Source organism: Adiantum capillus-veneris, chromosome 14 (genome assembly GCF_014529385.1).
Source record: "Adiantum capillus-veneris isolate H3 chromosome 14, ASM1452938v2, whole genome shotgun sequence".
Classification (NCBI taxonomy): Eukaryota; Viridiplantae; Streptophyta; class Polypodiopsida; order Polypodiales; family Pteridaceae; genus Adiantum; species Adiantum capillus-veneris.
In genome coordinates this window covers 110,219,373-110,291,461 of record NC_140944.1, presented here as the reverse complement: position 1 = coordinate 110,291,461, position 72,089 = coordinate 110,219,373, and the positions used below count along the sequence as shown (strand labels likewise).

The window sequence follows — 72,089 nt, the reverse complement described above, 5'->3', positions numbered from 1 at the left end:
GTGTAGCCAACAAATGTTGTTATCGACCGACATATATCGTGGCAAAATTGAATCAACCATGCCGAATATGTCATCCTTGACAATGTGCAGCTAACGACCACATCAAAGAGCTCATCGGGTTGATAAGTAATTGCGGTATTTTTTGCCACTGCCAGCTGTTTGAAACATGGGAAAAAGAGCTTGATGTGCAAAGAGTCGGCCATGCCAAATAATTTTGCACCGTTCACGAAGTCTAGGTACAGGCCTTGCCAATCTCCGTGAGATGCCAAAACAAAATCGAGTTGCTATGCTTGCACCTCAAAGTTAATCTGTTGAGGACCTGTATTGTGGATCAAGGCTACAATGTATGCAACATGGCGGGCAATAACCAAAGCTGCAAATAAGAAGTATGTCCCATGTGTTGAAGACATATGCATTGAACTCTATGCATGAATGATCAGTCATGTTAGTCAATCCTGCATGCCAAGCAATGGGAGTGACTAAAGTCAATAGAGCTGTGCTGTAATGACAATCAAGCCTTGCTTGATAAAGTACAATCTACGTGGGCAGAAATCCATTCACAAGTTGGAACCCAAACCAAAAGCAAACTTTACCAGAAATAGCTGATTGTTTACTAGATTGTCCAAAATACCTCGCAATATGCCGAAGGAGTTGTAGCAGATACCAACGTCGCATAAATACTTAAATTCTTTATCCCTTGGATAGCCGATTGTATCGATACAATTGTCAAATTGATGTCGACTTAGTCAAATCGTTTTGCAATAATTGTGTCAATGGATAGGTGAAGATGATATTGATACTCGACTACACTCCACACGCGAATCAGCAATAGATAGGTGCTATCAAGTGGAAAACAAAAGGCATGTAGCCTAAGCATGTTTAAGCTCATATGGATTCGCAATGGTGAGCTTGAAATGACCCTTGGTTGACTGTTCGTGACTTCCTTTTGAGCCATGCATGCGAGCATAATTCAAGGCCATGATGTTGGGATGGTGATGGTTTGAATCTGCAGTTCCCTTCTGATCCATGCATGCGGGTGGTCGGGCCAACATGTCTGTCGGGTTGAAACGGCCTGGGGCCGATTGATGTCCTTCCATGTCCTCCGTCGTGCATGCCGCCTTGCCCGTGGCGCTGCGAGGGGATGACCCCTTGGAAAACTGCCTGTGTGTGCGGCCCCTTGGGCTCCCATTGTGAAAAATCAAGATGAAAAGAAAGACAAAAAAAAAAACCTTGCCGTACCAATTTCATGGTGATCTGCACCGAGGCAAACACAGCAAGGGGGGGCAATCTGGACCTCGAGAGCGAAGGCAACAGAAATGAAAGTTGCTCCCCTCTCTTGCAAACCCAAGGATGCTGAGCACATCCCATTTGGTGCAGGTCCGCCACGGGTTCCCTTTGTTTGCAAGCAGCCGCTCCCACGGCGCTGCATGCTCGTCGTTCCCGCCCCTCGACCGCTAAGGGTTCCTGCCCACGGCCTGGATCGGCCTCTTGAGGCCACCATGGAAACTCTCATGAAAGAGAGAGAGAGAGAGAGAGAGAGAGAGAGAGAGAGAGAGAGAGAGAGAGAGAGAGAGAGAGAGAGAGAGAGAGAGAGAACATGGGAAAGAGGGAGAACCCTGCCTCATGCTGCGATCAAGAGAGAGGGAGAGAGGCCAAAGAGAGAGAGTCCTTCTCCTTCCTCCATAGCTCTCACCTCCCTCCCTGAGCTCTGATACTAGTGAAAGGACATGGGGACTGGAACATGCTCATCACCACCTAGCCATGCTCTATATAGGCCCTTGGCCTTCTAAATATAGCTCTAATACCAGTGTAGGACAAGGGACGCTAGAGCTTGAGATTCCAGGGTGAAAGCATGAATAGGTGGAAAGCTATATATGTGATTTAATTAAATAGCATAGCATGACATTGGGGGTGTGGTCACTGGTGCCATATTTCAGACGTCCAAATTTATATTCTAAAAAATGTTATACTAAAAAATTTAGCCTTCACACACCCACTTTGTTTCATGAGTAGTTGGCAGTTTCAAACACCGTGCCCCCCCCCCCCCACCCACCCCCCGCCTCTCTCTCTCTCTCTCTCTCTCTCTCTCTCTCTCTCTCTCTCTCTCTCTCTCTCTCTCTCTCTCTCTCTCTCTCTCTCTCTCTCTCTCTCTCTCTCTTTCGCGCATGCTCAAGGTCTACTGTGCTTAGAGCTTCTACTGTGCAAGCTTGTCTGCTTCAAGGATGATTGCAGTAACTGCCCTCTTCTCTTCGAGGTATGTCTCTCCCATTGAACATGTACACTCTCTCCTTCTTGAGCACGCGCCCCCCACCTAGGATCATTTAGCTACATTAAGCTGCATTTGGAGCTGCATGAGTGCCACACCTTGCTCATTTGCAACAAGAGATGAGCAAAACCTAATGCTACTGCTGGCTGCATGAGAGGACATAGACTCCCGAGGTAATTTTCTAGTCCACAAGCTGCATGCAATCTTGGGGCAAATCCCATAGCACATCACCTTGAATGCCCTGCTTACAAGAGCAGGCCCATGAAGTTCTTGTTTCTTTTTAGTAGGGATGATAAGCGAGGGCACACCACGTCTCATGAGTTCATTAGATGATGTGCATGTATATCACTTGAGACTACATCATGGCACCTTCCTCAAAGCATCCAATTCAAGCAAGCAGCAGTCTAGTTAGGAACATCGAACCACCTTTGTATACGAAGTTTTGTCGTCTTGCCGAGGAATTTCATATGGAGCGTGGATTGCCATTGGAGGGACTTGATCCACGTAGCTTGATAGGAAACAATGACATCTCTGAGGAGGAATGGGAAATTGTCTTTATATGCCCAAAGCCTGTTCCGAGTAGCTAGAAGAACGTGAAGGCATACCATGCTCGGCCGGAGTTCTTACAAAAGCTTGTGTGGAGACACTGGGATGTCTACCAGGAGGGTCCCTTCATGTATGAAGTAGGGAATCAATTTGCAAAGGCCTTTGCATTGGAAAACTGCAGTGAATCTGACAAACATCAAATTTCTTGGGCTATCTTTGCAGAGAGGGCAATGAGAGCCTCAGAAGAAAGACACAACTTGCAAAACAAGATCAAGAGGTGGGAAGAGAAGATGAGTGGTAGAGGGAGAGGTTCCAAAACCACTGCTGCCTCTACCAGATCATCATTGAAAACAGAAGGTACGTCTGTACCATTGTCAAGCGTGCCTACAGGAGGATGCCTGGTACAATTGGCAGAGGAGGATAGCAGGGCACTTGCAGAAATGAAGAATATTGCAGAGGGCAGATTGCAAGACTATAAGTCAAGACTTGAGGGTGTAAAGAAGCAAGTAGAGGATCAAGTCAAAGAATTGCATAGGGCTGAGGGTGCTCAAAGCTCAAACACTTTGGCCATAAATTTGCAAACGGAGATTGATTGCGTGCAAGACCCTATAGCTCGACAATGCCTGATTGATTTGATTGGACAGTTCTCGAGTACTACTAGAGAGAACGTTGCTGAATTAGAAGCCAATGTGGCTAAAGCAAAGGTGCATACCCTCCTACATGTGCTTCACTTTGTTTTGGAGTATGTGGTTCACTTCCATGTGGTTATGTGGTTAGAGTGTTTTTGATTGTATGATTATGTACTGTATGAGCATATTCTATTTCTGATATGTGCTATATAGCACAAAATATGTGCTATATGGTCACAACATAGCCATCATCTTCATGGAGTGGATGGTTATATGCTATGTGCTATATGGTCACAACATAGCCATCATCTTCATGGAGTGAGTGGTTATATGCTATGTGTGGTTATGTGCTATGTGCTTTATAGTTCAATCTATGGGCAGCATGTTCACAGTAGTACCCTCATCTATTTGGAATGTGTGTGATTCTATGCTATGTGCTCTGTGTGGTTATGTGCTATGTGATACATAGCACAATGGACATGTGTAATATGTGCTATATAGCATAACCTGTATGCTATATGCTCATAGTATAGCCCTGAAGTGTGTGTTAAATATTGATATGTGCTACATAGCACAATCTTTTTATGTGCTATGTGCTAAATAGCACATTTTGTGTGTTATATATTCACAATATAGCCCTGGAGTGTGTGGAATAGTGAATTGTGCTATATAGAAAAATCTCTATTTTTGCTATGTGCTACATAGCACATCTCTAATTGTGATATGTGCTACATAGCACAATATTTGTGCTATATGCTATGTGCTATGTCTCATATAGTCCACTATATATCATATACCCAACAAGCTTGTGCTATATAGCATATAGAGAAAATGTTTGGGCTATATCTGGTATTTTAAAAAGTCTCTCTGCTATGATCTATAGTGCATACTCTATGTAGCACTTATAGCACATTATACTTGGACTGTGCTATGTGCTATATAGCACAGTGCATATCATATACCACATCAAGCTTGTGTTTATAGCATACAGAGTAAGTGCTCGTCTTATATGTGGTATTGCAAATAAGGGATAAGATTCATGATGCATATTCTTTTCAACATTCTGCTTTTGTTGGGTTATTGAGACTTAAATTAGACGTGTTGTCTTCTTTGTTTCACAGGCACTACTTGCAAGGGTAGAGACCAACATAGCACAGGAATCAAAGCACTTTAAATTTTGTGTTACCATGGAGAGGACTTCACATAACGTGGGAGTGAATCCTTTTCCTCATGTGGATTTTAAGCAGAGCATTAGCGAGGTGGCACTTAATGGGTTCTACCATTGTGTAGGATGTGGATTCCCGTTCGATGCCAGAAGCTTGGATGTATTCTCCCTGCCTTGCACCCATGTGTACCATATGCTATGCTCTGCACATGTATGTAGGGACTATGGCTATTGTGTTGCACTAGATTGCAACATGTCTGTTCCCCCTAGAGCTAAGCATATGATTCGGGTCTGAAGGTGAAGAGTGAGATGAAAGAATCAAGTGCAGGTAGTCACTGTGTCAATTATTTACTACTACTATTGCAGGCCCACTTTCCATTGGTAGTTTAAACTCTTGCATTTAATGAAATCATTTTTAGGTACAGACATCGCAGCAGAGAATTGTATACAAGAATCATTGAGGACAAAAACAGAGAGAGTCTCTAGATAGGCCACTGGTAGGTACCAAAATCAGTATTTATGTGTGTATTTTGGGATACTCCAAGTGAGACTTTGTAAATAGCTTGCTTTGTAGAAAACTCATCGCATGCTTGCTCCAACAAGACGATGCATTCCACAAGGAAGAATGGCATGATTACCCCAGGGATGCAGCCAGGCCTTGAAGCGGAGTCTACCCGAGGGATGCAGCCAGCCCTTGAAGCGGAGTCTGCCATAGGGGATGCAGTACGTGGAGTAGTTGAAGACATCTTGATGGCAAAGTCTTCTGCAGTCAAATCACCTAGGCAACAACTAACTCCAAGAAGGCTGTTGCGTTCTCCGTTGAGTGCCAAAGAATCACCAAGTGTGGACACTAGAGATGAAGCATCAGATGAAGCAGTTGGCAGATGCGGTGAAAGCAACACCCCCTCCAACGGGGAAGAAGCCAACACCAAAGTGCAAGAAATCGACTCCCAAGAACTTAGGTGGAAGTCCCACAATGGATACACCTCTTGATTCATTTAGGAAGAGAAAGAAACCAAATGCAAAGAAATGAGTGTGTTTTTGTTGTAACTTCATGCAATTAGAAGATGTCTTTAGAAGGCATGTGAAATCCATTGCACCCCTATTGTATCCATGCTCATTGATGAATCAAGTGTTGGAATTTGTTAGTGACATGTCTCTTAATTCTTTGCATCGAGTAGTTGCAAACTACTTGATTTATTTTCTGTACATGTTTAGTTTTCTACTTTCTCTTGTCGTAAATAATCAAGAAGCTGAAAAAAGAGGAACTTGCATGAGACGCACTCGCTCTTCAGGGTTTCTAGATGAGGGGTCTGTGGGTTCACTGGTTCAGTCTTATCTTGTGAAGAATCCAAGAAGGGGTGCTACAGCTTCCAGGGGGTTACAGGAAAAAAAAAAGTGTCTTTTGATACAGTTGAGGGTCACTGGATCAGTCTTATCCTGTGAAGAATCCAAGAGGGGGTGCTACAGCTTCCAGGGGGGTTACAGGCAAAAAAAAAGAGTCTTTTGGTACAGTTGATCTCTGCACACCTACTAGTACTGTTGAATTTGTTCCAAATATGCCTAATGCAGTTGATGTGCAAGTTGTGCATGATGATGTGTATACAGATGTTGACCGTGCTAAACTTGAAAAGGGTACATTACCCACCCCCACCACAGTTGAATCTGGCACAGATGCCATTGATGATGCTATGGTAGTTGATACCTACATAGATGCCATTGATGATGCTATGGTAGTTGATACCTACATAGATGCCATTGTTGATGCCACGCTAGTTGATGCCTGCACAAATGACATTGTGGATGCTATGGAAGTTGATGCTCACACAAATTATGCTGCTGATGGCAATGTTAATGATGGTGGAATAGAAAGTATTGTTCATGATGTCATAGATGCCCTTCTTGATGCAGTTGTGGCTATGGGTACAGATGCCACTGTTGAATCTGGCACATATGCCATTGATGATGCTACCACAGTTGATGCCTGCACAGATGCCATTGTTGATGTTATGGTAATTGATGCCTGCACAAATGACATTGTGGATGCTATGGTAATTGATGCTTGCACAAATGACATTGTGGATGCTATGGAAGTTGATGCTAGCACAGATGTTGCTGCTGATGACAATGTTAATGATGGTGGAACAGAAAGTATTGTTCATGTTGTCATAGATGCCCTTCTTGATGCAGTTGTGGCTATGCCGGTACAGATGCCACTGTTGAATCTGGCACAGATGCCATTGATGATGCTACCACAGTTGATGGCTGCACAGATGCCATTGTTGATGCTACGGTAGTTGATGCCTGAACAAATGACATTGTGGATGCTATGGAAGTTGATGCTAGCACAGATGCTGCTGCTGATGGCAATGTTAATGATGGTGGAACATAAAGTATTGTTCATGTTGTCATAGATGCCCTTCTTGATGCAGTTGTGCCTATGGGTACAGATGCCACTGTTGAGGATACCAGAGGAATGGGTGAGGAGGTCCTCATTGAGAGAGAAGCTGGAACACGTGAGGCTATGGGTGCAAGTGATGTCACAGCCCAAGCCGAGGTGGTCTGTCCAACTGATGCAGCTGATGACATTGTTGATGTAGAGGAGGAAAAGGGTACAGATGCCACTATTGAAGATATGGGAGACTTGAGTGAGGACGACCTCACTAAGAGATTACCTGGAATAGGCTCAGCAGTGGGTAATAGCTGAGGCAGGTGACAGAGCAGTTCAATCGGGAGAGGCAATGGGAGAAGTTCTCGTGGCTGCTACGGACATGAAAGAGGAAAATACACATAATACAACTAAGGCATGTATAGAGCAAAACAATGAGGCAAGGAAAGGCACAGAGGTGCCCACTGACAGAGCAGCTCAATCGGGAGAGGAAATGGGAGAACATTTCATGGCTGCTGTGGACATGAAAGAGGCAGTTTCGCATGATACAACTGAGTCTTTTACAGATCCCACTATTGGGAATACCAAAGGTAAAAGTCCAGAGGTCCCTATGGGTCGAGCGGCTGCTTACAGATACAAATGAGGCAGGTACAAAGAATGCTGATAAAGAGGCCAAAAATGGACATGAATATGAGAGGCAAGAGAGGCTAGAGTGTCTTGTGGTAATGCCAGTACAGATTGTTGCATTGTCTCCTGCGTCTTTTGAGGACAAGAAGAGAAGGGACAATTTATGCATCATACTCGATGTGAATGGGCTTCTCATAAGGAGGTATTAAGGTCTCCTCCTACAAAGGAATAGCGAGAAGCAGTACTCTTGATTGGGCAAGATCAAGGTATCAGGTAGTCACTGGGCCAAATGCTACAGGAAAGATGCAATTTGAATATGTGTCAGGCCCAATGCATCAATCTTTTTGCATGCACTGCTGCAAAGACCACAAGTTGAACTATGGAGTTGCATGACCCAGGACAATCTAGCACTTGCTTTGAGTGCATGCTTTCCTAGGCTGAACAAACAATTTTTCCTCGATATTATCGGTCAAGAGGGGTGTAGAGAGGCGAGCTTCAATCTAAATGAAGTTCTTGGGATCCCTCCATGTAGAGATAACGCAAAGCGCATATTTTTCAAGTGTTTGAAAGACTTTTGGAAGCACCATCCTAAGTTCAACTCTGATAATACACTGGTGGTGGATGACACACTCTACAAGTGTCTGCTCAACCCTCCTGGGACTTGGGCCTGTCCTACTTCATTTGAACCAGCAGATATTTGTCAGTCCCCAATTTACCTGGTTAGCACATTGTTCCCTTGGTTAGTCAAGTGGACAGTCTCACCCAACCCTAATGCTTATGAAAAGATGAACCAGTTTGAAAATGCTTCGGACATAGTGTCTGCTCGTGTCATCAGCCACTATAGAAGTCAATGAGAAGTATGTAGGGAAGGTTGATTGTGGTTATGGAATCATGTATACAGCATTTTGCGCACTGAATGTACTTGCAATTACTATACAAAAAGCTGACCTGTTCAAAGTTCTCTAAACTTAATGATTGAATGATGCAATTTAATTTTGGTGATATGATGTTGTCATACTCTGATAGAGTCCTGCTACATGGCACACATAATAGCATAGACAGGACCTTCGGGATATTATTACACATACTTATGCTATATAGCACTCATACTGCAAGAAATACTATGACATAATAGCATAGAAGGGAGATTGGCCTCTTATTACACACACTTACGCTATATGGCACACATAGTGCTCTCAATATGTAATATAGCTCTTTCACATACCACACATCATATCATAGACAGGAACATTGTGCTATGTGATACACACACTTTTATTGTATAGCACAAGAGTCCTTTTATAGCATAGACAAGGACATTGGGCTATTATTACACACACTTGTGCAATATTGCACACATAATAGCCTAGAGACAATGGACTATCTTGACACATTACTTGGCTACATATCACATATAGTAGCATGTACACAACTTCATAACACCCAATGGGTAGCTATTCATAAGAGTGAGATGATTGTAAGAATGATACATGTTTACCTGAGATTCATCAAGAAAGTGAATGGGATGCTCTTGATAATGTTTTCTTCCCAATCGTTTTCGACAAATATCTTGGCTTACTTTTTTCAAGGTGCAACATGTTCACAATAGTAACCTCATTATCTAAAATGTGTGTGATTCTATGCTATGTGCTTTGTGTGGTTGTGTGCTATGTGATACATAGCACAATGGACATGTGTAAGGAGGTACTGAATGGTGAAGGCTATATAGAACATAATATAAGCCTGCTAAATAGGTATCATGCTGCTTCATAGGGCATGGCATTGTAAATGGTTTCATGTAGTTCCGGAGATAAATAATATGTCTTTGAGGTAGCATCTACCAAAGGCATGTCAAACTTGATTGCCTGAACAAGGTGAGAGTACAGGTTAGTAACTCCCCTATCATCAAGTAGAGTGTAGTGATTTGGGTCCCCCTCTTGCTATTGATAATAACACCCTGTGACAACATAAGTGTTTTTTTCACATTTGTTTTTCCACTTATCTCTTAAGATGCAATCTGTCATCCATTTTCTCTTTGTACATCTCAAAAGAAAGAACTCTACACCTTCTGCATTGCTAGCGTCTGCATTGACTGCAATCACCTTCAATGAGATACTCACTCAGCATATCCTGGGATCCCTCAAACATTGCAGCTTCATCTTCTGGTGCCTTAGTCTCTTCTGCTACCTCAGAGAGTGGTTTCAATGCCTTATGTGTCCACTTGCCTGCATATGATTTGTTGGAACAGGTCCTCCAATGGCCCTTCATGCAAGCATCACAAAAACAAGAAAGCCGCATGGTCCTTAATTGAGTAGGATCATGACGAAAAAAGCCTGAAATGCAATGGAGTGATCGAGATCCTGGTACTCTCTCACAACCCCATAGATTAGATCTGTCCACTTCTGTCTCTTTTACTAGCCAAGTTTCCTGTTTATAGTAGGGCCTGCTTTAGTGGATTGTGCATAAGAGCTACATGCAACATTGGACATTGTTCCAGTAAAAAATGCAACCACGTCTGCAGCTTGCCTAAGAACAAATCCATTACTCTTGAGTTGTTCATGTGTAAGGGCTCTCTTTATCACAGCGCCAGCGCCATCATGCTCCCCCTTGCCATGGCCAGAGCCAAAAAAATTCCATGTCATCTCTGTACCTGTTAGTTGGTAATATCTAGCAACAAAGTAAAATGGCCTTGCAGCCTTGAATTGTGAGGCTGCACCATCTGACCACACCCAGTGCTTCTTAAAATTCAGCCCCTGGTCTTTAAGCCACTGATCACAAAGAAGAAAACAATGCTGGACAAATAGCGTATCATGTTGCCTATCATCGGAGATGTAGAAATGCATATGCTTGATAATACTTTCATCTTCGTTGCCATGCATGTATGTATGTGAACAAGGATGGTGCATTGATCTGTATGCCAATGCATGGATTGTACTTCATTTTTCTCTTTGAACGAGTAATTTTCAGCAAAGTCTACTACAGATATAATGGTATCTGAAGGAAACACCTTCAAACATTCTCTGTATTGATGTGCTTGCCATCTGTCAGTGAAATTGTGCTCGATGAAGATTTTGATGCCGTATTTTATCCTCCCTGTCAGCTCACTTAAAGCCACCTGTTTGAGTGACAACATATTTCTCTTACTTAGACCATGCTTAGTTTGAACTTTAATGTCCTCAAAGACTTGTAGTGGAACTGTCTTTGTCATCTCTGCAAGTTCTCGTGGACAAAGGCTTAGCTTTTCCACACCATAGATTTTGCATTGTCCATCAAGCAGGTGTGTTTATGGAACATATCCCCCATAGCCTTTGTACATACACATGATTCCCACAACTTCGTGATCCCTGAAAATGAGTGCTCAACAACAACACATTCTGCATTCACCCCATTTGATTTGCAAACATTGCATTTACATGTACATGACCTCCCATGAAAACCAAAAGCAGATGAGCGCATAACATTAAACGCATCTTTGAGATACATCTGTTTGATATGATAAACACAAAAACAAGTATTTCGATCTTTCAACTTCCGTACGAACCAAGGATTTAGCTTCTCAAAGGATCTTTGCCCAATTGTCACATGTGGGTGGCTATCTTTAAACTTCAAGAAATACTATGTCTGCTTGAAGAAAAAATGCATTAGAATTACATTTTGCTATGTATCACACATAATAGCATAGCTACAAATGCGTTGGTATAAATACATATAGCTATGCTACATAGCACATATAATAGCATAGATAGATAACTCAGCTTTCATTACATGCTCAATTTTGTTATATAACACATAATAGAATAGATAGGGATTTTTAGTTGTTATTACACACACATCACACACGTCTGCTATATAGCACACATAGTGCTCTCATATTATAACACAGTTCTTCTACATAACTCACAAAAGAGCATAGACCGGGATATTGTGCTATTATTACAGATATCACACTCTGCATAGCACACATAATAGCATAGACATGGATACCGTGCTACTATTACACTAACATCTGCTATGTAGCACACATAGTGCTCTCATAATATTATAAAATCTGATAGCACACATAATACCATAGATAGGTTAATTGTGCTATTATACACACATGTCTGCTATATAGCAGACATGATGTTGTCATACTCTCATAGAGTCTTGCTACATGGCACACATAATAGCATAGACAGAACCATCGGGCTATTATTACACATAGTTATGCTATATAGCACTCATACTGCAAGAAATACTATGACATAATAGCATAGATAGGGACATTGGCCTCTTATCACACACAATAACACTATATGGCACACATAGTGCTCTCAATATGTAATATAGCTCTTTCACATACCACACATCATATCATAGACAAGAACATTGTGCTATTCTTACACACACTTTTACTGTATAGCACACATGTTGCTATCTTACTACGATAGAGTCCTTTTACATGGCACACTTATAGCATAGACAGGGACATTGGGCTACACTTGTGACTATCTTGACACATTACCTGGCTACATATCACATATAGTAGGATGTACACAACTCCATAACACCCAATGGGTAGCTATTCATAAGAGTGAGATGTTTCACTTGAGATTGATTGTAAGAATGAGACATGTTTACCTGAGATTCATCAAGTAAGTGTATGGGATGCTCTTGATAATGTTTTCTGCCCAATTGTTTTCGACAAATATCTTTCTTGTTTGGAGACACCCTACTGTGCTCTATCCAAAATGTAATAATTGTCTGCTTCAATTCCTCCGATAAGGACCCATCATTTCCAGACTTCCTTTTGCATAAGTTGAACCTCAGCGTACTTGACATAGGATCGCTGTCAAGTCTACCCAAAGCTGAATGTAAATTCCTTGGATGAACATTTAATAGCTTTGCCACTTTATGTAGAGTAACACCTCTACCTTGGCTCCCATTATCATGCAGTAATCCATTCACCAGCATGCTGAATGTGCTTCGTATTAAAAACATCTCGTCAGCTGATTTTGGAATCTTTAATTCCTGTAAGGGGACCTTGAGTGAAGAAATAAGGCCATTTGCAGGAAGATACAAATCTTCACAGAATGGCAAGATTCTATCATCATTGAAAACACCTTGAAGAATTGCATTCTTATCTTCTTTCTCGTAACTATGCAACCGTCTCACAATGTGCTGAACAATATTCTGAATAGTATGTTGCTTCTTGTCTTCCTTTGTGTGTACATCGACGTCCTCCCTATGACAATCTTCCCTATGACAATCTTCCGCTCCAATGTTGATGCTTGGCTATACTTGCTTTCTTGCACGACATCGCTTTCTGTACTCACGTTTAGCCTGTGCTTCATACTTCCTCACTACAATAATTTCATCCTCATTTAGACAAGACTTTCTCTTGGAGTGCACCTACGTATGAAGTATATCTATTCCATGTGCCTCATCATAAAATCCGTCGTCCACCATCCTGGAACAGTCTGCAGTAGTTTGAAATGAATGAAGTCGTACAAAACTTCCTGATTGTAATAGTGAACTGAAATCCATTTGTGCTGCATTGTTGAGTTCAAGAAGCTCCATTGCTGCTTGTGAGGAGGTATGAGCTGGAACCAAAGCGAGAGGAAGGGAGTCTCCATCATCCATATTGTGAACAAGAGAGTAGGAGAGAGAGAGAGAGATGGAGATGGGCATTGGAGGCCATCTGAGAGAGAGAGAGAGAGAGAGAGAGAGAGAGAGAGAGAGAGAGAGAGAGAGAGAGAGAGAGAAAGGGAGAGGTCCACGCGTGCTAACCGCTCCATGTCTTTCAATCCGAGTAGTGGAGTCGTGAAGTCACTTATCTTACCTATATTCTTTTAAAAATTATTGACTTAAAAGATTAGCTGTGCCATCCATAGCATCATACTTGGTGTCCATGGACACCAAGTATTTAGACACCATTCTATGCTTTCACCCTCCACCACTCAACCATTATATGTTGAGAGAGAAAGAGAGAGCACAGAAATAGAACCCCAAAGTGTGTAGAATACACACATGAGATGATGTATATATAGAGGGGACCTGGGTGCCATATATAGAGAAGCCATATATTGAGTAGCTTCACATATAAGCTCAACATTATATAGGCAAGCCCCTAGACCTTTGCCTTAGTTGGACTCCCCGTTCCACACTGCCTAGCCCGGCCCTACCCTTGTCTAGTCCGGCCTTGCCGGTGTCCCGACATTAATCCCCCCTTAAAGAAGAGTTTTTATCCTCGAAAACAAAATTGCGGAACTTCTTCTTAAGAACACTAATGTTTTCCCAAGTGGCATCCTTCATGGATCCAGCTGTTTGATTGACCGGAACACGGTTCCACAGGAGGTATCACACAAATATGTACCCTAAGAGTACCTCTTTTCACTTTCCATGAAAGTAACTTGCTAACATACTCATCAGTCAAGTTTAAGTCCTTGATTTGTTTTCCAATCTCAACAGTAAACAACCCCACCATCACTAGTGTCAAGGTTGAGAACTTGATTTATACATGGAGAGACTACACCTAATCGCAAACATGCTTTAACTTATGGTAAGCAAACTCGAAGTAGAGAAATAAATGCTTACTGATTGGATCGCTTGGTGCTAACGTATGCACTTTGCATATCCTTCAGCACAAGATTACTCTTTGTAATCTGCCTATCCCCTTGGATAACTGACAGTACTCAGGTGTGTTTTCCTCACGGTTTACAAACAGTCGTCCCAGATGACTGGTAAATGGGAATCACAATATCGTGTAATATTGTTGAGGAATCAACAATGTCCAAAATAACCATCGTGGTTAACTTGAAAAATCCACAAACACTCAAACCGAGCCATGACCTCTATTGGTGATTAGTAGACCCAAAAGTAATCCCCTAGAGATACTGCACATAGAGTGCAGAATGCTTCATAAGCAACAACTTGTGGAATATGCATGCCGTTCCAAATCAGCCTTTGCTAAACACTAGGGCCCATAACACCTAGTGTGCATGCATTTAGCAAAAAAAAGATTCAAACCTGTACATCCGTGGTAATTCTTGCCAATACTTATGGCAAATATGATGTGCCTAGCACACATTTGAAGGAATGTAAGCAGTTCTGAAAAGAAACTAAATACCTTTAGTTGCAATCTTTTGCAAGCTTTGCTGATACGTCTGAACCATAATATAAGGTGAAACAGTTATCACTTCTCGGTACAAACAATGAAACTTTTTCATCAACAACTTAGAGCCTTGCTATATGTATAAACAACCATCTGTAATGTTGTTTAGTAGTACTTGTACGTGAACAAGTCATGCTAAGTATCCGCCAATTTTTGGCCACTGAAATTGCTCCTGATACGTCGTGCTACAAATGGTCTAGAAAACTGATTGGACCAACACTTAGGAACTTTGTCATGACACATACTTGATATAGTGGGCGCCGGTGTCAGTCCCAGAGACTCATATCCTCCACATGTGGAATATGTCTCATGTAAGAATGTCTGAAAAAAGAACATTCTTCAAGTACAAGATGTACTTGTGCGTGGAGATAATTGCAAACACTCTACGACAGGAGTGAGAGGGACCCTCATTATCCTTGCTCCACATTGGCTAAATTGAACTCCTTGAGTCCCTAGACCATGTTGTATCCCATGTGACAACATGTGCCAAATCGAATCTTACCAATGGATTCATAACAGCATAATGTACATTGGACACTACGGCCCAAAATATTCAAGCATATTTAAACGACTTGAAAAAACCAAGCAATGCATACTAAAAACTGGAATAACACCAAATCAATAGATGCGTATGTTAACTGAGTCAACGTCAGTTAACAGAAGCTGCTAAAGATCGAAGACATATGGATGCACATCGAGGATGAATACAAAGAAGCAATAAAGATTGGAATTACACATTTTTCACGTTTTCCCAAAATGGTCACGTATTGTAAATTCCCGATTTATTTCAAGCCATTGTAATATTTTAATGTGTTACGGGCTCAATGGGAGTTCCAAGTTGGAAAGAATAGGTCGTGTATTGTGCCTAGGTTGCAGATTCAGTAAGTGGTGAGCCCTAAAGGCCTTGGGCGCCCGGACATTGAATATTTTTAACCGAGGTATATAAGGTAGTGTGTAAAAGAAATTAGGGTTCTCAAGTCATTTGTTGAGAGCACTCTTTGGTGAGAGCTTTTGAGGTGTGTGGCTATGGAGTCCTTGAGCTTCTCCTTGCTCATGAGACTTGATTAACACTAATCAATGATTCATTCTCTCTCACTATGCCTCTCTCTTACATTTTATGATTTCTTATGATGCTTAGATCAACTAGATCTTAACTAATTAGTGGTTAATCACTCTCTAATCTTGTGTGATTGTCCTCTTTTGCTTGTGTGTGCATGTAGGTTTGATTGGAGTGTGGTGCTCGATAGAACTATGTGTGTGTGCTTGTGATTAGTGTGTTGCATGATAGGATTAGTGTTGTATGCATCTTGCAATCGTAGTGTGTGTGATTGGGTTGATTAGAGGTGAAGAGCAGTGGATATGGAGATTACCCTTCATTGCGGCTTAGCTCCTCCATAGGCCAAGAAGTTCACCTCGTAGAGTTAACCATTTGTGTTGCCACGATTAGCTCACTAACCGTGTGAGTGTTTCCATGCCCTAGCGGGGTAGCTCATCCCTACGGATTGATAATTTTGTTGGTCATTAGAGCTATTGCAAGGATGGGACCCCCAACATTTGGCGCCGTTGCCGGGGACAATGGCCTACGCTAGTGTAATTGTGGCATAAATGAATGCATTCCCTCACTAATTTCACTTGTGTGTTTATATTTTTGGGGATTTTGAATGTGTGTGCATGAAGCATTGTGTTCATAATTCCCTAATGTGTGACATATCTTGCCAATTGTGTGTTTACGCACACTAATTTCTCACTAACCCTTTGCTAATTTGTCTAATTTTTGCTGACTTACTTTTGCGATATGAAGGATTGGAGCAATCGACCATTCAATTGATCTTCAACGGAAAGGTAATTAAGGTGGTATCCTCAATCTCCCTAGAATCTAGAGATGTGTAGAATTGTGTATATATCCCACCAAGATGCAATGTAATGTGATGCAATGTAATGCTATGCTATGTTGATGCAATGCAATGTGATGTTAGGGATTGAAAATTTTGCGATTATTCATTTTCACGCCGTTGTAATGCCGAAATTTTAAGAATTGGTGGCGCATGAATTTGATAAATTTCAATTGCTAATTGATGAATGTATGTTGCTAATTGGATGCCTAATTGAGTTAATTGCATACTTAGATGGTCAATTTCAAGTGTGTGTGCATTCTAATTGAGTGTGCACTAAAATTAAGTGAGTGTGCATTTTAATTGAGTGTCCATTTCAACTGTGTGTGCATTCTAATTGTGTGCACTAAAATCAAGTGTGTGTGCATGCTAATTTTAGGTGTGTGTGCACTATTTTGCCCATGTTTGAACACCTAGAAATCAAAGTGTGCGTTATGATTTTTGAATTGTGATGATTGATTGGTGTTGTGCTCAAGCCTAACTATTGATTTGTGAAGTCACATTGCAAATCCGATAAATTTAACCCTTTTGTGTGCGCACCTAAAGATTGGTAAAAACTGCCAATTTTTTAGTGTGTGTGTGCTTAAAAAGTGTTAAATTTTCATGATTGATCCATAGTTTGATTGCATAAATGATGTGTGTAATGATGAAATGCTGCATTTTTGTGCTCAAAACAGGGATTTACACACTCTAATTGCGTGAATTTTTTACCTATTTTTGTCGGTAATTTTACTGGTTTAATTGCATATTCTTGATTTATTTGATAAAATTATTGGCAATTGAATTGATGTGAATTTGGTGATTCTATTTGACTGCACCATTCTTCAATGTGTGGAGAATTTGTAGAAATTTTTTGGGTATTTTTCGAATAATTTTTGTAACTTTTTGCATTAATTTTTGGATATTTCCATAAAAATTTGATTTTGCGATCTTCACGAGCTATGTGTGTGCGTATTTATGGCATCATTTCGTTCGCATTTGTGCCCTCTGTGGTCGAGCGTTTTGCTATTTTGGGGGATCGGGTTGATGTTTGTGTCGTAAATTGCATTTTAGGTAAAATCTGCTATTTTCAGTGTGCTTTTGCGTATCGAAAATGCTCGGTTGTGTATTGTGATGATTTTCTAAGATTCTTAGAATTTTTCGGGAATTTTTGGACTTTTTTGGTATTTTTGGGATTTTTTGGAGTTTTTGACTAATTCTCGACCTATTTTTGGCATTTTTGGAAATAAAATAATAAAAAAAGGGAAAGCAGGGTTCGGCTCTTGCCGTGCCTTGCGGCGCATAAAATTTCTCTGAGTGAACACACCCCACACACACACACACAATCACTCTCTCTCTAACTACTCCCTTTATCTCTCTCTTCCCCTCTCTCTCTCTCTTAAGTCTCTCTCTCTCTCTCACACACACTCTCTCGCTCGCGTGCAATGTTAGAAAAAAAATGGGGTCCAATGTATTTTAACCGATCAAAATCCTAAAATCCTAGTTAGATTTTGAGCTTGCCTTCAAGAAAACCGAGAAGTTTTAGTGTAATTACCGGCGAAAGCTTGAAATTTTAACCTAAAACCGGAAGAATTTCGAGAGTGCCCTTCTTTTCTCGCGAGAACCCCCTCATCTCTCTCTCTCTCTCTCTCTCTCTTACCCTCCCCTTACTCTCTCTCTCTCTAATCTCATTCTCCTCTTAACTCTCTTTGTCCTTCTCTTTCTCTCTCCTCCCTCTTTCTCTATCTTCACCTACTCCCTTGTTTCTCCCTCTTCCCCTACTCTCTCTGGGAGAGCCTCGTGGAGAAAACCCCCCATAACTCACTCTCTTTCTCTCACTCCCCCTCGCCTTGTAAGTGTACTGGCTGTGCACGCCCATGCGCACGCCCAGATCATCGCATGCACTCGGGTCCCCGGCTCCAGTTCTGCTGCCTCTGCGCGCCTGTACGTCCCATAGCCAGCGTCACATTTGTCGCTGATAGCACTTGCGATCAAGGCGAGCTCAGCCCGCTATCTCCGAGAGTCAAAGCTCATCAAAAGTTTTTTTTAAAATCACAAAAAAAAACTCACAAAAAACAATAAGGATATCTTTTTTTAAATCCAATAAAAATTGCAAAAATATACCAAAGAAACAACAAAAAACAAATCCAGAAATCACCCAAAAATAAAAACAAATCACAGAAAAGAATTAGAAATCCAATTAAAAAATCCAATAAAAACTCATAAAAAGGAATAAATAAATAAATAGAAAAGATTCACAAAAACATAGAAAAAATCACTGAAAGTTAAAAAAAAACTCTTAAAATATATAAAAAGAGTTTTAAAATTTCAAAAACCTCATTAAAAAAAAATAAAAAGAAAAATTTACATAAAATAAATAATAAAAAATGGAAAACCCATAGAAAAATCAATAAAAATCCAAAAATAAATTACAAAAAAATAAAAAACACTCAGAGATAAATCAAAATTGACAAGAAAAATCATTAAAATTTGGTAAAATTTCATAAAAATTCACAAAAAATAGAGAAAGACTCAAAAAATCATTTAAAATTTAAAGTTTCACAAAAAATTCACTTTCTAAAAACAAACATAAAATTGTCAAAAAAATTATAAATTGCAAAATTTCACAAATAATTAGGAAAAATAAAAAGGAACTCACTGGAAGTGCGAGTAAAAACCAAAAATAAAACCGAGAAAGACAAAAAAAAATCACTAAAAGCCAGTAAAAGCCTGAATTAGTTAGAAAAGGACAGAACTAGGCCGAAACGCAAAAAACACATGGACTGCCGGAAAAAGTCACGCGCCGAACAAAACGCATAAAAGCAAACAAGTCAAAAAGGCGAAGCCGAAAGAGTAGTGCACACCGAGGAAAAACTACAAAGCCAGAAGATTCAAGAACCCCAAAAGTGAATCAGATCAAACGAGCCAAAAGACCAACTGAAGCCGTGAGTGACAGAAATTTTTGAAATTTGCCAAAATCAAGCATTGCAAATTGAGCTTCTAATCAGAAGAATAGTGCCACAACTCGCATACAATTGCAGATTAGGCTAGTACGAGCAGGAGAAATTCTGCTAATCAACACTAGCTTCTGCCAATTGACAGTTTTTGTGGATTAAGCCAACATGCACTCAAATCGATCCGAGAGTTCAAGTACAGCAGGACAAGCCAATGACAGTGTCAACACAAGTGCAGCTGCAACCGACCAAATTTTACAACTATATGGCTACAATGGAGACAAAGTCTTATATGCAGATTCAAAAGGTCATAGGTATCTTATGAGCAGTAAAATTAGCACAGGAGCCAAGATCCTATTGATCAGAGTAAAGCCAAATTCAGAGAACTCCCAAATGTTCACAGACTTCAGTGGAGCCAGGTATTGCAAGCTTAAAGATGAAGTGCCGATAGAAGTTCAAAAAGTCAACCCGTGTGTTTATCCAGAAATCTGCACCAGCCAGCAAAGCATCCAATGGGTGCATATGCAATCAGGATCATTGTACATGGATTACAGTGGTCAAATCTATAGTCGAGAGCCAGAATTGCAAGATCCAACAGATCAACCAATAGAAGAAAATCTAATTGGAGAACCGAGACAAAGACGGTACAAAGGTCAAGATGGAGCAATCTATAGCTTGATGCTTAGTGTTTTAAAAGAAGAAGCCGACAACTTGGCAAGCATAGAAGCAGAAGCTTCTCAGCAAGATCTTGACATGATAGAGCCAGATGAAGTACCACCAGTCATGGCGTATTTCTCATATTGTGGACGAAAAGGTGGACATTTTCCTGAATATTGTCCAAGAAATCCAGACAACAAGGAAACACCAACTGCCAAGCAAGATACAGAGCAAATTGGAAATGCGAATCTCGATGTAAGTGCATGTAACTCGTCACTTTTGATGCAATTAAATGATTCTGCATTACCTTTAGAAGCACCATTGAAAGCATTGCAAATTCAAAATCAGCATAAGGATGCACAGGCACCTGAAAAGCTTAAAATTGATTCTTTGAACAACAAATTCTTGTATGAATTTAGTAAAGGTGTCGAGATATCACCAAAGGTTGAAAAGACTGTTAGGTTTGCAAATGATTTTTCATCCACTGACACAAGTGTGCAATCATTCACAAGTCTAAGGGACATATCAAACGGAATGATGTTAACATTGTATGGCACACATCATTCATATACACACTATGTAGACCAAAAAGGGAAACTGTACAAAAAAGATCAACCTGTGTTTGAACGACCCACATACCAGCTCATAGAAGTGCTTCCAGTAATAGATAAAAAAGGATGGTTCATTTTAGAGGAAATAATCTATTATAGCCCATCCTCTCTAGAGCTGAAGGATATTACCCGAGTGAACCTAGAAATTTGTTCAGATGCAAACTCTCCTCCATTGGAAATCAAGTTTCGATGTTGTGACCAAACGAACATATACTTTGATCAAAACAGTCGTAGATATAGACGGGAGTCTAGCATCTATGATGCATTGGGTCCTGAAACCACAGAAGCTCATATCATAGGAGACCCATGGGATAGACAATATCAGGGCAAAGATAATGCTATCTACAACTTAACTTGGGGAATCATTTGTCATGTTTCACAAAGATACATAGGAAACTATGTAGAAGGTTTGCAGATGCCAAATGTCAACAGTGCTACCCAAAGTGTACCTTCACAGTCCCAAAAGGTGAGATTGAACGAAAGCCAAACAATTTTGAACTCTTATAATGAAGCAAGCTATAGTGATAACCCTAGGAAGGGGGGAGCTGTAAATCCATCAAGCTCAGCTTATGTGCCAGGAAATGCTACACCAGTTAGAAACCCTAGAACTTCTAGCCAATAGACCTCTTCAAAGCAGAAACCATTGAAAGATCATATGGTTGTTGGAAGTTTCCAATTGACCCTGATTCCATCAGAATCTGCAAAAAAATGCGTATATGAAGATCATCAAGGACAGAAGTTTTAGTTGATCTCCACAAGTATAAGCCAAAAGCCGACAAAGCCCATAGTGTTCAAACAGTTACATGTGACCAAGCTCACATACGCATATCAGGATGCACATGGTAATGAATATCACCAACGTCATCACCTTGTACAAACCCCTACGGATGGCCAAACTAAAGTCAAAGACTATCTGAAGATGATGCAAAGCCTCAAGCTGCCAGAACATATAACAGATAAGTCAAAGTCAGTGGGAGCTAAAGTTCAGAAAGCTACACAAAGGTCACCACCAAAATCTCCTCCAAAGATAAAGATCCTGCCAGAAAGTACAGTGGATCTATTAAGATCAAGAGTTACCCAAATGCAGGAGGACAATGCTCAACAATTGCAAAAAAGTACAGTATCACAGCCAATGGAGTCAACATCGATTGAAAGAGGTGATCAAAGCAAAGAAGTCAAAGATAAAGTCCAACCAAAGGATGTTTCCATAGAAAAAGAAGTCAATACAGAAGCAAATCCTAAGACGCTTAAGTGCAACATCATCGGTGAAAACGAAGAAAATCTATCAAGAGAAGTAAAGCTAGATTTCCAGCTAGACAAGAATCTCATGTCTTTTCGCACTTGGAATGTTAGGAAATAAGACGTAGCTAAATAGATAATTGAGTAGATTACTTAATGGAGAGAGACAGATTTATATACACGAGATTATAGAGTAGAGAGAGAGAGAGAGAGTACACACAATATACGTGGTTCACCCAATGTGGGCTACGTCCACGGGAAAGCAGCCACTCAATGGCTTTAGTACTTCAAAACAAGAAGTAGTTTACAAAGGGATTATACCCTTAATGGAGCTCCCGCCTTGCTTCACTCTCACCACCTCACACTCACCTTGTTGCATCCACTTCACACTATGAAATGTGTGTAGAAATGGCCTCCTTTTATAGGCCAAAAGGGCTGCCCTCTCTTATGAGAGACAACCATGTGTAGCCGCCCTTGTGCGAATAAGTCCAAATCGGACCCTCCAATCCGCCCATGTGTGGCCGCCCTTGAGAAGACAAGTCCGCTTTTGAATTCGGCCACCGGCCACCGGCCATTGACTTCCGACCACCGGCCACCGGCCATTGACTTCCGACCACCGGCCATCGGCCATTGACTACCGGCCACCGGCCAACCGACCGGTTTTTTTCCGACCACTTTTCGGCCGCCGTCCGGCCATAATATTCCGGCAAAAAAGAATATTCCGGCGGGGAGCCCCCGAGGCCTTTAAAGTTGCGCCTGATTCTTGTCCGTGAAAATTTTGGTTTCCGGTGAGTGATTTTCCTTCACGCACGATGGCTTCTCCTCATAATGGGGGCCTTACAAATGTGCGCTTTTACCACAGAAAATTACAAGGGTAAATCAGGCTCCATACTTAACATGGAAAAGATGTGGCCACACCTAGGAGATGCTCCTGGATTTGTGAGCATATCAAGAAACAAGCGAGCAGAATGCTGGGGAATCATCTCCACCACCATTGAAGTAAGTTCACAAATCATCACAGCTCAATTCCACATGATCACAGTAAAGGATATGCCAGACGACATTATAATGGGAATGCCAATGGCCCAAAAGGTGTCAGAGATACAGAATGCAAACATGACGGAGTCATCACAGACAGCCAAGAATGAAGACCAACAATGGTCACCCGCGGATGACAATACAAAGTCCTCAAGCACTGTTAGGATGGAGGCTAATGCCAAAGCAAATCTTACTGAAGAAGATTTATCTCCATCGAATAGAACGTCAAAAGAGCTTTAAAGCAAATCAGACAATATCAAGTGCAGATCAAAGAGAGCAAAGAGCAACCACAATATCTATTGAGCAAAGGATATCACCAAAGCCAGACAACCAAGAAGCAACAGGAAGTCCAAAGCTCAATCACTCATTGCCAGCAGAATCACTTGTTGTAAGTCAGTTTGCAACAAAAAGTCTCAAGCTACCCTTCATAGAGACACATTTAAATCAAGATGAGACCATGGTAAAATCACGACAAAGATCTTCAGTAGAACTAGCAATGAGAATAGATGTAGTTCAGCAGTACAAAAGAAGCAAGTGTCAGATGCAATGCTCTATTGGATAAAGAAGCAAATTGAAATATGGTTGTAGATAACATTTAGAGAATTCTAGAGATTACTCAGAACAAGCCAGGAAACAGAGAAATCATGGGTAAGGCTACAAGTCAAGAAGAAATGGTTGCTACCCTTATCATCCAAAATCATGAAGAGCAGGGAAAGTTTTAGGTGAAGCCTTCAAAGGAAATGATTGCAGATGTAATCCTTGGACATCGGTGGTTAGACCAACACAAGGCCTACAAAGAAGATACAATGCTAATAATCTCTTTTCCAAGAGGTAGCCAACAACATTTACAGGTACCATTAATGCTAGATTCAAATTTGCAGAAGTCACAAGAATCAAAGAAAAATCTTGCAGACAAAGGTAAAGCTAAAGTGGAACTCCCACCGATTAGCAAAGAAGGTGTGACAGCATATGCCTCTACATCTAAGAACCCTCATGGATCAGCTTCTTCAAGCGAGTCAAGCTTTCAAAACTTCAAGTCAATTGCTGACTCAACTGAAACCTCTAAGGAGACACCCAAAAAATCAAAGGTATTTCAACCAAAGTACTCAAGAAAGCAAAAGAAGTTCAAGCAAGTGTTTGTTCAGAGTAGTTTAGTCAAAGTCAATGATTGGGTTTGAATTAAGGACAGGAAATCAACACAAAAAGACAAACACATGGGATGGATAGCATCACAGTGGAGCTTAGAAGAATAGGAGTACTATGGAGGTAACAGACAGATATGGGTACCAACACCACAGGTTAGGCATATGAAGTAATGTCAAGTCCCTCCAAGGAAAGAAGACCCACAAGGTATCAACCTCGACAATATCCTAGGATACCTAAGAAGCACATATACAACAGAACAACATCAAAAGATGCTAAAGTCAAACACAACTCTCAAGAGGATACACAACAAAGATGGATCTCAAGGAATGTTCCTCTTGGACAAGGATTTTACACAGGCTATATAAAGATTTGGCTACCAGTCAATCGCAAGCCAACTACAGCTACATTAGACCTGCTTGAAGATAACGAGAACTCAACAAGACCTAAAGCTCAACAAAGTCAACAATGGAGATACAAAGGTCATCAAGAGATTTGGATTCCGAAGTCTTCAAATTATTCGAGTCAAAAGCCAGATTCCGACAGTGAACAGAGGCCTACAACAACATCAAAGACTCCTATAAACATGCCCAATTGGAGAATCAAATGGACATGGAGTCTTCACAGTCAAAGAAGGACAACCCAACCAACGTCAATGAAAATTCGAAGATGATAAAACAGGTATGGCAAGAGAAACCATCAATGCCAACTTGGTCCTTTAGTAATCCTCTTTTTGAGGATTCAAGCTTACTTTTACCTGAAGAAATGTTTGTAGTAAGCACACGAATGTAGAAAGTCAAGTCGCTAGGGTGCAAAAAACACTCTTTGGCATAGTCATAAAAAGCCATGTCAAATGCTTTTATAGCTACACCATCTACATTCTAGCGACAACAAGAATGTAGAAATCCATGTCAAATGCTTTTATAGCTACACCATCTTTCTGAATAACCCCTCAAAATCTTCCTTGCATAGCATATTGCCTGCATATTGTTTTCCATACATTTATGTGTATGCATAAATAGGATGTCCCATCATTGGACATATGCATTAGACACTCTTTTTTGCTTCCACCTATGCACCTTGAGTGGACTACAACAAGCATACCAATGTTCCATCATGCTACCCTTTCATATTTGCTGCCTCTTTAATTCCATATCTATCAGCAAATAATTCCTTCAATACTTTATTGATATTGCCCATGCTACTAAGTACTCCAATAATGCGTGTATACCAAAGGTACTTTTTTCCCACTGGGTTTTTTCCCTTTGGTCATCCAGGTATTAGACCCTAATTTAGAACATCATTCTACTTTCCTTGTACATATTTTTCATAAATAAACAGCAACCTCATCATGATGCTATTACAACAGACAAATGCAACATCATCTCTCACATCAAACATATTTGAACCAATGAAGATGCTGCAACAAATTGAACCTCATCAACAAATTCAACGACCAATGAAGACAATTATCCCATCAACAACCAATCAAAACCTTCCTTTGCCTCCACGGACACTTTTCAACATTGCCCAAGGACGAACACTAAAATAGGAAGGGGGGAATGTTAACTGAGTCAACGTCAGTTAACAGAAGCTGCTAAAGACCGAAGACATACGGATGCACATCGAGGATAAATACAAGGAAGCAGTAAAGATTGGAATTACACATTTTTCACGTTTTCCCAAAATGGTCACATATTGTAAATTCCCGATTTATTTCAAGCCATTGTAATATTTTAATGTGCTATGGGCTCAATGGGAGTTCCAAGTTGTAAAGAATAGGTCACTTATTGTGCCTAGGTTGCAGATTCATAAGTGGTGAGCCCTAAAGGCCTTGGGCGCCCGAACATTGCATATTTTTAACCTAGGTATATCAGGTAGTGTGTAAAAGAAATTAGGGTTCTCAAGTCATTTGTTGAGAGCACTCTTTGGTGAGAGCTCTTGAGGTGTGTGGATATGGAGTCCTTGAGTTTCTCCTTGCTCATGAGACTTGATTAACACTAATCAATGATTCATTCTCTCTCACTATGCCTCTCTCTTATTATGATTGCCTATGATGCTTAGATTAACTAGATCTTAATTAATTAGTGGTTAATCCCTCTCTAATCTTGTGTGATTGCCCTCTTTTTCTTGTGTGTGCATGTAGGTTTGATTGGAGTGTGGTGCTCGATAGATGTATGTGTGTGTGCTTGTGATTAGTGTGTTGCATGATAGGATTAGTGTTGTATGCGTCTTGCAATCGTAGTGTGTGTGATTGGGTTGATTAGAGGTGAAGAGAAGTGGATATGGAGATTTCCCTTCATTACGGCTTAGCTCCTCCATAGGCAGAGAAGTTCACCTCGTAGAGTTAACCATTTGTGTTGCCACGATTAGCTCACTAACCGTGTGAGTGTTTCCATGCCCTAGCCGGGTAGCTCATCCCTCCGGATTCATAATTTTGTTGGTCATTAGAGCTATTGCAACGATGGGACCCCCAACAACGTACCTGGAGATTGAACTGAATGTTCACTTATCCGTATTCAAATATAGAGGAACACGTCGTCCATGTGTGAAAAAACAAGCAACATTGCACTAGAAACCTTGGGTGTTACCTTCGCTATCCAAACCCGTTGGGTAGAAGCTACATAGTCAAATGCCTTGGTAAGACCCTTTGTAGAACTGCACAACTAGCAGGTAATGATAAGCAACCTACTTAACCGTGTACAAAATGATGAGAATCAACTTAAAAAGTTGAATTTTTCCGCTACCGCGTGGTAGCTTGCGGAATTCTTTCCTTAAAAGTATAATGGACAAAGATCAAACTGTGATCCTCCATGAACATGGGATGATTAATTAGGCACCCACGGGGTCGTACCCCAAAACTGGGATGCCATAGACACTCGTAGTGCTATAGAGAGAGCAAGAAATCCACACAAGTGAGATACCTAGCTTGTATCAACAACCATGTTGTCTCAACTATTTGCTGACTCTAGACCCCATGGTGTAGATCAACTCATGTAAGTGCAAGAGTATCAAGAACTCAACTTGAGTGTCGCACTAGAAACATATAGTGCAAAAATGACACCCTAGACATCCGTACTGACAAGACTCTTACTTGTCCAGTAATATCGATGTGTATCTCCTTGGGTAGAGCTATTCGATCTTGAAAACAATCACCCAAAGAATGCCAGTAGTTAGGTCTTACCCTTGGCCTGACAATGGCTCTTAGCCAATGTATCTCATAGCCATGCTGCAAGTTAGTGTTCAATGGACAAACCGATGAATACTAATTTGAGTAGCATCTTAGTCATGTGTTAGCTGAGAGGTAGAGCACCTTGGCTCAGGCTGACTCACGAGCAAAACATGTATCAAAAGTTTCGTAGACGATTTGCATTATTCCCGTAAAGAGAGAGAGACAGAGAGAGAGAACACGATCATGCTGGGCTGAGGAACTTTCCTTAAGGTTTTAGAGGGTGTACACAAGCTATGTGCTCTTACGCATCTTATGTCTAAATTGCAGCTTATTGTATAAGCATTCCATAGTTTGCCGGTATGACGCTCTCATCGAGAGAGGTAACAAAAAAACAAAAACTCATTCCGATCCCCCTACTCTGCAGGGGTCGTGATTGTATGAGGACAACTTAGCCTTGGCACTTTGCCCGTAAAATAAGTGCTAGATTTAGGTTCATTTTAGTGTTGTTGTGTGTTGACAACAACCAACAATCATATTAAACAATCCATTACTTAGTCTATCCTTGACAGAGTTGCGACTGTGATAGCCGAAGCGTAATGCATGAAGTGGTAGAATTGAATCCACCGCACTAGCATGCCTTGCATGAAATAATTGTAAGCCCTCTCGGAGAGTAATGGCCTGAACTGTGAGAACCAAAACCATAAGTGGCATGCACAGTTTAGACTGGGAGGGATCCTGTGAGCTGATATTCCCTATTTTGTCAGTTACCCAAAGTCTTGCTTTCTATAAAATTGGCAAAGCACTTTGCTTTGCACAATGACAGTAATTGCCAAGTAAGGTGTAAACAGGGAAAAACAAGAAAAACTTGAACTTGGCGAACTTGGTCGTTGCTGTAACCAGTTGGCCTGATATTCTGTGGAAGAAAACTTGTTGCACGAGTGGGGTCTGTCGTATGTACAGATATGTCCCTTGTATCATATACGCCCATCTGTTTCTCATGAAATAATCTACTGGAATATTGTCAAAGCCGTCCCAAGTTTGTATGCTCATAGCATAGGCCAAACATGGAAGTCTTGTCTTGGCATGATACTTTTCAGTAGACCCACTTTGGATGCTATCATGCCGCAGAGCTATAGATACTTTTGCTCATAGACATATGTCCTAGTAAAAGGAAGTTGACCTTGTCGAACAGTCACAAATAATCGACCTTGTCGAATTGTACAATGTATTGAAAAGAAAAAAATAAAAATTCCTTGCAAAATATATACCTCATACCGTATTGGCTTGATGACGGAGACGAAGCCGTGCTCCAGTGATGTCTAGAAAACAAGCCCTAACAATTTGCTTGACAGCTTCTGGAAATGGTCGTTAATGGTTGGTTCTGTCGAGCACCTTCCCCCTCCTTCATCAAGATTAGCAATAGACCATGCCAATCTCCATGAGATTGTCCAGCACCACCATGCCCTAACCTTTGGTAGGCATGGACAGAAGCCTTACTGTGAAACGAGAGCATTTCTTACTCAAGCCTTGCTTGATTTTGGTCGTCAAACCAGTCATTGGTCTTCGGACAACCTTGAAAACACAATCCTTGAAATTATCCAACCGTGTGGGGTTTTTATGCCTTGGATAAGCCATGGTGCAAGCAAATTTGATAACAACACGGTTTGCACAAGCCTTTCTCGTGTCTTGATGCAACATGTTCTTGAGGAAAACAAAGCGGTATTGAGAGCTTTTATTTACCTCCTAGTGTTTACCTACTAAATGCCTTTGATAATTTGTTGTATCGGTCACAGTGCCTGCGTTTTCGAGCATCCTTGAACCTCGAACCATGTACAATCTTGAGTCAAAGCCTTGCTCGAATACTGCATTCTTGAAAGCAATATCCTCGGGTACTATCTTTCTCCAATCCTTGGAATGTGTGATTGTTGATTGCCGGCTTCTGAGAATTGTCTTTAGGATCGGCCTTGCCAATCATCAATCCGATCATGCCGAATCCGAACTAGCAGTAGGCCTCGCCATTGCATTAAAAAGTAAATTTTGAAAACTATCCACAGAATTCTGCAAAAAATCTTCACATAGGGATTAAAAAAAACTTTGAAATTTTGAATAGGCAAATTTGATGTCCATGGCGTTTGTGCGTGTTTTTCTCAAGTGTATCTTCATATTGTTGATACCCTTGAGGAACATCTGGCATGCCGCATAACCGACTCGGTGAAGTTTCCCTCATGAGCCGGAGCCGAGATCCTTAGTATGGAGGTCGGCATATTCATTTTTTTTTTTTCGATGTTGCAGAAATTTTGCAAGAGCGTGCCTTGATGGTCGTGTCGAAGCACGGAAAAAGAGGATGGGGGGCTGATCTTGGGCACCCCTCCTTGTTTATGGGTTTGCATCGTGGGAACGGAATTGTGTCCAAAATAAAATTTTAAAAAACCTAAAGTCACAAGCTGTATGAATCCATGGCGGCTTCATGCGCCGCACAGAGCCAACGAGGAGGGATCCTCTCTCATTGTGGAGTGGTTGATACCCTCTGGAGCTGTGTCGAGTCTGCATCCTTGGACCAAGGCGCACACACAGAACCCGGTTGCGCTTCAATCAGTCTTCGGCCTGCGCAAGATGCCGCTTACCAAGCCTTGCTGCACACGAGAATTCGGCCTGTGCAAGATGCTGCTTACCAAGCCCTACTGCATATGAGATTCCTGGCTTATGGAGAAGCCGTGCTTCCCACGGACCCCTTCTCTGGTTGACCTCCATCCTCGTTGGCTTGTGTCTTCAAGGGGCCATGCCGACGGACTCTGTCTTCACACGGCCTCCACGAGCTCCAAGCCCGCCGAGAGAGAGAGAGAGAGAGAGAGAGAGAGAGAGAGAGAGAGAGAGTTGGGAAGAGAAAGAGAAATCATGCATGCAACCTTCCCCCCTCCTGCATGGCTCCTTCTCCCCTGGCTTTGTTACCAATGTAAGACAAGGGAAGCTAGAGCCTGAGAGTCCACCACCCAACCACCCATTATATAGGCAAGCCCTTGGCCCTTTTCCCTAGTTGGACTCCCCGTTCCAAACCGCCTAGCCCGCAAACCGCCTAGCCCGGCCCTGCCCTTGTCTAGTCCGGCCTTGCCCAGGCGGTGTGTAATAGGGAGTCCAACTAGGGCAAAGGGCCAGGGGCTTGCCTATATAATGGGTGGTGGACTCTCAGACCCTAGCTTCCCTTGTGTTACACTGGTATCAGAGCTAGGGGAGAAGGAGCCATGGAGGAGGGGAGAAGGTTGCATGAAAGCATTCTCGTGCTCTCTCTCTCTCTCTCTCTCTCTCTCTCTCTCTCTCTCTCTCTCTCGATTGAATGCATCCCTCTCTCCTTCATTTTTAGCAGCAAAAAACGTGCATGCCCTTGCCTAAAAGTGCAAGACATGGTGGACAAACGGCTATTCAAGAAGGCGGTTGTACAAGAAGTCAGGGCCGAGGTACCCTGCGTGTGCAGACGCCCTTGCTAGGCGAGAAGGATGAGGCCACAAGGACGCGGGCAAGCCCGCTTAGCAAGAGGAAGGGCCGAATTTTGACCTGCATCATACATTGCATGGAAAACATCTACGGATGCAGGCTGGCCTGTGGAGCAAACTTCGCTCCTGTTGCACGGCCGTGAGATAACCATACAGGTGCAGATAATCACCATCTTACCTGTGCAGTTGGCCGCCATGGCTGCAGGAGGAATTTTTTAAAAAAAATTGGGCACCCTAATTTTGGGGTACCCCCACCTAGTCAAGGGTCAATGCCCACGACAGGGCCATACACAGCAGGTTAACGACTTGGTTTTTGGGGTTTTTGGTGGCAAGTTTCTCACCTCCCTCCACTTCCATAACCCCGACACAGTGACAACGGCATGGACAATATTGTTATTGATTCGCGGATCATCGAATCATTGATCGCCAAGGCTACAACCTACCATGGTATATCCGTCAGCACCACTCGAGACTCGGCGGGCAGGAAACATATGCACAGAGATGAAAAGTTTAGCATGTATGCTCATGCATCATGCAAAAATTCAACGGCACGGCAAGTCAAGTCGCATGATTAACAAGGTATGCATAGATTTTCCGTTTGTTTGGTCAATGTTTCAAATGCTGCATAGTTATATCATGCAACAGAAGTGAGCACACTTCAAGCACTTTAAGCAAGCACAGCTTGTGACAGTTATTTGAAGCATTCAAATATTGTTGCCCTACATTATTGGCAAGGGCCAATTATTAGTTGCAAGCCCGCATCAAGCACGGCTTGAATACACACAGTCTCGATCAGAAGCATGGTTTCTACTGTGTGCCTTGATAGAGCACGCCCATCAACGGCTCAAGTTTTCTTCAAAGACAAGGTATGCCTATTCGTTACACTTTTCTTGTTTAATTAGTTCTTAGTATGCAGTTGTCCACTGCTACACTGGAGCATGGCTCACTTGGTCTCCAAGGTGTTGTTCTAATCGTTGAGCAAGGCTCATTAAGTGCATACAAAACTGCTGTGTTACATAAACACTCTAGAGTTAACCCTGGCATCTTCTTATAATGCATGGCATGTACATATCTACAAAGGAAATGTCCCAAGCAAGGCTTTCATTTTTGTACTTCTCGAATCTAGAGTAGGCTAGGAAACTATCCATCGAAGACATTTCTATACCTATATGGTAGGACCATTTCCTGACTATGCCTAGAACGGAGTTCTAACTAGAGTAAGGCAAGTGTAGGCAAGGTCTATAGTTTGTCATGCAAATTTCTTTCTCGCTTACTTTCCATTGGCAAAGCAGGAAAGAGTGCTCGGCATGGCTGACCATTTCTCACAGCTTGCAAACCTGCAAAACAGTCAGGAGTATCTTTGCTTGAGTTTCACAACAAGGCTTTTATCCAGCTTTCCAAAGGCTGAAGCATGGTAGTGCTGTAGAATCTCATGGAGGTCAGCACAGCCTGCTGCTAATCTTGATACAGGAGGCCGTCGGTGCTAGACAAGACCAACCATTAACGACCATTTCAAGAAGTTGTCAAGCAAATTGTTAGGGCTTGTTTTCCCTGGAGCGAGTTTTTGTCTCAGTAATCAGGTCAAACAGATATGGCTATGAGCCAGGCGGGTGTATAGGACTTATGAGGGCTTTTGTACAGATATGGCTATGAGCCATTTTGGAATCAGTTTTTCCTTCCACATTTCATGACAACTGGTTGCAGCAACAACGACCAGGTTAGCCAAGTTTAAGTTTTTCTTGTTTTCTCGCTTTACACTTTACTTGGCAATTATTGTCATTGTGCAAACCAAAGTGCTTTGGCAATTTGATTTGAAGCAAGGCTTCTCCCTTGTGCCAAGGTACTGCCCAATGACTTGGCATCACGGGCAGTGGCACACACGTTTGGGAAACTAGAATATTAGCTCACATAATCCCTCCCAGTCTAAATTGTGCAAGGCACTTATGGTTTTGATTATCAAGTTTGAGGCCATCACTTTCACCAAAGGCTTCAAAATCTGTATGCAAGGCATGCTAACCAGGTGGCATAAATTCCATTGCTTCAAAGATTACGCTTCCGCTATCACACCAGACACTCCATCACGGACAAACTAAGTTCTGCATGGTTTCAATTTATGGTTGCTGTCAACGCACAATACCACTAAATGGAACCTAAATGTAGGACCTCTTTCACAGGCAAAGTGCCCTATTAAGTCATTTTTGTAAAGTCACAACCCCATACATGGTAAGAGGGTCAAGCTGTGGCTTATGTTTTCTATTCCCTCTATCGATGAGAGCGTTATACAGGAAGATTGTTGCATACTTGTAGGATAAGCTGCAAGTCACGCATAAGATGTGTTAGAGCACATAGATTGGGCACAACAGATACAAACTCGTCACTTAAGGAAAGTTGGGGGAAGGCTGCATGAAAGCATGCTCGTGTTCTATCTCTCTTTCTTATTTCTCTCCATGAATAATGAAAACTTTCTACGCAGATTTTGATACATGTTTTGTTTGGGAGTCAGCATGAGCCAAGGTGCTCTAACTCTCATCTAAAAAATTAGTCTTCATCATTTTGTCGATTGAACAATAATTTCCATAAGGGCTATGAGACACACACGCTGACTAAGAGTCATTGACGAATCTCGGGTATGACCCTACTGTGGGCATCCTCTGGGTGATGGTTCTCAAGATCGAACAGATCCACCCCGGGAAGTACACATCGACGTCACTGGACAAGCAAGAGTATTGTCATTACGGATGTCTAGGGTGTCATGTTTGCACTACATGTTTTTAGTGCGACACTCAAGTTGAGTTTTTGATAATCTTCAACTCACAACAGCTCCTCTCTATAAGGAAGTATTGATGCAGCAATCAATTGAGACAGCATGGTTGTCCATACAAGCTAGGCTTTACACGCATGTGTAACCTCATGCTCTTGTTCTCTCTCTCTCTCTCTCTCTCTCTCTCTCTCTCTCTCTCTCTCTCTCTCTCTCTCTCTCTCTCTCTCTCTCTCTCTCTCTCTCTCTCTATAGCACTACGAGTATCTATCGACGCATTGTTTTGGGGTAAGATCCCGCGGGTGGTTACTAAATCACCCCATAGGCATTGAAGATCACAGTTTGATCTATTCCCGTTATACTTTCAAGGAACGAATTCCACAATCTACCACGCAGTAGCGAAAAAATTCAACTTTGTAAGTTGATTCTCATCATTCTGTACACGGTAAACTAGGTTTGTCACCATTACCCCTGCTAGTTGCGCAGTTCTACAAAGGGTCTTACCAAGGCGTTTGACTACGTAGCTTCTACCCAACGGTTTGGATTGCGAAGGAAACACTCAGGGTTTGTTGCTTGTTTTTTCACACGTGGACGACGTGTTCCTCTGTATTTTCATACGGGTCAGGGAACATTCAGTTCAATCTCCAGGGCCATGCCAAGGGCATGTCAAAACAAGTATTTTGGGCCGTAGTGTCCAATGTACATTAGGCTGTTATGAACCCACTTGTAGGATTCGATTTGGCACATGTTGTCACATGGGATACAACATGGTCTAGGGACTCAAGGAGTTCAGTTTAGCCAGTGTGGAGCAATGAATGAGGGTCCCTCTCACTCTTGTTGCAGAGTGTTTAGAGTTACCTCCACACACAAGTACATCTTGTACTTAAAGGATGTTCTTTTTTACACATCCTCACATGAGACATATTCCACATGTGGAGAATATAAGTCTCTACACTAACACTGGTGCCACTATTTCAAATATGTGTCATGGCAAAGTCCCAGAGTGCTAGTCAAATCTGTATTCTAGACCATTTTTAGCATGACGTATCAGGAGCAATTTTAGTGGCCAAAAATTATCGGATACTTAGAATGACTTGTTCAGCTACAAGTATTGCTAAACAACATTACAGATGGTTGTTTATACATACATCAAGGCTCTGCGTGGTTAATGAAAATGTTTCATTGTTGTTCCTAAAAGCGATTAATGTTTCATCTTCTATTATGGTTTAAACATTTCAGCAAGGCTTTAAAATGATTACCACTGCAAGTATTCAGTTTCTTTTCGGAACTATTTACATTCCTCTATACTGTGTGCTACACACATCATATTTTCCATAAGTACTTGCAAAGGGAATCATGGATATACAGGTTCGGATCTGTTTTTTGCTAAATGCATGCACACTAGGTGGTATGGGCCCTAGTGTTTAGCAAAGACTGATTTGGAACGGCATGCATATTCCTCAAGTTGCTGCTTATGAAGCATTTTTCACTCTATGTGCAGTATCTCTATGAGATTAATTTTGGGGTCTACTAATCAACAATAGAGGTCATGGCTCGGTTTGGGTGTTTGTGGATTTTTCAAGTTCACCATGATTGTTATTCCAGACATTGTTGATTCCTTGACAATGTTATACGGTATTGTAAATCCCCGTTTACCACTCGTCTAGGAAGACTGTCTGTAAACCGTGGGGGAAACACACCTCAATACTGTCAGTATCCAAGGGGATAGGCAGATTACAAAGTGTAATCTTGGGCTAAAGGATATGCAAAGTGCGTACATTAGCACCAAGAAATCCAATTAATAAGAATTTATTGCTCTTCTTGGAGTTTACTTACTATCAGTTAATGCATGTTGCGACTTGGTAGTCTCTTCATGTATAAGTCAGGTTCTCAACCTTGACACTCATCAGCGTGGGGTTGTTTACTGATGAAATTTGAGAACAAGTCAAGGACTTATGCTTGGCTAATGATTTAGGTCAGCAAGTTACTTTCACAAAAAGTGAAAAGTGATACTCTTTCTGGTACATCTTTGTCGTGATAACTCATTTAGCATGCTCATGTGCGTTCTAAATGGAGTCTACACACTAGATGTTTGCATGTGGACAACAATGTGGAAAATCGAGATGTTACTCTGGGTTTCATTGAACCTCCTGCGGAACCGTGTTCCGCGCAACCAAACAGCTGGATCCATGACGTATGCCACTTGGGAAAACATTAGTGTTCTTAAGAAGAAGTTCCACACTTTTGTTTTTGAAGACGAAAACTCTTCTTTAAGGGGGGAGTAATGTCAGGACACCGGGAAGGCGGGACTAGACAAGGGCAGGGACGGGCTAGGTGGTGTGGAACGGGGAGTCCAACTAAGGCAAAGGGCCAGGGGCTTGCCTATATAATGGGTGGTTGGGTGGTAACAGGGCATGGGGACTGGAACATGCTCATCACCACCCAGCCATGCCCTATATAGGCCCTTGGCCTTCTAAATATAGGGACCCCCTTGATTGCATGTACATCCTGGCCCTTGGACGTGACTGGTCCTACCATTGTCCTGACATTGCGGGAAGAGGTGGACAAGTTATTGAAGGTAGGGTTCATAGTCGAGTGGAAACTACAAAATGAGTGAGTCCAATAGTAGTCAGCCCAAATAAGGATGGAAAGTGGAGGATTTGTGTAGATTTTAAACCCTTAAATGCAGCCACTAAGAAGAACCCATATCCTCTTCCATTCCTGGATCTGATCTTGGATTTTGTGGTAGGTTATGAGAGGTATAGTGTGTGTGATGGTTTTTCAGGCTATTTCAATTGAAGATTTCTCTTAAAGACCGAACAAAGACAACTTTCATTACGCCATGGGGTTGTTATTGCTACACGGTATTGCCATTTGGGTTGACAAATGGACCATCCTTCTATCGAGAAAGAGCAAATTGGGCAGTGGCACCATTCATCGGTAGTTGTGTTAAAGATTTTATGGATGACTTTTGTGTCTACAGCAGTAGCGTTGAACACCATGAGAAGTTGTAGATGGTATTGGCTCGATAATATGATGAATGTGGAGGATAACTAAATCCAAAGAAATGTCATCTAGCACGGCTAAGGGTGAAGTTATTGGGCCATATGGTGTCAAAAAATGGCATTGAGGCTGATCCAGAAAAGGTTAGGTCTATTATTCTTCTTCCATCACCTAAGAGTACAAAGAAATTGGAAACCTTTATACACAAAGTGAAGTACATGGCATGGTTTATTCCATTTTCTTCACAGCTCCTTTATCCATTACAACAAGTGGCAAAGCACGATCCATTGCAATGGGATGACAAGTGTGAAGATGTGTTTCAAGAGGTGAAAGAGGTGTTAGGGGGGTTGTCTGTGATGCAGGCATCCATCAGTAGGGGATGATGCCATAGGAGCCATGCTATTGCAAAAGAGGAAGGGCAACCATTATATGAGGCCAGTGTATTGTGCAAGCCGAGTGAAGTTGGTAGAAGAGAGATAATTCTATGAAGTAGAGCTAGTGATGGCTAGCGTAGTATTTGCTCGACGATTTTATCGTCACTTGCAACCATGACCTTTTGTTTTCTTAACGAGTTACACCTTTTTGCAATTAATTAATGGCACTAACATCTCAAATGTGGTCAAGAAATGGGTAATTGAGCTGCAAGAGTTTGAGTTCTCTTTTTAAGTGGAAGACAGTACAAGAGCTACCCTAGCTAATTTAAAGAATTACAAGGAGAATCATCTCCTTGTTAAAGAAGAGATGGTGAGAAGGGTAGTTGAAGAAGTGCCATAGATCAGTAATGCACATGCGTTGTTCTTTGATGGATCATACAGAAAGAGCCATGATGCGGTAGCACTTTATGATCCAGAGGGGAAGCTAGTATGCAAGAGAGGGTTCAAATCGGATGCGCATAGTAACAATGAGACTGAATATGCTATGTTGGAAGCCGGATTACACATTTCTTTGAAGCATGGGATTAGAAGGTTGACCATAAAAGGTGATGCCTTGTTAATCGTGAAGCAAGTGTTGGGTGTGTGGAAGAGCAAGAACACCTCATTGAAGGAAACGTGTTTCAATTAAAGGCCTGTTAAAAAAAGTTTGAAGCATGGAGCATCAGACACATTGAACCTTCTCTAAATGGAGAGACACATGAAGCAGCTCAAAGCATGATTGGGGAGCTATTTGTGTTGAGGACCAATTTACCTCTTTATCATTGCCGGGAAAGTTTGGATCAACAAGAGGAGTTTTTGCTAACAGGAATCATTCTGAAGGACATTCAGAAGTCTAAGAAGTATGGTTTTTTGCATAGAGCATCCAAGTACAAATTGATTGGTGATGTCTTATACATGAAAGTGGCTGATCTTGTGTTGAGAACTGTACCTTTACGGGAGGAGCTTTATAGAGTTTTGGAAGAGAATCATGAAGGTGCATGTGGCGGACATTTTGCTCTAAAGATCACCTTGCATAAGATCTTGCATGAGGGGTATTTATGGCCTAGTTTGCACAAGGATGTTCATCATTGGTGTAGGTCTTGCAATAGGTTTCAAGCATTTGGAAAGAGAGTGTTGAAGCCATAGCTATGAAAAACCATTATGGCATTTGATGTGTTTGAAAAGTGGGGGATTGATGTAATAGGCCGGTTACCTATCACAAGCAAGGGCAAAAGCTATATTTTGATTGCAGTGGACTATATCTCTAGATGGGCAGAGTCTATAGCAGTAAAACAAATCACTGCAAAGGATGTGGTAGAATTTGTGTACGATGAAATATGTTGCAAGTTTGGGGTGCCACTTGAGCTACTTTTGGACAAGAGACCTGGATTTAGAGCTAAACTATCGGATTTTTTATGCACGAAGATGAAGATTAGGCACCAGCATCCCACTCCTTATTATCCATAATATAATGGCTTAAATGAAAGATTCAATGGTGAGTTGGTGCAAATTCTTTCGAAAGTGATAGAGCACCAAGGAAAGAAATGGGATTCGGAATTGCCTAGTGCATTATGGGCTTATCGTACTTTGGTAAAGACAGGTACATGGTTTACTCCATTTCATTTGGTATATGGAAAGGAAGCACTAGAGGCTCTTACAATTACAAGAGGCTCAACTGGATAGAATGAGCACATTGAAACATTATGGACAAGATGCAAGATAAGGATTTAGAAAAGATAAATGAAAAGATCAAAATTAAGGGTATCAAGAAACATGACTCGGTTTTCCACTACAACACTAAGCTGGACAAGACATTCCAAAAGAAGTTTCAAATTAAGTGGGAAGGCCCTTTCAAGGTAGAGGAGTGTTTTTTGAATGGTACATATCAGCTGGCTAACCTGGATGGGATTCTACATAAGTCAATGGTAAATGAGTTGCACCTTAAATTATATCATGCTAAATTAATGATGGTGGAGCAAGATGAGTTGTCTGTAGAATAAGTAATGTATGTGAGGGATGAGGAGACTTGTGATGCGACGAGTCTCATATCTCTTTTTGCTGCTGCTGATCAAGAATGATCTAGCAGGCTAGGGGATGGGCAAGTTATGTTAGGAGTTTTTTTGGAAGAAGTGATTGTGCATATGTACATACACATGCATGGTGCATCGAATAAAGGATTTCCCATTTTCTAGAGCCAGATGGTTACGTGGGGCCCACATGTGTACAGGTAGGAGCAGGACAATGTGTACATAGTACATCAATTTTCATCGTCACCAGTATCAATGTTATTTTCTACAATAATACGGAGTTGCTAGAGTGTAAAACTTCTTGAGGAAGCTATCCGCGGGCCGACACCATGAGGTAAGCAGGTGCGTCTGATGGCATCCAGTGGCATCATGAGATCGAATGGGGTTAATACTTGCACGTGGTAAGCGAGGACACAACGGGGGTGTTTTATTGTGATGAATTATGCAGAAAGGTCATCATGAGAACTGTATCTGGGCACCACTTAACGTGATTGCGGGATGCATTATTGGAAAAAGTTGACTGCCAAGCGTACGGATGGATGTAGAAGGGTAACAAAAACGAGTTGCGTGGCCATTTTTTGGCGTGTTCGGCGTCCGTTTGAGGTCAATCAAAAGGCCAAAGGTGCCCAAGGGATAAAGTGAAGTGTGGACATTGAAAAACCTAAGAAAAAAACCAGCAAAGTGTGGAGAGAAGAGGAAGAACAGCCGCAACTCAGTTTTTGATGTTTTTGGAGCTTGTTTTGGTCGTAAACTGCTCATTCGAGGTCAGATTTGAGCACTTTGATATTGTAGAATGGGGTTTTGGGCCGTTCCAAACGCAATGGAACAGTCCATTTTGCCAAATTCTTCACTTTTTTTTTTGTTTTGGCTGTGTAAGTTTCTCCTATGAGCGAAGCCTTTGCTCAAATTTGTGATTGTATCTGGCATATTTCATCCATATGGTGTGAGCTATTTGCCCCATTGGTGTTGGACCAAGCTCAAATGATCTAAACATTAGAAATATTTCTCTTTTGAGCTGAGTTTTTGGGTGCGTGATGTTTGTGTGTGTGTCTCTATGTTGAGTTGGCAAATGGATAGTCTCTCTCCTCTCACTCCATTGGTGTGTTCTCTGTCTCGGCCAAGTGGGTTGTATAAGCCGAGTAGTGTCCCATAGTGTGTATGTGTATCGTCCCAAGAGTGTTTTTTGGGTGATTATAGAGGCGTTGTTTGTGTTTCCATCCCGCTCACAACGTGAAAAAATAGAGTGATATTTTGATACTCTATTAGTCATTTTTTAGACAGTCTTCAGCTCAATAATCCATCTTAAATGAGCGTTTAGCCAACAACGGTTAAAAACATAACCATTTATGGACCACAATGTGGTCAAAAGATGTGTCTTACATTTAAAGATAGCACCTATGTACTCTTAGTTTCTTCTATAAGACAACATTTTGAAATATATAATGCATTCAATTTGCACCCATTAACTCTAATGGGTGAGCAAGTAAAGATAGAGGCCGTTGAAGCTGTTGATGGTGAGAAAGTATTCCTTCTCAATCATGACATTTGTCAGTTCTATAAGGTTCACATTGCAGCTGAAAGCTTACAAAGCATCGGAACTGTGACAAAGCCAGTAATTGTGGATTTGGAAGCTGAGGATGTGTTGTAGGGTCCTTCTAGTGTACTTGATATGATACGCACTATGCCTCCATAGAGCAACCTATATAGAGCACTCAAGCAAGAAAAGGATATCATTCAAGTTCTAGAGCTGCCTATGCATTATGATGGATATGTGGGGTTTGAGTTACCATCTTCTGGTCTAGCTAATGGAATGACAGGGATGGAGCAGAGATGTGACATTTATATATATGGACTAAATATGTTATATGCATCAATGATAGCTTTCTAGGAGTAGTTAGATTCAATAGATGCTCCAGTCATCTGTGTTGTGTAAACATTGAATGTCCATATCATGTAAGAAAAAAATTGCATAATGAGGCTCACTGGTGAGGCCGGCTTTCCAAGTCTTCTCCTTGAGGCATGATTACATCGGACTATGGAACTTTGGCTTGTAATCATTGTTTTGAACTACTAGAATGTGTGAAAACATGTCCTACAATCATTAATTATTGTATGCCAAGTGATAAGCTCAAGTGGACCCGTTGCGCAATTCATTTAGGTGAGCATCAACATCCCTGTGCACAAGGAAGGTGTAGATCAAATGAAGAAAAGGTGGCATTAGTGCTACTTAATCGTGCTTCTCAAGAGCCTTTTACTACAACCAAGAAATTGGAACGTGCTACTGCTCAAGATTTTATAATGTGAAAACTGGTCATGGACAATGGCAATGGCATTCAGTATATTGGGGATGTGAGTTTGCTGAGTTTTTGGACACTATCACAACGTTGTTTGATAAGAGAAGGATTGAACAAAGCTTGGAATGTGCCAAATGATCAAAGAATGTGAGTGCTCGAGGCTTAGAGGCAGTGCTGGATCTCAAGAACAAGAGTAGGTATCCATACATACATAATGTTCTCTTTCCAGGTCAGCTTCGGAGTGACCACCAACAACCACATGTGTTCAAGATGTCTATAATTGGACCAATGGAATTGATCTAGCGAATTGAATGCGTCCAAGTGGGAATTTAGAGCCCATGTGGGTGCACTTTGACCATGTTCACCGTATGCATGGATGGCCTACAATGTATGCACATGTGTATGATCCGTTTGTGCGTGAACTTATGACAATTGCAACATGTGAATTTTTGTGTATAATAAGTTTGCACAGATAGAGTTTGGGAAGATGTTCAATAATGTGGTCCAAGAGCAAGGATATGATAAGCCAAATTCAGAGGTTTTATGACAGATGAAGCAAATGCAAATTGGTAGTAATAAGAACTGTTTACTTTTGGGGTCCTGACATGATTATGCCTGCCAAGGAAAGGTCATGTGTTTTCCATTGGGAGCAATCAATGATCCGACACACTGTCAAGTGCATCGACCTTCCTCTCAAGAACATAAGATTTTGTGCCGCAAGTGGAGAAATGTGCCATCAAAGAACCAAGCAAAAATTTGTGAGGGGGAGCTCCATTGCTATTGGAGGGACGTACATGCTATTGATAGCGAGGATTCTTGTTTGAAAACATGGTTGGCATGGTGGGATGTCAGAGTTTCACATTGGGGAGGAAGATTTGTAATGCAAGATGAGTCTGGCATTTTTGTCCCAAACACCAACTTATCCAAAACTAAACATGCTAGCATGTGGGCAGCCTTTGGTTACAAAGATAAAATTAGTTTGTATGAGGCTACAGGGGTAGATATATCAGTGGCTGTGCTTCAAAGTGTTAAGTACAATGCCTACCTTAAAGGTGCAAAGACGAGAAGTGACCCTAGTATGCAAGATCTTGCCCAGAGATTCTTAAATCGATCATCTACTACCTCGGCTATGAAAAATTTGGTTGATATGACTCATTCCTCAATGGCAAAAATGGGTTTTCAAAGTCTAGAGATGAATAGGTCAAATATAAGGGAGAAAAGTGTGCGGAAGAAGAGGCCAATCTTTGTAGATCCAGGTGTGGTATTGGAGGAGGATAGCCATAGGCCTATGTTTGTGACGGTCATTGAACCCATTGGTGGGACAAGGTCTGCATTTGCACATGGGAATACAGAATATTGGCCCGAGGTAAAGGTTGCAAAGACGATATGGGCAATTAGAAGAACTGAATCAGGGCATAAGATTACATGTTTCGGGATTCTACAAAATCAAGCAGACAGATGTGGAGGATTTATTAATGAGGGCTCACATGATATTAAGCATAGGGTTGCCACACCATGTTCTTGGGGTTGTAGAAAATACCCCGCATTTGGGTCTAATCTTGGAGGGTTTGTTGAGGATTATGTTTGGTTTTGCAATACAACCAACATGCGCACATGTAAGATTCATGAAATGATAGTTGGAGCACCTGGACCTGCACTAGGTGTTTGGAGGGTCACTAAGGGCACAAACGTGTTGCAATCTGAGGTAGAATAGCTTGAAGCTAATGGATTTGTGCTTCTTCAACATGGAGTTGATGGTGCAGGTTTGAACAAGGGCACTAGAGCAACAAATAGGGTTCCTAGTGCCTTTCGACCAAAATATAGAGATGTCAAAGCTAACAAAAGAATTTTAGACCATAGTTGATTTGGGCAAATGCATGATAACAAAATTAGTTAAACATGTAATCATTGTGTGCAATCAGACACAAGTTTTCTATGTCAACACAGATGGGTCAAGGGAAAACGGAGTTACATTCTCTATGACTTTGTCTGATTTTCCACGTTGTGCCTGTGAAGACTTCCAAAAGAGAGAGTCGAAGAGACTTACATATGTGCCATGCAAGCATATCTACTATTTGTTTCTCCAAATTTTGGGTTTGGACTCTCAAGCTCATGAGTTCATGCACCAAGCACCCTTGACAAAGGTGGAGCTCTTTCAGGATTTGGGTGGAGCACGACCAAATATATAGCAGTAAATCAAGTCTCTTGGGTTGTAATAGTTTTGCATTATAGAGTATTTTGTCGTCAACCATTTTCGCGGTATAGTGTGGCATGAAACGTTTATCTATGTGAGCACAACTTTTTGGAGCTAGTTTTATTAAGAGATTCTTGTTTTTAGTATTGATGCTCTCTTTGCTAGCATTATTTTGCACGTGTTGTTGACTATATATCAATGTGTATGAACACTTTGAAGTAAGAGAAAGTCTTTTGTTTGAAACTATTTGAGATGCAACTTCTTTACTTTGCTACCCTATAATCTACAAAGTAGCTATTGAGGTAATGACCTCGTCTTTTTCAATGTACTACTTGCTCGGTTTCTTGTCTTGCTCGGAAGTTCTTGCTCAAGGATTGGGATTCCTTGTGCTCTTAGAAGCCTTGATTTTCCCCTCCGCTTGATAGCACAAGGAGGACATATCAAAGAGATAGTAGTCAACAAAATCTATGGCTAGCAAAATTGTGGAGCCGTGTCTCCGTAGATCGAACATGTCTCATGATGTACCTTTGATTATCCACCTTGTTGAGGAGGATACCATACTAGAGGCATAGAATAACGATAGTCATTGCACAAAAAAATTGTACCTGATTTATCCAATACTACTTGCATGCACCCTAGAAAACCCATCGGACTGCATTGATTTTGGAATCCTTACCTAGGAGCCATGTCCTAGAAAATCCAAAACTCTAACTAGAAAGAAAGATTCTTTCCATCTTTGTGAATAGCAATAAATGGTTGTTCTTGCCAAATAACATGTCACAGGCTAAGCCTGACTTGCATGTACAGCTAGGAAACTTTGCCTTTTTTAAGGTAGAAACCATTTCATGCATTATCCTTGTTGGAGCCTTGCTCCTTTGTTAAGCATGAGTGATGTAAAGCCTTTATATAATCATCAAGCACGGAAAACCTCTGCAAAACAAATTGGAGATGAAGCGAAACAAAAAGAGACTTGCTTTACCATGACCATGTCGACCGATTGGGTTTGTCCTTTGTTAGTCAATATGTTCCATAATCAAGGCATTTCCAATGTACCTTGGTTGTGTAAAGACGGGGTTTGTAATAAAACATAATCGATGTACTGTGGCTGATATTATGGCCCCGATGCGCTATCTTGTTGAGCGGATGCTGTATTGGGAGCATAAAATTTTGACAATTAATATCTAGCTTGATTGCATGAATAAAGCATACCTGACAACCATTGTCGTTGCCAACCTCTCATTGCAATTTATCATTAGCTATGCTTTCCCCATGGCACCTAGTCTAGATTTTGACACCTCTCCAATCCTATAATTTTTCATTGCATGAAGGGAGAGGTATCTTGCATGTTGCCTAGCTTTTTGTGCAAGGGAGGCCATGTGGAAGCCCTTGTAAACCTCACAATTGTAACTTCTAGAAGCCTCTTTACTGCCTCCACAATCCCCACCATGCCTTGCATGGATTATATAGAAGTTTTGTGCTTTCACAAATTTTTGGTGTTCTTCATGCTGTGTATATAAATTTTTTGCATGCAGGTTGAGGGACTCGCAATTTTTGAGTTTGCAGAGATTTGAATGTCTCCAGTTTTTGCTGCCCTTGTAATCACGACTTTCACCTCATGGATCCCTAGCTAGTGCTTGGCCACTCCATGGAATGGACACCCAAATAGTCCTTAAGAAAAAGAAAAACATGCAGATTGTTTTGTTGCAGAGTGATGTGCAAATTTATCATAGACGAACGATGTAGAAGATGGATCCAAATCTGATGCTCCAAATTGACCATGCATTGAACGGAATTTGCTCCCTATTTGAGGGTGATCATATCAAGCCGAAACCCAGGGGATTCACTATTAGAAATTGGGGATGCCACCTGCGTGCATCAAAATTAGAGAAACCCCCCTATGTACGGTATCTTACATGCTAACCTACCCCCCTACATATGCACAAGATACGGACGTTCTCGTAATGAACCATCCCCCCTCATACGGATTTCGTACAGAATGTAATGACTCACTATTTTATGTATACTAGTAACATAACAATTTTAGAAGCAAATGCTTTTGCAAAAATTTATGTTGAACTGCAAATGAACAGAAGTGTACATTGTATTGTGTTTTCATTTGCAATAGATGTTAAGAAAAAAAACCATGAAAAACAACAAATATAATGAATACTAAATTAAAATAAACCAATCGTTGCAATGTAATTTGTCAAAAAATGAATGACATTTTCCTTGTAAACTGATACAAATCTCAATTTCAAAACATATGATACTAGCCACCTACTTAGTAAGCTTCCCACATAAGATTTAAGACACACATATGAAATGGATTGTTCTCTAAATAACAAATAATGCATACTCTTAAACAACCATGAAAAACATCACTCATCAAATCAAAACACGTTACAAAACAACTCGTTAAAAGATTAATCTTTTTGATAAAAAACAATTATATGTGATATGAATGCTTAAGCAAAATGCACTTTACAAAGCACCATCTGTATTTAATTTTGAGTTTGTATATAAAATATAAATCTTAAAAATTTCGCCAGAACCTCCTTTGTAAGGAGACCTCTTTCTCAAAAAAAATCAGTACACCCTTTTCTTGGGCTCCCACATGGGATTTTCATCACATAATTTCTTTTTCCAATAAAATTGTCCACCTCATCTTGGGCTCCCACGTAGGATTTAAGGATTATCTTACACATTAAAATCAAACACATTTTCAATAGAGTCAAAGTAATGTAACTTCAAAGTGGTATTATGACCTGCATATCATAGTACATAAGAAACCTTCAATCACATAGTCTAATCACACAATCACCAAAAGGCCATGTCCACATCGATAGGCAATCATGTACAAAACAAACACAAAATGAAAACATAAAAGTATACCTAGATGAATCCAAGATAAGCCCGCACTTACAATTGCTTGAAGACCACACTTACAATTGCTTTTTCAAGCATTTTGTCCATGAGCGTCTCATTTTGCACGATACTTTTTAACTGCTTCTTTGGCAATTCACTAATCACCTTGTAGAGAGTTAACCTTAGAGACTGAAGAAATGCCTTCTTCTTACCCTCTGCCATAATGACTAAATAAATATCCTATTAAAAAAAAGAAGTATTCAAGTCAAACTACAGATCTATAGATATTTTTTATTATATTTCAAATTATCACATCAAAGCTCCTGCATTAACCTAATGTGACACATTGGTATACCATATTCACTTTGAAAGCTAAAAGAATTGAAGGTGAAAATCGATAGCTCAGGATGGCACACCCAGTCAAGTCATATGACCATGTGACAAATTGAGACTACATTTGTAATTATATACAAAATAAAGACATTGTGTATGTGTGACACATAGACCCAAGGTATGCTAGACGTGTCTTGGCAAGAAACTATAGCTCAAGATAGCACACCCAATCAAGCCATATGACTATGTGGGAAATTGAGACTATAGAATTTGTAACTACATGGAAAAAAAAACTAACAGTCTTAAAAACTTTAACGCTTTTTATCGTAAAAAGAGGCACAACTAGACGTTTGGTAAGAATGGATAGCTCAAGAGACCCGGTCAAGCCATATGCATAGGTAGAAGAACTAAAGGTAATAATCGATAGCTCAAGATGACACACCCGGTCAAGCCATATGACCATGTGACAAATTGAAACTATAGAATTTGTAACTACATGGAAAAAAAACTAATAGTCTTAAAAACTTTAACGCTTTTTATCGTAAAAAGAGGCACAGCTACACATTTGGTAAGAATGGATAGCTCAAGAGACCCAGTCAAGCCATATACATAGGTAGAAGAACTGAAGGTAAAAATTGATAGCTCAAGATGGCACACCTGGTCAAGCCATATGACCATGTGACAAATTGAGCCTATAGAATTTGTAACTAGATGGAAAAAAAACTAATAGTCTTAAAAACTTTAACGCTTTTTATCGTAAAAAGAGGCACAACTACATATTTGGTAAGAATAGATAGCTCAAGAGACTCGATCAAGCCATATGTATAGGTAGAAAAACCAAAGGTAAAAATCGATAGCTCAAGATGGCACACCCGGTCAAGCCATATGACCATGTGACAAATTGAGACTATAGAATTTGTAACCTGAGGAGAGCTAAACATGCTCATATGATTATCTTAACCATTATATTGTACCTGACCTATGTCTCCTTTCCTAAAATCAGTTATATTATAGTTCTTTGCCTCACCTTTGCAACGCACCTTCCAAGCAAAACTAGCATGCGAATCGAACTCTGGAATTCTCATAAACAAATCATACTGATTAACCATTGCATTGAAGCGCCTAGACTGTGAAGGTGCTTTGTTTGTTATTTAAAAAAAAACGTTCATCCTGCGCCATCCCTACTTGGCTCTTTGAGCCTGTCGCGCCTAGCCTCACTGCTCGCCCTATGCTCCATGGTGACTTATTCTCCTCCCCGACACCTGCGACGATCAGTCTCCACCTTTGCTTTCATTCTCTGTTGCTTAACACCACCAGGACATCTCCAAGGACCTGCGCACTCACTTGGGAGAGCATTTTCGAAGATTCTGGAGATTTTTCGATTATCTTGCAGCTAGTACCACCTAATTGATATGTATTCCTAATGGCTTCAAAAAATAAAAACCATTGATTTGTTTAGAGATTCCAATTTCAGATAAGGAGTGGCAAGCGCATACATCTTCATGCATCATGCCGCCATCCTCATCCGTTTCGAGTGCCACCCCAACCTGATCCTAATGAGCTTAGTCTGGCATTTTTATGCGGTGCAAATAGCAGTCATGCATCTTGGCCCATCCCTAGATTGCTATGGCCATCACAAGCACGACCACACGTCATGCATTGCTTCGCTTGCAAGGTGCTGGCCTCCCATTGTGAGCATGTGTGCCCTGTCATGTGGTTGGAATCAAGGTCCAATTTTAACAAGGCCGTACAATTGAATAATTGTGGGGGTATATAACCTCCAAGGTTGTTCTTGCCTATGTCCAACTTCTGTAGCTTCACCAACATGCCCATCTCTGTTGGTATCGGTCCATTTAGCCCATTGTTTCTGGCCTCAAAAACCATTAAGTGGGAGCAATTACCAATATCTGAGGGAATGCCTCCATACAACTAGTTGTCTGATAAGGAGAGAACCATCAGCTTTTGTAGCATACCCAAGCTAGAGGGAATGGTGCCAGTCAGTCTGTTGCTCTGGAAATCAAAAACCTGGGCTGTAGAAAGGCTGCTCAGAGCTGAAGGGACGGAACCTGTGAGAGAGTTACCAGCAAGAGCAAGAACTTGCAAGTTCGACAAACCGGCAAGCTCGACCGGAATGGGCCTAGAAAGCTTTTGCCCACTCAGATCCAGAACTTGCAAGGCCAAGAGCTTCCCCAGAGATGAGGGTATCGCACCCGTGAAGTGGTTCCCAGTCAAATTTAGCACTCTTAATGAGCCAAATGAGCCTAAAAAGAAAGGAATGTTACCCGATAAATTGTTTTCTGCCAGGTCGAGGACTTGAAGATTGACGAGATTCACCAACAGATTAGGAAGACTGCCATTGAAAGTATTTGAGGAGAGCACAAGGCTTTTCAGATTGAACCATGCAGACAAGAATTCTGGCATCAGACCAGACAAGTTGTTGCGGCTGACATCCAACGATTCTAGATAACTAATGCTTCAGGCATTGTGCCCTGTCAGGTGGTTGAAATCTCCTTCAATTGAAGGTCTGTGTCTCGTGCTTGATCGGCATTATCGGTACCAAGCAGGCCACGGGAGGGAGGAGGGGGACCTTCCACCTTGATGATGGTAGCAGCAGCGAGAACCTCCTTGGCGAAGATGGCAGCAGGGGTGGCGGTTGCGAGAAGAAAGAGGAGGGCACGGCGGGAGCACTGACAGACGGGCTGGGAAGAGCTGTTGGCATGGATGGGTAGCATAGCGGGCTTGAAGGAGAGCACCACAGAGGTGGAGACCTTGGCGGTGAAGTTCAAGGCAGGAGTGGTGGGCGACACACTGCCAGCCATGGCTACTGTTGTGCTTGCCATCTCCCCCCCTCTTAGGCTGTTGCAATCGCTTGTCTTCTTCTTCTTCTTCTTCTTCTCTCTCTCTCTCTCTCTCTCTCTCTCTCTCTCTCTCTCTCTCTCTCTCTCTCTCTCTATAGATTCGCCCAAGGAATGGGCATTCAGCAATTTACTACTGAGTCCTGGCTCTAGCTCTAGCCTCTCAGACTCCAACTCAGTCTTTCTGTGACGCCATCGTTTGGGGCGTCGCGGAAAAGGGGCCGCGCCGGCTCACCTGCGATGCAAACGGGACCTGCAGGCAAGCAAACGCATGTACAAGAACGCAACTTGAAAACTGAACGCAAGAGGGACACGAGAGTGAGGGACGCGAACGAATGATCAATATCATAAGAAAGTTATGAATACAAGGGACGCAAGTAATCACATGAAAACGGGGCTGGCAAGTTGGGGGATGTGGCACATACTTCCCTTATATACACCCCTTGGTTGAGAGAGCTTGACGCCCACGTCAAGCCGGGGTTTTGAGAGGTGCCGATACAAAAGTTGATGCCGAGGTTTGGGGGCGGATATTTACAAGGGGGGGAGTTAGATGTTGCCCAAAAAATGTCTAGCTACTTAGGGTTATGCTAGTTACAAGTGGGATGGAGGACTACTCTATGTGGTTGTCGTTTAGTGGGTTGTCCTCCTCTTCAGTCGGCATGTTGTAGAAGCGCAGCACAAGGGGTCTTCCGAGTCGCAGCATGATTTCTTCAGGTACCCAAGTGCATTCCGTCATAGGGCGATTTCGCCATTTGACATAGAATAGTTGTCCCCGGCGCCCAAAGCGCGACTTTAGGATGGCCTCCGGCTCATGTGGCGGGCCATCCTTTACATATTCGGGGAGGCTTCTACCATAGGTGTTAACTGGCACAAACCTTTTGAGGAGACTTACATGGAAGGCGTTGTGGATGTTGATGTGTGATGGGAGGTCGAGCTTGTAGGTGATGTCGTTGTAAGACTTGAGCACTTTGTATGGCCCATAGTAGCAGTGGTTGAACTTCAGGGAGAGGCCTTGAGGGAGGGTGATATTCTGGGAGCTGACGAGGACTAAGTCACCTTCTTGGAAGAGTTTGGCAGGCCGTCACTTTTGGTTGGCGTATTTGGCGATGCGTACCTTGCTTTGCTCGAGACTCTTCTTTGCCCTTTGCATGCGGGTTTGCCATTGTTGAAGAAATTCTTCACATTCCAGATCCTGGGCATGCACGTCGCCGGTTGCCAGTGCAAGAGGTGTGATGACTTCTTTACCTGTGGATAGCTCGAAGGGGGTGTAGCCAGTGCTGCTGTGGATGGAGTTGTTGTAGTGGAATTCCAGGACGTCCATGTATTCGGACCAGTCCTTCTGATCTGCCTTGACGTAGCTGCGGATGTAGTCTTCAATGCCTTGGTTGACTCTTTCAGTTTGACCATCGGTTTCTGGGTGGTAGGCGGAGGAGAAGCGGAGTTGGGTGCCTAGCAGCTTGAAGAGCTCGCGCCAAAGGTCGCTGAGGAAACGGGTGTCGTGATCAGAAACTATGGCTAGGGGAAGGCCATGGTATTTGAAGACTTTGGCAAAGAAATGTTTGGCGACTTGGTAGGCGGTGACGGGAGGCTTTACAGGTATGAAGTGAGCTTGCTTGGTGAAGTAGTCGACGACCACCATGATGGTAGTGTGGCTGTGGGAGGGGGGGAGGTCGACGATGAAGTCCATACTTACCATGTCCCAAGGCCGGGAGGGTGTTGGCATTGGGTGGAGGAGGCCAGCAGGCTTGACTCTTTGAGCTTTGACCAGTTGACAGGTTGGGCAGGTGCGCACGTAGTCGATTACGTCGTCCTTCATTTTTGGCCACATGTAGTGTTGGTGGAGTTTGTCATAAGATCTCTTCTAGCCACCATGTCCAGCTAGCTTGCAATCATGAGCCTCCCACATGAGGTCTTTCTTTAGCTCTGGATCATTGGGGATGTAGATTTTTCCATGCGCGTAGAAGAGGTTATCTCTGACTTCAAAGAGACCCACTGCCGCTTTCCTAGAGATGTGGTCGTTGAGCATGCGGAGGACAGTAGGATCAACTTTCTGAGCGTCGAGGATGCGTTGGCGTAGAGTGCTGGTTGCTGTGGAGATAGCCGTGAGGGTGGGCATTCGACTGAGAGCATCTGGCATGACATTTGTAGTACCTGGTTTGTGGATTATGTCGATGTCGTATTCTGCCACTGTATCTTGCCACCTGGCTTGCTTGGGGGTGATTTTGGGTTGTGTCTGGAAGTACTTGAGTGAGATGTTGTCTGTGTAGACCTTGGTGTGTTTGTCTTGGACATAGTGTCGCCACTTCCGGAGGCAGTGGACAACAACGAGCATTTCCTTCTCATGGGTGGTCCATCTGGTCTCCACATCTGTGAACTTGTGGGACTCGTAGGCGATGGGTTGATGCTCTTGCATGAGGACACCGCCAATGGCACCATCGGAGGCATCCGTGTGCACTTCAAATGGTTTGGTGAAGTCTGGCAATCGGAGGACGGGGGTACTACACATGGCGATCTTCAAGTTCTCAAATGCTTCTTCCTCTTTAGAGGTTCATTGAAAAGGTTTGTGGCCTTTGGTTATCTCTGTAAGTGGCGCAACAATCTTGCTGAAGTCGCGGATGAACCGGCATGTGTACTGACAGAAGCCCACAAACTCTCGGACTTCTTTGATGGATGTCGCGGGGGCCCACTTGATGACGGCGTCGACTTTCTTGGGATCCACCATAATACCTTCTGATGTGACAATGAAGCCAAGGAACTCGATTTTCTGGACAGCAAACTGACACTTCTCCAGCTTGGCATAAAGTTGGTGTTCGCGGAGGCGCTGGAGGACTGCGGCGACATGCTTTTGGTGCTCTTCTAGAGTCTTGTTGTAGATGATTAGATCGTCAATGTAAGTAATGAGGAAGTCATCTATCATGTCACAGAAACTGTCATGGATTATTCTGCAGAAGCTGCCAGGACCGCCGGTGAGACCAAACCCCAGGACCATCCATTCCCAGGAGCCGTAGCGTGTGCGGAAGGCGGTCTTCCGGATGTCTTTAGAGGCGATGCGGACTTGGTGGTAGCCGGAGCGGAGGTCGATGCGGGTGAAGTATTGGGCACCCTGTAGTCTGTCCAGCAGATCTTCCATGAGGGGGACTGGGTACCTGTTCTTGATAGTTATCTTGTTGAGGGCCCGATAATCCACGCATAGTCGCATCGAGCCGTCTTTCTTCTTGACAAACAAGACTGGGTCCCCAAAAGGAGAGCTGCTGGGCCGGATGAAACCTTGGTCCTCCAATTCTTGGAGTTGCTGCTTGAGCTCTTTTAGCTCGGTGTCGTTCATTCGGTAGGGGGCCTTTGCCGGGGGTGTGCTTCCTGGGATGAGGTCAATTTCATGTTGAATTTGACGGGGAGGGGGTAGGCCGGGGGGAAGTTCTAGAGGCATGACATCCTTGTACTTCTGGAGGATGGGGGTAAGGGAGGGGTCACCCACTTTGGCTTGCTCGATGGTGATGGAGTTGAGCCTTGCTGTGGGCTGCTCCTTTGCTTGCATGACGCAGAGGTGAACCTGAGCTCCTTTCTTGAGAGCCCGCTCTGCTTGTTTTGCACTCATGAGATTGAGTTTGGGGGGCGAGTGCTCTGGAACTTTCTGTTTGCCTTTCATCGCTGCTAACTGAGCAGGGTCTTGGCAGTTGATGGGAGGCGGGTTGGTTTGAAGATGCGCCTGGCGGGTGAAAGATTGCTTTGTTGTGAGTCTGGCGCCTTGTACTGTCATTGCTTTGCCCTGATTATGCAGCAGCAATTGGTCCACCTTCATGCCTAGGAGTACAATGAGGTACTTGTCGTTGAAGGAGAGACCAATGATTGCCTCAAAGTCGTCCATTGGGACCACTATGAAATCAAGTCAACATGTGAATTCACCCATCTCGATCCTGACTTGACGAGCTGCCTTGACATTGTTATCCTTTCCTTGGGCAAACTTAACTGTCGTTTCGTTGACGGTGGTGAGACGTAGGCCCAGGCGCGCGGCACATTATGGCGATAGAAAATTGTGTGTGGCGCCTGAGTCTACCATGATCCATTGCTGTTGGGATCCAATTGTTGCCTGGACATATAAGTTCTGAATGTCCGTTATTGCTGCTGCCATGCATTGCGGGTGGAGGGAAACTGCTCCAATCCGGGGTTGCTGGTTAGCAACAGGGCTAGCCAGTTCTTCGACGCTTATTCGGGGGGGGGGGGGGAGGGTGGTTCTTCTATTTGGAGGGTGTTGACCCTGCTAGATGAGGGGGCTGCTTGATTGCGCTTGAGTACACAAGCGTAGTAGGGGCCATGAGCAATCCTGCAGTCACTGCACCAGACGCGATCAGGGCGCGGGTTGTTATTGTTGCCCTTGTAGGTATTGGGGACAAAATTGATGGACGTGGTGCTGTAGGAATTGCTCGCAAAAGAGCTGCGCGGTGGTGAGTGGGGTTCGTTGCCTTTGTTATTGGGTACAAATCCGCGGCCTAGCCCGACGGTTGGGTTAGTTGAGTTGTTGGGGGCAAAATTGTTGGGGCGAGGGTTATTCGGGGGAAAACCTGGGGTTGAGTTTGTATCCCGTAGTTTTTCGGCCATGTTGGCGGCCACTTCCCAGGTGTTGGGGTTCCGCTTCTCTACCTCGCGACGGGCCCAGGGATTAAGGCCGTACAGGAATCCATGTAGCCTGTCTGCTGTGTGCATAAGTGGAAGTTGAAGCACCAGGCGGCGGTACTTGACAATGTAATCTGATATGTGGCTGTCTTGGCGTAGATCGCGCCACGAATCTCTGACTTTGTTGCCTTCATTCTCTGGAACAAAGTAGCTGAGCATGTCTCTTTGTAAGTCTTCCCAGTCCTCCCAGTGCTTTGATGGCTGTTCAGTGAGGAACCATACATAGGCGTCGTCGGCCAGGAAGGTTTTGGCCACTTGAACCCATCTGCATCTGCCTATGTGGTTCCACTGCATGTAGTCTTCGACCTCACTGAACCACTTGTTGAGTTCCAGTGAGGTGCGATGGCCTTTGTATTTCTCTGGGGGGATGGGTTTGAATTTGCCCAGTCTATTTTCATCTTCTAGAGTTCTCTCAGGGCTGTAGTAGCGCCCTTCACTTCGGTCATCCAGGTCGCCTTCATCTTCGTCGACTGTCTCTAATCTTCCGGGCCGCGGTCGTCTTTGTGTGTTTCGCCGTGTGTTGACATTACTAGGCCCCGGGCGGTCTTCGTATCGCTGGCCTAGCTGTGTTTGCAGTAGGTCGCTCAGATTAGCGGACATCACGTTGATTTGGTGTTCTACGGAGGCCATGATGCGTGCCTCCAGTCTTTCTTCCATTGATTCTTGGTGGTCTTGTCGCGACTTCTTCTCTTTGTTCTTCTTCGGGGCTCTATGCAGTTCCGGTTCCGTCCTGTATCCTTTTTCATCTTCTTGATTTCCCGCCATTGGGGTGATCTTGTGGCCGGAGCCGAGGAAAATTCAAACATATCAAAAAACTGGGAAACTGCGAGAAAACGGCTTGAAAAACTTTGAAAACTATGAAACAGTGCAAAACGGGGTCCAAAACGACGAAAACCACGAAAAACGGCTCAAAAACGGTGAAAACCGGTCCCAAACGGTGTAGGACGGGGCAAAACGAGGTAAAACGCTGAAAAATGATGGGGAACGTGGAGTAACGCGCCAAAACGGGGCAAAACGGGCCAAGAATGCGGAGAACGCGGTGAAAACGGGGCGAAACGCGGGTCAAACGAGGCAAAATGGTGAAAAACTGTGAGGAACGTGGAGAAAACGCAAGGAACGGGGAAAAACGGGGCAATCACGCAAGGGACGTGGTGAAACGGGGCAAAACGGGGCAACTCAGGCCGAGAACGCGGAGAAAACGTGGAAAAACGAGGCAGACGGGCCGAAAACGTGGTGACAACCACGGGCCACGGGCCGACGTCGGGTCGGCGGGGACTCGAGCCGAAGCTCTGATACCAAGTGTGACGCCCTCGTTCGGGGCGTCGCGAAAAAGGGGCCGCGCTGGCTCACCTGCGATGCAAACGGGACCTGCACGCAAGCAAACGCATGTACAAGAACGCAACTTGAAAACTGAACGCAAGAGGGACACGAGAGTGAGGGACGCAAACGAATGATCAATATCATAAGAAAGTGCCGAATACAAGGGACGCAAGTAATCACATGAAAACAGGGCTGGCAAGTTGGGGGAAGTGGCAGATACTTCCCTTATACTTTCTCTCTTCCTTTCCTTTGAAATTGGAAATGAGTAGCACCCCATCCATTCACTCTTTAATGAATTGGAAAGTTGGGGCTGGGCTTTTGGAAATTGGAACTCAATTAGACCCGTGTCACACACGTTCGCCCGTATGTGTGTGCAATTGACATGGCAAAAAGGTATTGGCTACTGTGTGCGTTCGCTGTAACGAATGCTCACCCGGCCTAGACCCCTCGGTCATCTTCGCCCAGTAGTGGACGTGAAGAGCAAAAAGGGAGCGACCAGTGAAGATAGGCGACAAATTTTTGCGCGTGCCTGGAGAAGTGGAAGTGGAACCAGCTGATTTGTTGATGTACACGTTTGAAAGAAGAGAGCCTCCGTTGTGTGTGACAACCAAAGCGCCCAAGCAGGGATTTTTGGGCCCTGTCTGGTGCCTGCGTCTGATAGAGGCCTTACTTGTGCCTAGGGAACAAGTGACAAAGTCACGAGGCCTACCAAGTTTCAGGTAAACACCAAATGAGCCTGTACAATTGATCTCTATTCAATAGAACTTGCAGTGTTCGGGAAAAATCATTTTTTGAAACATACAAAATTTCTTTCCTTAAATTTTTCAAGATGAGATTTTAGAAAATTACGTTCTTTCTTGGATTTTTACACTATTTTTCTCTATTTTGAGGCAGAATTTCTCCTTTTCCCCTTGCCCTAACCGGACTTTTTGAAATTGAAAACGGCACGATATTAAGCTAACACACATCTTTCCCGAACATTGAATAGAAGAGCAAGTATATTTGCCAAGTACAACAACCATAACTGATCTCTATTAGTATGGGTATTCAAGTATGTCATATGTGTGGTCAATTTTGAAAGTGGTTTATTAATGGGTATCTAAGCAGATGCTACCAAATGGAAAAGGGGAAGGCTTCACGGAGATAGCGGGGAGCCAGTCAAGTGGACGAAGGGAGAAGAAGACACGTGGGCATGAGCCAGGTAGGGAGCAGGCAGATAGGAGTCTCAGACTATTCTGTCTCTCTCTCCTTCCTTTCAAAGCACGCATGGAATCTCTCTCTCTCTCTCTCTCTCTCTCTCTCTCTCTCTCTCTCTCTCTCTCTCTCTCTCTCTCTCCCCCCTTCATTTGTTTCCCTTGCGATGATTGCAGATAAGGCCTGCAAGAGTTGGGAGTGAAGTGAGGCTGTTTGTGGCACGTGATACAAGAAAAAGGAGCTCTCGCTTGCATTTGATGCAGGCACGATCATGTCGCACCTCTGCCAAGGTTGCCTAGGCCCGCTTCATGCTCACACGTTCGGTCCGACAGGGCTGTCCTCTTGTCCCCTTCTTGTTTCTGTTCTATGCGGGTGGCGATGAACAAGTTTTTGGTGTCGCAGGAGGTTGGTCTACGGTGATTAGCACTCCGTATTCGGGGAGATGAGCTACTAGATGCTGAGTTTTTCAATGACTCAGCCTTGTACTTAGATGGCCAGGAGGCCAACCTTCACAGGTGTGAGCAGGCTCTCAAGACCTTCTGTTGTACATCGGGAGCACTGATCAACTGGAGAAAAACAGTGGATTTCTCGGTGGGTAGTGCTCCTGTGCCCGATTGGATGCTAGGTGGATTCCCCCAGGGATTGCAGTTCGGTACTTGGGCTGTTAGGTTGGTTTGGACTTGTCTCCCGAGCAGCAGATTGCTCCCGTTGTCATGTCTATCAGGAGAAAGTTGTTACAGTGGAGCTCAACACAACTTTCTTTGGCTGGCAGAGTAGTAGTGGCCAACCAGGTGTTGTTGGAAACTATGTGGTACATCACTTCTTGTTGGATCTTCTCGAGTTCTTGTATCAACCAGGTAGAGCGGCTGATCAGGAACTTCCTTTGGTCAGGACGTGACACTCAGATAGCTTGAGCCAAAGTGGCTTGGTAGGTCATCACTCTTCCTTGTTCATAGGGAGGGATTGGGATCATTGACCCAACACAACAGAGCAGAGCCCTTCTTGGGAAGTTCATCGTTAGAGGAATTCTTCCAGGTGAGGAGCCTTTGAAGGAGTTCTTGCTACAGCAGCTTTGTGCTAGGGTGCCTCAGGCAGGAGGTCCCTGGCAACCTTCGACCAGATGGATCTTCATAGAGATACGCAGAGTTGGTTTGAGCAGGAGATTGGAGGACCGCTTCGCTGTGAGTTTGCTTTGATCTTGGGAGCTCTTGCGGCGAGGCCTGGAGCAGAGATAGCCTACTTGTACGGAGTAGCACTTACCACAGTCCCTTGTCTGGAACCCCATGGTTAGCACTCAGAGAGGCCACTCATGTTTCTTGGGGTCCCATGGCAGCGGGTCCAACGCGCTCTCTAGGTGACTGGTTAGAGTTCACAGGCTTGTCAGAGGAGGTGCAGGGTTTCTAGTACAGGGCATGAGAGGGGTGCAGAGCATGTACCAGGACATCTCGGAGGAGGTGCAGGGTTTCTAGTACAGGGCATGAGAGGGGTGCAGAGCATGTGCCAGGACATCTCAGAGGCAGTTCCAGCTAAGTGGCTTACGCCTCTCGAACCAGTAGCACCCAGGTGGCTAGGAGACTTCACACAACTGGAGGTTATCATCTCACTCAGGGCGTGCTCAAAGACTGTTCCATCCCTTTTCTTTGAGATTCAAGGTGAGGAACGCCTACAGGGAGTTGCAGTAGAGGCCTCGCAGGTGGCAGAGTGTTGTTTTTCAGAGGATCCGAGTAGTGGGCATCTGTGGGAGGACTTGTGTCATAGATCCTGACCCAGCAGCTCTTAAGACTAGACACTCGAGGCTGTGGGCTTGGGTGTCCACTGACACGAGTACAATGGGATCCCGGTGAGTGGTTCTGGAGGGACCCCTTCTCTTCTGTAGACTGCCCAGGTGTCCAATTCTTTTAGTACATGGTTCAAATGGGATGTCATATACTAGCAGCACAGAGAGTCCACCCCGCTCCAGCACCACATTGGCAGGAGGAGGATCTCACAACAGAGTTCTTGGAAGCCTTCTGGGAGAGGTTGTGGGACTCCAGACAGCCGAGGTGAGTCACCTTGTTTCAGTGGCTGGTCGCACACAGAGCTACAACAGTTGGGAGCTGGCTAGTGCATAGTGGTCTCTCGGTCGCATGTGCAGCTTGCGACCATCTTGTGGAGAGTGAGTGTCACTGTCTTTGGGATTGTCCCTAGGCCCAGCAGGTGTGGCTATGTGTTCTTCGATTGATGCCTGCTCTTTCCATGGCTCAACAGTACACTTGGGGAGTAGCGTCTTGGTCCACCCTCACAGGCCCGGTACTTTAGTTTGAGCTATCTTCCACCAGCTAGATGATAGTGATGTAGGAGGGGCGACCTACACTCCAGCCTACTACAGAGCTTACTCCACAGGAGTGGTGTAGTGAGAGAGAGGAGTGTTGGGAGCTCATCAGTGGCCTGACACTCTGGTTCATCTGGCGGGCCCGTTGCTTTCGCATCTTTGAGGCTCTCCCTGTGCCACCAGTAGAGACTTTTCGTGATTTTTGGCTAGAGCTGATCCATACTCTCAGAGGAGATCTTGAGCGACTACAGGGCAGCTCTGACCATGTGCGGGAGCGCAAAGAGGATTTCCTTCAACTATGGCGTCCTGGGCCTTTTTACACCATGGTCCAGGGTGTACTCCAATGGCACTACCAACCACCTGTGTGTGTGGATTTTCCCTCCCCCCATTTCTTGATTTAGCCCCATTGTACATATGCTGGTTTTTTCATTGGGAGAGTCTCCCATCATGGTTGTTGTAGCCCTCTCTTGAAGAGGTGGTTGTAGCCCTATGGGCAGTTTCAATAACTAATAGAAGGATCTTTTTCTCAAAAAAAAAGATAGGTAGAATGCACACGGGAGACAAATTCACAAGAACTTCACAAGAATCTCTCTACACAGGAATCCCTCCCCCTTCATGAGTCCTCTCTCTCTCTCTCTCTCTCTCTCTCTCTCTCTATACACAAGAATCCCTCTCCCTATTATCTATAGTATAGATTATAACTTGTCCATGTTTTCTTCTCCAGTCAATATTAAGATTAAATGTTCGTGTGTTTAATGCAGGTATGGATGATGATGAGTTTCTTTCTTCTTTGTCACCACAGCAAAGGAGGTGGTATGAGGATCGTCATCTCTCTAGAGCACCATCACGTCATTCTACTTCTTCATTTTCTTGCTCTGTTTCGGAGCATTCAGCACGCTCCAAAGCTTCGGTGTTGATGAGATGATCTTCACACTCGTCTAGGCACCGACACTCTAGTGGTGGCAGAGGCGGTTGTTGTGGGGATGCCATCGTTGATGCCTCGACACCGCCTCGTGTTCATCGAGGCTCTTTACCTTCCTCTTCTTTGCCCACCCCTACACCAGCCACAACATCGCCATCTACTTTAGGTTCTGCACGACAATCGGCCGTTCTGGGCTACACACCACTACCTACTCCTCTGGGAGTCACCCCAGTGAACACTCCTTGCTTCGGGGCCCAGACTCTAGTGGAGATAGCTAACGTCCATACCCCCATCGAGACGCCACTAGAGGCCCCGGCCAAGAAACCCAGGTTCATGCATCACATGCAAGAGGGCTTGCCGTACTTCATCGACATCAGAGGTGGCATCATCTTGGATGATGAAGGTAAGAAGGTGATCTCGTGCATGCGCGGTCTTTGCTCTCAGGTGTTTAGGCACTACATACTAAACAGCTGGAGTGAAGTGCTAAGTGAATTAAAAGACAGAGTCATCAGCATGCTGCATAACGAGTTTCCCGTGTCAAGTCGGCATGAGCGCTTCAATGAAGACCTGATGAAGGTTAGAATGCACGAATATTGCAAGCACAAGCATTTTGAAGTACAAAAAGCAATAAAGCATGGGTGGAACATACCAAATTGGCTGGCCAAAGAAGATTGGAAGAATGCAAAGCAAGCAACACATGAGAATCTTGGCAAGTGGAAGCAACAAAAGGAGGTAGCCAAAGCACGAGTAGAGGCAGGGAGCTTGTACCACTTGGGGAGCGACGGGTGGACATCATTTGAGGCTGATTTTGTAAGTGTTTTTGCATTACTCTTTAGGTTTGATAGTTACATCTATTTGTACTTTTAAATTCTAACATAATGGATTCTTTGTATGTTTTGAACAGTGGTCGAATACAGGACGTGACCCCACACCGTACGAGCGCGAGTACGTCGGCAGAAAGGGCTTAAGCGCCCTGATGGATTCATTTAGGTTTACTCTATTATTGAAACATTCAATATGGTTGATGGGTGGCAGTGCATTCAATGCCCTGCCACCCAAAAATTTTACTATCGGGCGTCGCTATATAAGCCTGCAACCATCGCTATCTGCATCGCTATATAGAGCTGCGTATAGCGACACAGATAGCGATGTGTATAGCGACGTTCCCATAGCCACGGTCTTAGCGATACCGAAGAGTATAGAAACCCAATGTATTTTCATCGCTAAAAACATCACAAGTGCACACAACCTCTTGTAGTGTTAGACAACCATAATGTGCTATTGAAAACAAAAGAAATTCACAATGACAAGGCCTTTGTCAAGCAGCAAAGTGTGAGTGTTTCCATGCCCTAGCCGAGTAGCTCATTTCTCTGAATTGATAATTCTGTTGGTCATTGGAGCTATGCTACGATGTACCCCCAACATTTGGCAACGTTGTCAGGGAACGATGGCCTACACCACTGTAATTATGGCATAATCAGATGTGTTTCCTCACTAATTTTTTTACTAATTTCCCTTGTGTGTTTATGGTTTTGTGGACTTTGGATGTGTGTGCATGAAGCAATGTGTTCATTTGTCCTAATTTGTCACCATATCTTGCCAATTGTGTGCCTACACACTCTAATTTCACACTAACCCCTTGCTAATTTCACTAATTTTTGCTAACTTACACACTAATTTTCTACTAATTGGACAAAAACTTTGTGCTTATGCTTTGATATTTGCTTTATTAGAGGCTTGGATTGCATTCTAACATTGCCGGTTTGTGCTAATCTATTGCCAATTTCTTGATTTTGGAGTGCAAGTTAAGGATTGGAGCTTCCAACCGTTCAACCGATCTTCATTGGAAAGGTAAACAAGGTGGTATTCTCAACCTCCCTAGAATCTAAACATGTGTAGGGATGAGTAGAGATGCCATGATGATGGTACAACACCATGTCGATGCTACGTTATACACCATGTCAATGCTATGTTATGCTTTGAAAATTTTTAAATTGTTCATTTTCATGCCGTCGTAATGCTGAAATTTTTCAAATTTGGAGGCATATGGAATTGACAAGTTCAACTGATAATTGGTGAATGTACATTGCTAATTGTGTGCCTAATTGATCTAATTGCATGGTTGAATGGTCAATTGCAAGTGTGTATGCACTAAAATCAAGTGTGTGTGCATTCTAATTGAGTGTGTGTATGCCTAATTTTAGGTGTATATGCACTATTTTGCCCTTGTTTAAGCACTTAAAAATCAATGTGTGTTTGATGATTTTTTAATTGTGATGATTGATTTGTGTTTTGGTCATGCCCAATTAGATATTTGTGAATTCAAATTGCATTTCAACAAGATCAATTCTTGTGTGTGCGCACCTAAAAATTGGTAAAAGTTGCCAATTAGTTTGTGTGTGTGCGTGCGTGTGCGTGCTAAAAAGTGTTTAATGTGCATGATTAATTCAATGTTTGATTGTACATTTGATGTGTGTAATGGTTAATTGCTGCATTTTTTAGCTCAAAATAGAAATTTACACACTCCAAATGCGTCAATTTTTTACCTAATTTTGTTGATTTAATTGCTTAGTTTTGATTTTTATTGGTGAAATTATTTGGCAATTGATGTATTGATTGCGATTTAATTTGTCTGCACTGATTCCCTATGTGTGGAGAATTCAAATTTTTTTGGGTATTTTTTGTAGTTTTATGCTAATTTTTGCTTAACTCCAAAAAAAATTAATATCTTGCGATCATGACAAGCTATTTTGTGTGCGTGTTTACAACATTATTTTGAGTGCATTTGCACCCTCCTTGGTCAAGTTTTGGGCGTTTTTCTATTGAGCCGAGTTGTTGAATTTGTCGTGATTGGCATTTTCAACAAAAGCTGTTTTTTTTGGTGAGCTTATGCGTGGCAAAAGTGTTTCATTGTGATTGTCAATGAATTTTTGAGATTTCTAGAATTTTTTGGATTTCCTGGTGATTTTTAACATTTTCGGCTAAATTTGGCTTTTTCGAGCATTTGAAAATTTTGAAATTGAAAAATTTGCTTCGACGTGAGTGCTGGCGGTTGATCTCGAGCTTGGGCGCATGTTCCGACGGATTTGGGTGATCGTGCGAACTCGCTAGTCAGATCTTGAGATTCGGCTTTGGACAAAGTGAACCTATCTTTCCCCGAGCCCTGCTTTTCAGCGCATGAAAGGAGGCCAAGCCTCACTTTGTCTCTCTTGCTTCCTCTCTCCTACTTGCTCTCTTGTCTTTTCCTCTCTCACCCCTCTGTGGACGTTGGAAGCCACCAAGGGAGTGGACCCCTCTCTCTTATCTCTCTCTCACTCTTTCTCCCTCAGGACTCCAAAGTCTGTGCCATTTTGGCGCATGTAGGCCCTTCTCTCTCTTACTTTCTCCTTCACTCGTCGAGGTCAAACACACACACCCCACACCCTCTCTCCCTCATGACTCACGAGTCGTCACATGTAGAGCCAGTGTGGGCACGGTCACTGCGCGACTCTTTCTCTCTTTGGCCACTCCGCGACCCTGCCCTGTAGCCTGCATCCCGCCTTCCTTGCTCCTCTCCCCTCGTCACACTCTGCCACGTGTCCTCCTCCTCTCTCTGTTCTGCACGCCAAACCGCTTTCAACACACACACATCGTTTCCTCTTCATCTTCTCTTGCTTCAACGCGCTACCGCCACGTCATCTCTGACGCCCGCAATCGGCGCTGACTGCCATTGTCATCAGGTGAGCAGGGGAAGAAGGTTTGCTGGCATGTTTTTATTATTTAGAATTTAATTTTGATTTTATTTTTAAAGTTTTTCTTTAAAAAAACAAATAAAAACAAAAACAAATAAAAATTTGAAAAATAAATAAAAATCCCCAAAAAATAACAAAAGGTAATAAAAAAGAAAAAAATCTTAAATATTCAAAAAAAAATCAAACACTTCACAAAAAATTCATATATTTTTTAAAAGAGAAATATTAAAAAGCCAAAAAATCCAAAAATTTCAAGAAAAATACCTTTAAAAACTCATTAAAAAATAGAAAAGTTCACCAAAAACTAATAAAAAATCAAAAACTTCACAAAAAACTCATCAAAAAATCAAATATTGATTAGATAAATAATTATAAAAGTCATAAAACACTAAAAAATATTTAAAAAATAAAAAAATTCACAAAAGTTTCCTAAAATTCAAAAAAGTTCAAAAACTTTAAATATTCATGAAAATACCAGAAAAATTTAGAAAACTCAAAATTTCATTAAAAAATAATAAAATAAGAGGAGAGGATTCATAAAAAAAGCAAAAAACGTCGCTAAAAAGAATTCACGCATCGCAAGAGCGAAAGAAATAGATCGAGCGAAAAGCTGCAATGCTAGAAACAACGGAATACTCGAGAGAATCGAGACGAGCGAGCCTTGAGTCGCTCAAAAAACTTATCGAGAAAAAAAGCAAAAAATTCAGCAGTTTGAGCAAACAATCAAAAACTATCAAAATGGGATTGAGTATATAAAAGTGCGGTTTGAAACGGATTTTTGGTAAAATCAAGCCATTAGGGTAGTTTCACGCATGGAACTTGCGAATCGGGGCAAGTTTTGACATTTTTTTGAGAAGAAAATCAACAAATCTGAGTTGTAAAACTGATCGAATTCAAAGCACATAGAAGAACTAAAAGTGATTGTGCACGCTAGAAATTGGTAGTACAAGTAATTGCACTGCAAATTGAGCTTCCAGTTGGGTCCACTCACATGTGATTGCAGATTAGGATAGTACGAGCATATATTTTCATCATTTCAAAGGTTGCAATCAATTCTCACACTTTCGAACTAAGAGTTAATCATCTCTTGTGAGTCTAAGAGCAATCAACTACAAAAATTACTTTGGCCAAAGTAATCTTATCAAACTCGAGCAGGAGAAATTTTGCTAAGCAACGTCAAAATCTATTAGGAGACAGTTTTTACAGATCCATCCAACATGGACTCAAATCGAGCCAAGAATTCAATTACATCAGAGCAAGCTAGTAGCAGTGGAAACACAGGTACAAGTGCAATATGGCTACAATGGAGATAATTTTTTGTATACAGATTTGAAAGGCCATAGATATCTTATGAGTGGCAAAAACAGCACAGGAGCCACAATCCTATTGATCATAGTAAAGCCAGATTCAGAGAGCTCTCGGATGTGTACAGATTTCAGTGGATCAAGGTATTGCAAGCTCAAAGATGAAGTGCATATCAAAGTTTAAAAAGTCAACCCAAGTGTTTATCCAAAAATTTGCACAAGCCACCAAAACATATGGTTGGTGCATATGCAATCAGGATCGTTGTACATGGATTACAATGTTTGAATCTATAGTCGAAAGCCAGAAATGGAACATCCAACAGATCAACCAATAGGACCCAATCTAATTAGAGAACTAAGCCAAAGATGGCACAAAGGTCAAGATGGAGCAGTCTAAAGCTAGATGCTTTTTTAGTGTTCTAAAAGAAGATGCCGACAACTTGGCGAGTACAAAAGTTGAAACTTCTCAGCTAGAGCTTGACATGATAGAACCAAATGAAATACCACTAGCCATGGCGTATTGATCAGGTTGTGGAAGAAAAAGTGAACATTTTCATGAAGATTGTCCAAGCAATCCAAACAACAGGGACACATCAACCGCCAAGCAAGGTACAGAGAAAATTGGAAATGTGAATCTCGATGTAAGTGCATCTAACTTGTCTCTTTTAATGCAATCAGATGATTTTTCATTAGCGTTAGAAGCACCAAAAAAAGCAATACAAGTTCAAAATCAGCGTAAAGATGCACAGGCACCCGAAAATCTTAAAGTTAATTCTTTGAACAACAAACTCCTACGTGAATTTGGTCAAGGTGTCCACATATCACCGAATGTTGAAAAGACTGTTAGGTTTGCAAATGATTCTGCATCCACTGCCACAAATGTGCAATCATTCAGAAGTTCAAGGGACACATCAAAGCAAATTCTTTTAGCATTGCATGGTACACATAATTTATATGCGCACTATGTAGACCAAAAAGGGCAACTGTACAAAAAGGATCAACCAATGTTTGAACGGCCTACATCCCAGCTCATAAAAGTGCGTCCAGTGATAGATAAAAAAGGATGGTTCATTTCAAAGGATAGAAACTATTATAGCCCATCCTCTCTAGAGCTGAAGGATATTCCCCAAGTGAGCCCAAAAATCTGTTCAGAGCCAAACTCTCCTCCATCAAAAATAAAGCTTCGACGTTGTGACCAAACGAGCATATATATTGACCAAAATAGACGTAGATATACACGAGAGTCTAGCATCTATGATGCCTTAGGTCTTGAAACCGTAGAAGCCCATATCATAGGAGACCCATGGGATAGAACAATATCATGGCAAAGATAATGCCATCTATAGCTTGACTTGGAGAATAATTTGTCATGTTTCATGGAGATACATAGAAAACTATGCAGAAGGCTTACAGATGCCAAACATCAATAGTGCAACCCAAAGTGTTCCTTCACAGTCTCAAAAGGTGGGACTAAACCAGAGCCAAACAGTTTTGAACTCTCATAATGAAGGAGGCTATAGTGATCACTCTAGGAAGGGGGGAGCTACAAATTGATCAAGCTCAACTCTTGTACCAAGAACCGCAATAGCAGTTAGAAGCCCTAGAGCCTCTAGCTAGCAAACCTCTTCAAAACAGAAACCATTGAACGATCATATGGTTGTTGGAAGTTTCCAAGTGACCCAAATTTCATCAGAGTTTACAAATAAATGCCTCTATGAAGATCACCAAGGACAAAAGTTTCAATTGATCTCCACAAGTCAAAGTCAAAAGTCGAGAAATCCAATAGTGTTTAAGCAATTGCATGTGACCAAGCTCACATAGTGTTTAAGCGATTGCATGTGACGAAGCTCACATATGCATATCGAGATACAAATTGCAATGAATAACATCAGGTTCATGACCTTGTACAAACCCTTATAGATAGCGAGACTAAAGTCAAGGATTATCTCAAGATGGTGCAAAACCTTAAGCTGCCAAAACATGTGAAGCATAGTTCAAATTCAACGGAAGCTAAAGATAAAAAAGCTACACAAAGGTCACCACCAAAATCTCCTCCGAAGAGAGAGACTTTTCCAGAAAGTACAGTGGATCTTCTAAGATCAAAGGTCACTCAAATGCAGGTAGACATTGCTCAACAATTGCAAGAAAAAAGTGCAATCTTACAGCCAATGGAGTCAACATTGATCAAAGCAAAGAAGTTGAAGAAAAAGTTAAATCCAAGGACACTGCCACAACAAAAACAGTCAATTCATACACATATCCTAAGACGATCAAGTGCAACATTGTTGGTGAGAATGAAGAAAAACTCTCAAGCGAAGTAAAGCTAGATTTTCAGTTAGATAAGAACTTGATGTCTTTTTGCACTTGGAAAAGATGTGGCCAACCATAGCTAGAAGATGCTCTTGATTCATTGATATATCTGGAAAAAAACGAGCAGAATGATGGGAATCATCTCCATTGCCATTCAAATAGGTTCACAAATCATCACAGTCCAATTCCATGTGATCACAACAAAAGATATTACTGACAACATCATAGTGGGCATGCCAATGGCCTAGAAGATATTAGAGATACTGAGTTTAAACATGATGGAGTCATCATAGACAACAAATAATGAAGACGAAGACTGGTCAATAGTGGACAATAGCACAAAGTTCTCAAGCACAATTAAAATGGAGACTGATGCCAAAGCAAAACTTATTGAAGATGATTCATCTCCATTGGACATAAACTCAAAAGAGCTTAAATCATATCAAGAATCAACAAGTGTAGATAAAAAAGAACAAAAAATACCATCAAATCCAAAAGTAAAGAAGATCATGACTGCAAACAACCAAGAAGCAATAGGAAGTCCAAAAATCAATCACTCATTGCTAGCTAAATCAGTTGATGTAAGTCAGATTGTAAAATAGAGTCTCAAGCCACTGTCCATAGAGACACAGTTAGATCAAGATGACACCATGGCAACAGTAAGACAGAGATCTTAAATAGAACCAATAATGAGAATAGCTATAGTCCTCAATAATACAATTGGAGCGAGTATCAGATGCAATGCTCTACTAGATACGGAAGCAAAGTGCAATATGGTTGCAACCAACATCCAAAGCATTCTAGAGATACTCAGAGCAAGCCAAATAATAAAGAAATCATGGGTAAGGCTACAAGTAAAAAAGAAATGGTTGCTACTCTTAGCATCCAACAACATGAAAATCAAGTAAAATCCTAGGTGAAGCCTTCAAAGGAAATGCTTGCAGATGTTATCCTTGGCAATTAGTGGGTAGACCAGTACAAAGCGTATAAAGAAGACATAATGCTATTACTTCATTTTCCAAGTGGTAGCAAGCAACAATTATAGATGCATTAATGACAGATTTAGAGTTTCAAAAGTCACAAGAATCTATGACAAATCTTGCGGACAAAGGTAAAGCCAAAGTGGATCTTCCACCGATTAGTACAAAGGGTGTGACAGCATATGCCTCTACATCAAAGAACCTCGTGGATTAGATAGTTCTAGCAAGTCAAGCTTTCAAAACTTCAAGTCAATTGTTGACCAACTGAAACCTCTAAGGAGACACCCAAAAAAGCAAAGATATAACAACACAAGTACTCAAGAAATCAAAAGAAAGTAAAGCAAGTGTTTGCTCATAGCAATTGAGTCAAAGTCAATGATCCAATTTGCATTAAAGACAAGAAATCAAAATAGAAAAACAAACACATGGGATGGATAGCATCACAATGGAGCTGAAAAGAACAGGAGTACTATAGAGGTAACATACAGATATGGGTACCAAAACCGTGGGTTAGAGCATATGAAGTAACGTCAAGTCCCTCCCAAGAAAGAAGGCCCACAAGGTATCAACCTCGACAATATCCTAGGATACCTAAGCAGTAGGTATACAACAGAACAACATCCAAAGATGCTAAAGTCTACCACAACTCTCAAGAGGATATAAAAGATAGACGGATCTCAAAGAATCTACCTCTTGGACAAGGATTCTACATGGGATATACAAAGATTTGGCTACCAATGAACCACAAGCCAACTGCAACTACACTAGACCTGCATGAAGATCTCAAGAACTCAACAAGACCTAGAGCAAAGAAAAGTCAACAAAGGAGATACAAAAATCATCAAGAGATTTGGATTCCTAACCCTTCCAATTCTCCTAGTCAAAAGCCAAATGTCCACAATGAACATATGCCTACAACAACATCAAAGACTCCTTACAATAGGCCCAATTGGAGAATCACACAAAAAATGGATTCTTCACATTCAAAGAATGACAACCCAACCAACAAATCCTTTGATTCAAAGATGATAAAACAGGTATGGCAAAAGAAACCTTCAATGCCAACTTGGTCCTTCACTAATCCTCTTTTTGAGGATTCAAGCTTACTTTTACCTAAAGAAATGTTTGTAGTAAGCACAAGAATGTAAAAGGTTAGGTCGCTAGGGTGCAAAAAACACTCTTTGGCATAGTAAGAGTCGGGTTGCTGAGCCATAAAATGAGCAAAGCATTAGTCCCAAAGCTTCAAGTTGTAATAAACTTGTGCTAAGAGTAGTAGTTATTAGGCTTACGCTCAAGCTGGAAGAGTTCAATATATCTAATTCATGTCGTTTATGTTGGATGAGATGAGCATAAGAGTCAAAGTCTATTAACTTACAATTGGTGGAGTGTCGTAGAATCCAACACTCACGCACAGTGCACAATAAGATGAGAGCACATATCCTCGACAACGAAAACCATCCTTAAATGGATACAAGCTTGCAAATCCATGTCATATGCTTTTATAGCTACAGAAAATTTCTGAAGAACCCCTCAAATATATTTCTTGCACAGCATATTGTTTTCCATGCATTTTTGTGTATGCATATATAGAAAGTCCCACCATTGGACAATATGCATTAGACACTCTTTTTTGCTTCCACCTATGCACCTTGAGTGGACTACAACAAGCAAACCAATGTTCCATCATGCTACCCTCTCATATTTGCCGCCTTTTTAATTTCATACCTATCAACAAATAGTCCCTTGAATAGTTTATTAATATTTTTCATGATAATAAGTACTCCAATAATGCGCGTATCGCAAAGGCACTTTTTCTCCATTAGTTTTTTTACCCTTTGGTCATATAGGTATTAGGCCCTAATTCAGAATCTCATCATTCCACTTCTCTTGTACATACTCCTAACAGGTAAACAAATCCTCGTTGTTATGCTGCTACAACAGACAAATACGACATCATCTCTCACATCAGAAACAACTTTGGACCAATGCAGATGCTGTAGCAAATTGAACCTCATCAACAAATTCAATGACAAATGGAGATGATCATCTCATCAACAACCAATCAGAAACCTTTCACAGCCTCCATGGACACTAAAATTAGAAGGGGGGAATGTTAATTGAGCCGACGTCAGTTAATAGAAGATGTTAGAGTCCCGAGCCTTACGGATGCACATCAAAGATCAACATGAAGAAGCAGTGAAGATTTGGGTCACACATTTTTTACAATTTCCTAAAATGGTCATGTATTTCTAAATTCCTGACTCAATTCAAGCCATTATAATATTTTTAATGTGTTACGGGCTCAATGGGAGTTCCAAACTATAAAGAACAGGTCAGTTAGTGTGCCTAGGTTGCAGATTTAGTAAGTGGTGGAGCCCTAAAGGCCTTGGGCGCTCGAACATTGCATATTTTTACCCTAGGTATATAAGGCAGTGTGTAAAAGAAATTAGGGTTCTCAAGCTCATTTGTTGAGACCACTCTTTAGTGAGAGCTCATGAGGTGTGTGGCTATGGAGTCCTTGAGATTCTCCTTGCTCATGTGACTTGAATTAGCACTAATCAATGCTTAATTCTCTTTCACTATGCCTCTCCCATACTTCTTGTGATTGCTAATGATGCTTTGATTAGCTAGATTGTAACTAATTAGTGGTTAATCCTGCTCTAATCTTGTGTGATTGCCCTCTTTTTCTTGTGTGTGCATGTAGGTTTGATTTAAGTGTGGTTCTCAATAGATCTATGTGTGTGTGTGCTAGTGAATAGTATGTTGTGTCATAGGATTAGTGATGTGTGCATCTTGCAATCGTCAGTGTGTGTGAAGAGTAGGATATCAATGTACCTCTAGTGCAAGTCAAGCACACACCAAAAGAACAAATCCCTATGAAACAGACTCAAAGATCAATGGAAGAGGCCCAAAGACTAAGAGAGGAAAGATGCAAGAAAATTGTGAAAGAAAAAAAGAAGGCTGATGCTGAGGATTCAAATAATGTGGATAAGGAAGAATTGAACAAGCCTCTTGAAAACCACAAAGCAGAACATCATGAGAAGATCAATAAATACAACAGGAAGAAAGTGGTGGATGTAGTGGAGCTTATTGGCTACATATGGCAATATATCCACAAGTTCTTAAAGAGGAGGGCTGATCAGAGAGATCAAGAGGAATCTAAGAGGCAAAAATGTGATGATCTAGAATCACCCATTGACTCCCCAAAGAGCAAAGAGAAAGATAATGAAGAAACACCAAGGGAGGAGACGGGTGTGGAACCTCTAGAGATCCATACAAAAATAGTACCACCCCTCTCTCCCAATCCAATCACATCACCACCTACTAGTGAAACCAAAGAAGAATGAGAGAAGTAGTACACAACCCAAGAACAACCCAAAATGGGATAGCAAGGTCTTGAAGACAAAGAGAGTGAGGAGTCTCAAGAAAAAGACACCACTCAATGGTATATTCCTCTAGAGTATCAAGAGTCTAATGACAAGAAACAAGAATCTGACAAGGAAAAATCTCTTAAAAGGATGGAACGGGCTCCACCTAAATAGCAAGAGAAATCTGAACAAAAGGATTTACCAAAAGAGAAAGAGCCAAAAGTTGGTATTTCTCATAAACAAATCACATTCAAAAGAGGCCTAGTATCTCCGCTCTCTAGAGCTATA

The 72,089-nt window shown here is 42.2% G+C and overlaps 2 protein-coding genes and 1 pseudogene across 2 annotated transcripts; all 3 read right to left on the bottom strand.

The window, feature by feature from the left end:
* Window positions 1–48,431: 48,431 nt before the first annotated feature.
* Window positions 48,432–49,256, bottom strand: LOC147442929 (uncharacterized; annotated as a pseudogene).
* A 71-nt stretch (window positions 49,257–49,327) lies between these two features.
* LOC147442928 (oxygen-evolving enhancer protein 3, chloroplastic-like) lies at window positions 49,328–49,679 on the bottom strand. The gene has a single exon (XM_086529742.1). It carries the CDS (start codon window positions 49,673–49,675, stop codon window positions 49,328–49,330), a length of 348 nt encoding a protein of 115 aa, XP_086385868.1. The 5' UTR covers window positions 49,676–49,679.
* A 2,559-nt stretch (window positions 49,680–52,238) lies between these two features.
* Window positions 52,239–55,126, bottom strand: LOC147442927 (uncharacterized). Its single transcript, XM_086529456.1, has 2 exons — window positions 54,250–55,126; window positions 52,239–53,563 (listed from the first exon to the last, which is right to left on the bottom strand). Exons 1-2 carry the CDS (start codon window positions 55,124–55,126, stop codon window positions 52,239–52,241), a joined length of 2,202 nt encoding a protein of 733 aa, XP_086385582.1.
* Between the last annotated feature and the right edge of the window lie 16,963 nt (window positions 55,127–72,089).

Coding starts and splice junctions, on each gene's coding strand:
- LOC147442928 (XM_086529742.1), bottom strand. CDS start 49,675: ATGGCAAGCACAACAGTAGCCATGGCTGGCAGTGTGTCGCCCACCACT.
- LOC147442927 (XM_086529456.1), bottom strand. CDS start 55,126: ATGGCGGGAAATCAAGAAGATGAAAAAGGATACAGGACGGAACCGGAA. Junction 53,564..54,249: donor GGATACAAACTCAACCCCAG/GTTTTCCCCCGA, acceptor TTGATTTCATAG/TGGTCCCAATGGACGACTTT.